Below are 72,089 nucleotides of genomic sequence, written 5' to 3'. Positions count from 1 at the left end.
CTATCTCTAAATATGTCCTGGTATCCAAGCTGGATACTAGTGCATGGACTGAAGATACTAGTGGATTGGTTCAACATGGCATTTCTGGGTCTTTCAGGAATTCTCAGGTAACGGTGGGGGAAACTTTTAATGTACTTGATAAATTAAATATCAGGAAGGATCAACGACTGGGAAGAGGAGGTGAAACCAATTTTGAACCTTTTAATTTTATCTGCCAGTGATGCCAGTCTGCAGAGATAAGAGCCCAGGATCAGCTGATTGTATTCAGGGAAGCTCCCTAGAATCAATCTTATTTGCTATTAGCAGGACTCCATGATGATAACAGATTACATCAAGGCTAAGGCAAACTCAAGAATTTCCAGAATCTCCAGGTGATAGAAGAGCTCACTTGAGATATTAGTGGTGAGAACAGAAGCTACAATTTCTGAAAATTATTGGCTGAATATGGAAGATTCACAAATCTAAAAGTCCTATATGGCATAGATCAATTTAATGAGAAAGAATATTAAGAGCAGAATAGTATCAGGGACTGAGAGCTGGCTTTGGAGTCAAATAATCATTTCAAAAGGATTTGTTAAGTGCCTACTATTATAATAAAAACAAACAACATCAATAATCCTAGCATTCCTATGGTGCTTTAGAGTTTGCATTTTATCCTCATAACCATCCTAGGAGGTAGATGCTATAATGATAACTGTGATGGTGATGATGATGTGAATTATTTATATAGAACTATTTTCTTTGGCCATTCTTCATGCCTGGAATGCTCTCTCTCCTCTGCTCTGATTACTGACTTCATCTAAGTCCCATCTAAAATCCCACTTTCTATAGGAAACCTTCCTCAACCTCTCTTCATTCCAGTGCCTTCCTTCTGATCATTATTTCCCATTTATTCTGTATATATTTGTTTGCATGTTGTCTTTTCCATTAGTAAATTGAGGGCAGGGTCCTGTTTTGTTTTATCTCTTTCTGTATCCCTAGCACTTATAGTGTTTTACAGTATATATATATATATATCACTTATAGTATAATATATTATAGTATAGTGTGTGGTGTTTAATATATATCACTTATAGTATAATATATTATAGTGTGTGGTGTTTAATATATATATATATCACTTATAGTATAATATATTATAGTATAGTGTGTGGTGTTTAATATATATCACTTATAGTATAATATATTATAGTATAGTGTGTGGTGTTTAATATATATATATATCACTTATAGTATAATATATTATAGTATAGTGTGTGGTGTTTAATATATATATATCACTTATAGTATAATATATTATAGTATAGTGTGTGGTATTTAATATATATCACTTATAGTATAATATATTATAGTATAGTGTGTGGTGTTTAATATATATATATATCACTTATAGTATAATATATTATAGTATAGTGTGTGGTGTTTTATATATATATCACTTATAGTATAATATATTATAGTGTGTGGTGTTTAATATATATATATCACTTATAGTATAATATATTATATTATAGTGTGTGGTGTTTAATATATATATACATCACTTATAGTATAATATATTATAGTATAGTGTGTGGTGTTTAATAAATGTTGAATGAATGAATGAATGCTGACTCTGTGCCAGGCACTGTGCTAAACACTTTGTTGTCTCATTTGAATCTCCCAACAACCCTTGGGAGGTAGATGCTAATATTATCTCCATTTTATAGATGAGGAAAATGAGGCAGATAATGGTTAAGTGACTTTTCCCAAGATTGTGTCTCACATAAGATTTGAACTCAGGTCTTTCTAACTCCAGGTCCATCTCTCTGCCTGTTGTGTGGCCAGCTGCCAAGGCACTTGGGCTCTTGGTGCCCCTAAATAACTCTCTAAGGTCATAAGTTGTAGAACCTCTTGAAATATTTCCTCTTGAAATATCTTATTTTCAGGGAAAAGTCCCAGTGGTGTAGACGTGACTTGGGTCTCTTGAACACCCCTTATTCTCTTCTTCCCCTTCATCTGTGTTTTCTATGACTCACCCACTGGGCTCTTTCCCATTCCCTTCTTAAGCAGCTTATTGGGTAGGCATTGGCTGTCTAGATAGATAGCACGGTTAAGGCAAGATTCTGCTCCTCTTGCTGCCTGTCCCTTTCAAGTCTTCTTGTCTGATTTTCCTGAATCCCCTGGGAGGAGCGATGCCCATCCTCACCTAGGCAGTGCCAGTGGTGAATTGCTCTTCTGATCAAAGGAGATGATGCTTATAAAAGGCTGTAGTACACTGCTTGGTGTGTACTCTTTCTTTTGCTCTTTCTTCCCTTCTCTTACGGTAGAGAGGGTTGCCCCAGCAGTAGGGTAGGGACAGTGGAGAAAGGGGTGTGTGTGTGTGTGTGTGTGTGTGTGAGTGTGTGTGTGTGTGTGTGAGTGTGCGTACACAACTCATGTATATTTTGGGGTCAGTTGGTCAAATTGGAGAATTAAAAGAAAGAAGAACATTAAGAGTTTCTATTAGGTTTAGGAAGACTGAGGCCTTTCCAGTGGAGGAAAAAATGATGGAGCGCCAACACCATCATCTCAGGGCTTGCATTCCCCCTCCCTTGACCTGAAATCGGAACTGGCCCATCGTAAACACTTAGATACTTTTTTATTCATTCACTTACAGTCTTATCCCAGGGAATTTGACTTACTCCTTTCATAGCAGTGCCACCTCGTCCCAGAGCATGCTTGAACCCAATGGTCACTTAACTTCAAGTAATAGCCCTACCCCCACTCTATACACAGACACATGCTTTGACCCAGGTGCTGTTAGTTATGACTCTGAGAATGTCCAAGAGATGGCAAGGATGGCAATGTTAAACGTAAATGGTACCAACAAAAATATGGAGGCTGTGCTTCCGGGGATTTTGTGAGCCTAGAGCAGGTAGTGACTTAGTTGCACAGCTGAAAGATCTCATTAAAAAGAGCAATAAAATGCCTAAATTCTTTTCAATAAAGCTAACCCTTTCTGGTCTTCTCTTGGTTCCTTGAATTACTCTTTTAACTAAAGGAATAAAGAATTTCTCTCATTCCTTCATGTGGTTCAATTGCCATTTTTAAAAAATGACACATGTGAGCTAATTCCTATTGACCCTCTTCAGAAAGAAATGCCATCTCATTATTGGGCATCCACATGTATCATTTTATAGGTAATCAAATAGATTCTCTTTTGCAGCAATGAATGCCTTGAAATGCATGTGAATATAGAAGGTGAGGGAGCATGGACAGGAGGGCTTGGGGATGAGAGCTAATTTTGTGCAGGCAGTGGAAAATGGGCTGTTGGAAAAAGGAAACTTGATTTTGAAACAAAATGTTCCAAGTTAAAAAAATGAAACCAAATGGAGTCCATTGAGTTCATTCTTCAGTTTATCTATTTGGAGTAAGCAATCCAGATAGTGTGCCGGGCCCAGAACTGAATGGAGGGAGAGAGCTGGATAGATTAGATTTGGGAAATTATATCATGCTTTTAGTGACCTCCAACCTGCCCCCTTCACACAAAGCTCCATATTTTTGATGGCCGTGATCTTCCATCGACACTCCAGGACTGCAAGTGCTGGACCAACACAATTCCTAAAGGATCAAAGGTATAGGTGATTCAAAGGGCAATGGAATGCCACCTTCATGGTAAACATCACTGGGTCACAGCATCTTATCCCATGATGATTTACATAAAAGAAGGGATTGATGTGAAAGTTGTCACTTGGAAAATAAAGCTTGGAAAGGAGGCAGCCCAGTTATGGGACTGAAGTGAAAGGTAACAGATGGGCAGCCCAAATGGTTGACTAGTATCCATAAAATGTTCAGAGACCCAGCACAACAGTATTCAGACTTTCTGGTGTTGGGACCCTTTTATACTCTTAAAAAGTGATCAAAAGGGGGTAGATGGGTAGCTCAGTAGATTGAAAGTCAGATCTAGAGATGGGAGGTCCTAGGTTCAAATCTGGCCTCAGACACTTCCCAGCTGTGTGACCCTGCGCAAGTCACTTGACCCCCATTGCCTAGCCCTTACCACTCTTCTGCCTTGGAGCCAATACACAGTATTGATTCCAAGATGGAAGGTAAGGGTTTTTAAAAAAGTGACCAAAAGTTCATCACCAATGAACATACAAAAAAGAGAAAGAACCTATAGTGATGAGGTCAAGGATCATTTGAGGAAGAAAAAAAAAACAAAGAAAAAGATACAGACTCATTGTTACAATGAATCTTTGCCCACTTTAATAATAATACCTTATGTTTGCAGTGAACAGAGTGCTGGATTTAGAATGAGGGAGATTTGGGTTCAAATCCTGACTCAGACAATTACCGCCTGGGAGACCAATAGTTATATCACTTAACCTTTCTAAGTCAAAGTCTCCTTGTGTGCAGCACAGAAACACTAATTTCACCTACCTTCCCAGAGCTGTTTTATGGATCAAATGAGTGAACATATGAAAACTTTGCAAGCTTTAAAGTACTACATAAATACATATTGTCATTATTTATGGTACTTTGCAACTGTCTTGATGAAGCTGGGAATGCAACACAGCCCTACAGGGTTTATTGGTATCATATAATGGAGGGAGGCTAGGATTTAGGGTCAGAAGGCTCAGGTTCAAATCTTACTATGTTATTTAGTGTATGTGTGGCTTTGGGCAAACCTTTATTGGCCTTCACTTGTCTTACCTAGGGAATGAGAGTATGGGCTTCCCATCTCTAAAAATCCATGATTCCTATCAACTCTAATGCCTCAAAGTAGCACACATTCACATAACCTCTCCCCAGAATAACCCGGTGAAATATGATTACCAGCATCATCAGTCTGATTTTTCTTGGATAAGAAAACCAAGGACCAAAAAGATCCGGAAATTTGAATTTGGCCACGTGATGATTAAACCTCATAGACAGAATTTGAATCTATGTCATTCTATTTCTAATTCTCTCATGCCATAATGGAAATGGTTACGGAAAGGGTAGTATGTTACTATTATAGAGATATATAATAATATAATTTCACTGTTAGGAGAAACCTGGATGTAATGCATTCCCATAAAAGCATCTTTCTTACATCATAACCTAACAAGTGATCATTCTCTATTAGACAGGAGATCTCCAATGAGGGGGCACACCTCTACCCCAAGGTAGCTCATTCTGCTTTTGGACAACATTCCTTTTCTGGTACAAAGGACATCCAACCAACCAACCAACCAACCAACCAATCAACCAACCAACCAACCAACCAACCAACCAACCAACCATTGTTAGTTTTTCCTGCCATCAGGTATAAATTTGCCTCATTCCACCTTCCATTCAATTTTGCCAACAGGGGTCAAATTGAACAAAGTACAGTTCTTCCTTGGGATAGTTCCTCTCCTATTTGAAGTTGGTTTCCATATTTCCCTCGAGCATTCTCTACATTTTACATGGGCATCACGTAGCACTAGACAACATTTTACCATGACGAGTATGTGGACTGTGGTAATGTTTGGTCCAAAACAAGGAAGCTATAGGGACTTGAGGACTCATAAATTTCATTTACACAAAAGAAATAATGCTAAATGGAAAAGGCAGAGCTCAGAATAGCTTGTACATATGGATACATCTATGGAAAAGTGTTTATATGTCTGTTAACAGAAGGCAAAAAAAAAAGAAAGAATTTAAGAGTAATGAAAACCATAGCTCCTTTTTATGTAAATAAAAAATTATGCTAATGGAGTGGGGCTAGGGGAGGAAAAACTGTTGACCTGTTGATGGTGAACATACAAGTACTGATTTTTCCCTTAGTCAAGGTTTTGAGGGAAGATAGGGGACTTAATGGAGTGAGAGTCAGGCTTTGAGAGGGGTTCAAATCAGACCTCAGATTCCTTCTAGCTGTGTAATTTTGGGCAAGTCACTTAACCCTATTGCCTAGCCCTTATCACTCTTCTGCCTTGGAGCCAATACATTCTAAGATAGAAAGTAAAGGTTTAAAAAAAAATCATGGTTTCCATGAATTGGGATATCTCCAGTCAATGCCAAATGCTCAGAGTGGCTTTGAAGAAAATACACAGAGAATGAGCTTGCATAACAATCAGAAGTAGGCAAGAACCTCCGAACTCTACCATATTGTAGTTTTCTTCAAAGATAAGTCACCTCTGTGAAGATGCTGTAAGCTCTCCAAGCCAAGATCTAGATGCAGTTCTGACAGACTGACCTCATTTCCTTTTTTGACAAGGTAATCTGGCTAGTAGGAAGGGGGACACTGTGGGTGTGGCATACTTTGAATTCATCAAAGCACTGACAAAATCTCTCACGGTATGCTTGAGAAACAAGGGTTGGTGGGAGCAGAATTAGGAGGATTTCAAAGCGGTTGAATAATCAGACCAGTCATTAATGGTAACCTTGGAGGGTGATGGTGTCTCCAATGGAGTGCTTTCCTTTAGGGATATGCCCTTGGCCTCATGTGCTTTTTTTATCCAATGACTGACTTAGGTATAAAAAGGTTAAAAACAAAGTCAACTTCACAAGTGAGAAGATAAGGGATGCGTGATAAGATAACACTTTGTCTAGAAAAACAACAATAAATGTTTTTAGTGGGTTGGTTGTAAGCCCAATAGGAGTCAACAATGGGAAATGGCATCCAAAGAAGGCAATTCTATATTAGGTGGCATTCAATGAGGCTTCCTGTACAAGCCTGGGAGGTCAGAGTCTTATTATGTCTTTCCTTTCCTTCCATATATGATATCTTGTGTTCAGCTCTGGGCACCACATTTTAGCAGACACACAGCAAGACTGGAATGTGTCCAGAAGAGGAAACTCAAGATGATTAAAGAGCTAGAGAAAATGTCAAATGAGAATCCACTAAGGGATGGGAACAAGGGTTTTTAGCCTGGAGAAGAGAAGACTCAACAGAGAGATCCTTCAAAGGAGGCATTGCTTCATTGTATTTGCATCTCCAGTGTCTAGCATAATTCTTGGCATACAGTAGGTGCTTAATAAATGCTTGTTGATTGATAAACATATCTGAAGGGTAGTCATGCAAAAAAGGGATGAGAGTTGGTTTGTTTGGCCCCAGAGACATAAGTGGGAACAAGTGGAAATTGAAAAAAGCTGGATATAGGCTTGAGATTGAAGCATCCTCCTCACCTCCTGCTAGAGAGGAGATGGACTCAGGATCTGAATTGAGATATATATACTTTTTGTACATTACCAATGGGGAAATTTGTTTCATTTGATCATGTATAATTGTTATGATTTTCTTTCCTTTTGTTGTTATCGTTTTTTCCAATGGAGAGGGGAAGCACGAGGGAAAGAATAGCAGGGGTCTTTTTCTTCAGTTGGGAAAAATTTAAAAGATTTAATTTTGCAAAAAGAAAAACCAAATAATTCCCCCAGATTAGTCATATCCATGAGAAGAATGGATTGCCTTAGGAAGCAGGGGTTCCCCTACACCAGAGGTCTTCAAGTACAAGTTGGATGACCATTTGTTCAATGGTTTCTTGATAGACATGATAGACATGATAGACATGAGCAGGTTTAGATACCCTTCGAGGTCCCTTCTAGCTCTCAGATGCTGTGATCCTGTGAATGCTGGTAAGCACAGAAATAGATTTTAGAAGGAGGTCTCAGAAGCTCATTCCCTGAAGATCTTGAAAAGTAAGGTAGACAACCATTGGCTTGGGATGCTATAAGTACAATTCTGCCTAAAGGCAGAAGCTGTTACCCAACACTCTCTTTAAATCCTTTTCTCATTTTATGATTCTATGAATGAAATTTATCTGACAAGCCTAAGGTGATAGAAATTCCAGAGGGGAAAAGAAGCCAAAGAGATGTCAAGAAACTTGACTTTATCCTGCAAATAGAAATCTTTCCTGCCTGTGGAATCTACCCTGTGCTATGAGAGATTACATGGATTTTTTAAAGTACCTTATTTTTCCTCTCTCCTTTCCCTTCTCCTTCCCCTCTAAATATCCTGCCTTCACCAGGCTTTCTGCTAATATTGTCCCCAGGTGCGTTTCCCTTGTTTCCACAGAAATTTAAAAAGAAAAAAAATACATTGGGATTTTACATGTTTTCAACTTTCCTTCCATTTGGAGGAGGCACCTAGCACCATCCCTTAGAGAAACACTCATCCTAGCCACTATCCATCAACCTGTACCCCTTCTTTGACGTCCAATTGACTAGGAAGCTAAATTTCCCTGAAATTGGGTTTTGTTCATTATTTATTCATCATTAATTGATAATCAAATGATTAATTGATAATCAATAATTAATAAACATCTTTATTAGTATGATCTAGAGCCTGGATGTCAAAAACAGAGCCTATCGCCTACAGGCCATATGTGGCCCACAACATTCTCAAGTGCAATCCAAACCAGATTGAGATGTAACTGAGAAATATTTGACAAGGAAAACAAAAATCCAATAAAGCATCCTAATACGACATTTTAAAATTAAGGCAATATGTGGCCCACAGGGATCCTTAGGTGTGGATTGGTGGCCCCCATTTTTATGAGTTTGATACCCCTGGTGTAGTATCCAGAGGTTGACTTTGGAGTCACGGGCTCATAGACTTAGACAGGACGCTTGTTGAGGCCACCAACTCCGACTCCTCTATAGACTGAAAAAAGCTAAATGACTTGCTAAGAGAATTCAGGTATTTAAGCATCAGAGGTAGGACTGGAACCCAGACACCAGAGCCAATGACTGCTGCCATGATGGGCAAAGTCAGGAAGACCTGATTGGTTACTTTTGACACAAGTCTAGAGAGATGATATTATCTGTGTGAATATGGGCAAACTATTTAAACTTTCAACATCCCAGGACACTTTCCAAGACTGTTAAGTAATTTTCTGGATCACCAGAGGGGGTTTCCTTCCTCGATGGATTCCCTTTGGCAATTACATTCCAGGTCGAGACAAAAAACCCCACAGAATACGGGCCTGCTATAGGCAAAGGATTCTGCTAGGTTCTGGGAATACAGTGATGAAAAGCAATCAACAATCATTGCTTATGTGCCAGGCATGAGGGATACGATAAAAAGCCAAAATGATACAGTCCCTGCCTTGGCGAGAACCGTAGTAGCAGTGCCCATTTTCTTGTGAACCTGCTAATTTTCCTTTGGCTTGAGGAATTATGGCTTTAGTTGTGGATGCGATTTCCTTGTCCTATTGAGGAATGAAGGCTCACTCTATGGGGAACTGGTACGCCAGAGACTTGAAGGGAATTCCTCTTGCCCTGTAGTAATGCCTTCCTGAGCAAGTATTGCCGATTGTGGCAGGAAATGTAGAGCTATGGGAGGGCAGGGTTCTAGAGAGTTTAATTAGGGATTGTAGCCTTTTCAATATTCCCACAAGCAAAATTGCTTTTTTTTTTTTTAAACTCTTACCTTTTCTCTTAGAAATGACTATGATTTTGATTTTCAAGGGAGTGCTTTATAGATCAAAGAGAAATCACAGGAATAAAGGACAAAGCTAACAGGATCAAAGACTGATAGATTACCCATGGGAATGGACCCTTTAACCCAGAATTAACCCTAATGAAAACTGGGGAATGCCTTAAATCCTATGGAGGGTAGTGATATAAGGAAAGAAAGCAGGAGCAGCAATGGGGGTGAGGATTGAGGTTGGCTCCCCTAGGAAGAAAGCCGTAAGAATATCCTATTACTTACCCCCCCCCCCCCCATGATTAGGGGATGACTTCCCCCACTGGAGAGGTGGATGGATTTTCACTAAGCAGGATCTTAGAAGGTTGTTCCAGAGATTTAAAAAGCAAACTAATGAATCATTAGAAAAGCAGCTAATGAGTTCAGACTCTAACAGAAGCATCATAGTCTTTGCCAGTTGTACAGTTCCATTGGTTTGGAGAGTTTCAGAGGATTTCCTTTTCCATGAACCAATCAGAGGCCCAAGATGGAGACTTTCTCTTCCTTTCTCAAGTGGTTAAAATGGGGAATTCTAAATACTTGGCCACAAAGATGAATTTCCATTGTAGCTGGTTCCCAGGTGGGAGATGGCAAAGGAAGGAGTCAAGTTTTAAAAAGAAAGACATGACAAATGGGCTGCTGTTGGGAAAACATGGGATGACCTCCATGAAATTAAGAAGAGTGGAATGAGCAGAACCAAGAGAACACTTACAGCAATAGAAATATTGTTTGAAGAATGACTTCCAGAGAAAGAACTAATAAACAGAAATAAGTAAGACACAGATATAAGGCAAATCATTTTGTCACATGATGCATTTTCTAATGGGGAAGGGAGGGAGGAAGTTAACTGGGCATTTTAATGTTACAAATAAGTAAATAAGTTTCTTAAAAAAGAGACAGGTTTGGTAGACTGGAATTGTGTCCCCTTCCCATGAGTCCTCACTTCCTATGACTAGTCCTTTGGGGATACAATTGGATCTTTGTGATGCAGCCCCACCTGAATTACATCTAGAATAAAGCAAAAACTCCTGTTTAGTTATTAAAGCCCTTCATAACCTAGTCCCAAACTGTCTTGCCAGCCACATTGGCTATTATTTCTCTTCTTACATGCTTTCATCCAGTCAGACTGGCCTTTTCTCTGTTACGCTTAAAATGTACTCCATCTCCATCTCTGTGACTTTCCATTGGCAACAGTCTCCCACTCCTAGCAGGTACTCCTTTGTCATCCCCGGCTCATAGAAGTCTTCTGAGCTGGGTCTAATTCAGGCCAGTTCCCAGGGAGTTTAGGCTTGATAATGGGGGGAAAAAGACCCTTGTGAGTCATTCAATGGTTAACTAAAGGATATTTACTTGGCCTTTGAAGGCAAAGAATATTCAACAAGGAGATTTTCTTGCCCACCAGATCCGCCAGCTGGACATCCAAGAGCCCCAGGGTCATCCTGTGGAGGCTCTATGTTCAGGTGATGATGGAGCCATGCCAACAACCTGAGCTTGAGTCCCCTGAAGCAACCAATTCTCAAAGACGATCTCCATCACTTTTTAAGGGAAAAACTTGCCTAACTTGCATGGAGACAAGGGTTAGGACATTACTACTATGTATAGTCATGTTTGATCCTTTGTGGCTCCATTTGGGGTCTTCGTGGCAAAGATATTGAGGTGGTTTCTAGCTCACTTTGCAGATGAGGAAACTGAGGCAAACAGGATTAAATTATTTGGTCGTGGTCATACAACTAGTAACTGTCGGTGGACAGATTTGAACTTTGGATGATGACTCCAAGTCTGACATTCTATCCATTGTGCCACATAGCTGACATGTTGTTACTACCATAAGAATTATTCTCTTCCTTTATTATAGGGCTTAAGTACCTCTTTCTACATGAAGATTCCTCCCTCTCCTAGATGCTAGTGCTCTCATCCCAACATAGTTTGCAATTCAAATGCTTCTCTTTCTCTTTATTCAGTTTTTACCTATATATATGTACTTGCTGTATCTCCCATTAGAATATGAGATTCTTGAGATCCAGGATTATTTCATTCTTTGTGCTTGTATCTCCAATACAGTGGCCAGCACACAGTAAACACTTAACAAATGTTCACTGATTGAATTAATGGGAGGAGAAGTGAGTGCTGGGAGGGAAGAATTATTATTCCCATTTTACATGTGGCAATACTGAGCCTCAGAGAGGATAAATGACTTTCCCAAGGTCAGAGCTGAGGACTACAATCTCCATTTTCAGATACAATGAGATGGAGTTGATGGTCTGCAAGAATATTGAGTCAGGATGTCTGTAGTTCAAGTCCTCCCTCCATAGCTTGGAAGTGGGGATACTAATGCCTTGCAGTGGCTCCCTAACCCTGTTGCTGAGAGATGCAAATAAAATAATGTATGTAAAATACTTTGCTGATCCTTAAAGTGCTTATGAAAATGTTGGCTGCTAACATGACACTGCTCTGAATCTTCTTCTGAGCTGGGTCTTAATGATCTTCATCAAGTATATTAGGAAATAATTTTATATCAAAGGGAAGTGACCAGCCATTTTCTGCTTCAACTGAACACAGAACAAGAAGAAGATAGTTTAAGTGGCAACACCTAAGAAGTTCCAAAAGAAGGTTAGAATGCTGGGCCTGGAGTCAGGAACACTCATCTTTTTTAGTTTAAATCTGGCCTCAGACATTTCCTGGCTGTACGACCCTGGGTAAGTCACTTAACACTGTTTGCCTCAGTTTCTTCATCTGTAAAATGAGATGGAACAAGAAATGATCAACCACTCCAGTATCTTTGTCCACAAAACTTTAAATGAAGTCAAAAAGGGTTGGACATGGTTAAAAATGACTGAACAATTTACAACCACCCTAGGCAATATAAAATACTTAGGAATCTATCTGCCGAGACAAACACAGGAACACAACTACAAAACACTCTCCACACAATTAAAACTAGATCTAAACAATTGGAAAAACATTGATTGCTCATGGGTGGGACGAGCTAACATAATAAAAATGACAATCCTACCCAAATTAATTTACCTATTTAGTGCCATATCCATTGAACTATCAAAAAACCTTTTTTAATGAATTAGAAAAAAACAACAAAATTCATTTGGAAGAACAAAAGATTAAGGATATCCAAGGAAATCATGAAAAAAAAATGCAAAGGAAGGACAACTTGCAGTCCCAGCTCTCAAACTATACTATAAAGCAGTGGTCATCAAAACAATTTGGTACTGGCTAAGAGACAAAAAGGAGGATCAGTGGAATAGACTTGGCATAAATAATCTCAGCAAGACAGTCTATGAAAAGCCCAAAGATCCCAGTTTTGGGGACCAAAACTCACTATTTGATAAAAACTGCTGGGAAAACTGGAAGACAGTTTGGGAGAGATTAGGTTTGGATCAATATCTCACACCCTACACCAAGATAAACTCAGAATGGGTGAATGACCTGAATATAAAGAAGGAAACTATAAGCAAATTAGGCAAACACAGAATAGTATACTTGTCAGATCTTTGGGAAAGGAAAGACTTGAAAACCAAGCAAGAGCTAGAAAAAATCACAAGATGTAAAATCAATAATTTTGATTACATCAAATTAAAAAGGTTTTGTACAAACAAAACTAATGCATCCAAAATTAGAAGGGAAGCAACAAATTGGGAAGCAATCTTCATTACAAAAACCTCTAACAAAGGTCTAATTACTCAAATTTATAAAGAGCTAAACCAATTGTACAAAAAAATCAAGTCATTCTCCAATTGATAAATGGGCAAGGGACATGAATGGGTGATTTTCAGTTAAAGAAATCAAAACTATTAAAAAGCACATGAAAAAGTGTTCTAAATCTCTTATAATCAGAGAAATGTAAATCCAAACAACTCTGAGGTACCACCTCACACCTAGCAGATTAGCTAACATGACAGCAAAGGAAAGTAATGAATGCTGGAGGGGATGTAGCAAAGTGGGGACACTAATTCATTGCTGGTGGAGTTGTAAACTGATCCAACCATTCTGGAGGGCAATTTGGAACTATGCCCAAAGGGCGATAAAAGACTGTCTGCCCTGTGATCCAGCCATAACACTGCTGGGTTTGTACCCCAAAGAGATAATAAGGAAAAAGACCTGTACAAGATCATAGCTGTGCTCTATGTGGTGGCAAAACAATGGAAAATGAGGGGATGCCCTTCAATTGGGGAATGGCTGAACAAATTGTGGTATGTTGGTGATGGAATACTATTGTGCTTAAAGGAATGATGAACTGGAGGAATTCCATGGGGACTGGAACAACCTCCAGCAAGTGATGCAGAGTGAAAGGAGCAGAACCAAGAAAACACTGTACACAGAGACTGATACATTGTGGTACAATCAAAAGTAATGGACTTCTCCATTAGTGGCAATGCAATGACCCTGAACAACTTGGAGGGATCTATGTGAAAGAACACTTTCCACATTCAGAGGAAAAACTGTGGGAGTAGAAACACCAAAGAAAAACAACTGCTTGAATACATGGGTTGAGGGGATATGATTGGGGACATAGACTCTAAATGAACATCCTAATGCAAATACCAACAACAGGGAAATAGGTTCTGATCAAGGACACAAGTAATACCCAATGAAACTGGGCTGTGGGAAGGGTGGGTGGAGGGGAGGGAGGAAATAATGTGATTATTGTAACCAAGGAATAATGTTCTAAATTGACCAAATAAACTTAAAAAAATGGAATTAAATTTTAAAAAAATGATAAAAGAGAGGGTTGTCAGTTATTAGAACAAGGCAGCTAAAAACAACATGGTGCCAGGCTTTTTTAAAAACCAGGTGGGTTTTTTCTTTGTCTATAAGAGTTTAAGAGGCTCTATAAGAGGTTGGACCTCCATGTTTCTTTGATCCCTCTGATTCTATAAATGTTATCCCTAATATTATTCAAATGAATGATTATTTTGCCAAGCCAACAATATTATCCTAGTGTCTATGACGAACTAAGAGATAGATTATAATCCCCATTTCAAAGATACAGAGACTGTGTCCCAGTGGAAATCAGGTATTTAAAATGAAGTAATAAATCTTTGGCTAAACATTAAAGTCTCTGTAATATAAGGAAACAGAATAATTTTTTCTAAAAAAAACCACACCCTTGATTTTTATGAAAGTACCTAACTTGTTCTTTTCTGAGAGTGACTAGTTTTTCGGCTGGCCTTTGGGCAACATTCATTTTGGAGGGGCAGAGGATCCGATGGAAAGAGCATTGGGGAAGCTAGGTATCTCCAGGGAAAGAGAGCCAGGTTTGGAGATGTAAGGTCTTGGTTTCAAATCTAGCCTCAGATACTTCACAGCTGTGTACCCCTGGGCAAGTCACTTAACCCCATTGCTTAGCTGTTAAGGTTCTGCCTTGGAATCAATACTTAGTATAGATTCTAAGACAGAAGGTAAGGTTTTTTAAAAATCAAATTAAATTTTAAAAAATTTTAATTAAAATTTTAACAAATTTTAATTAAATTTATAAAATTTTAACAAATTTTAATTAAATTTATAAAATTTTAACAAATTTTAATTAAATTTATAAAATTTTAACAAATTTTAATTAAATTTATAAAATTTTAACAAATTTTAATTAAATTTATAAAATTTAATTTAAAATAATTTTAATTAAGTTCATAAAATGAAATTTAAAACAATTTTAATTAAATTAAACATTTTAAATTCCTAAAATTAAAAAAATAATTAAAATTAAAAAATTTTTTAAAGATTTTAAATCAGAGGATTTGGATTTGAATTCTAATTCGGATAACTATCCTGGATGATCTCAGGCAATTGATTTAACCTTTCTGGGTCTAGCAGATCCTAGAGCCCTTTAAGGTCCTTTCCCAGCTCTCAATCTAACATTCTCTGGAACCTCTGTTCCAATTAGCTTTCTGGATGCTATCTGATGTTGAGTCTAAAAGAGAAGGCAGCCAGCAGGGCGATTTCTCTCTCTCCTCTAGTCTGAAAGTAGCAGGGAATGTTTTGCTTGTGACCTCAGTTATTCCGAATTTATGAGGCCTGACTAGAGCCCTGTGTGATTCATGGGGTCAAGAGCACACCTTCCTGTTGAGTTCATGAATAATGGGCTCTCTGACCGCTCACGGGAAGAGGGAAGAGGGAAGAGGGGGAAAGGCTGGACTTCAAAAGATGCCCGAAGATGAAGCCAGAGAACGTCGTCTCTGGAAAGCACTGAGAGGAGATGGAGAACTTCTTAGTTAATAATAAAGAGGATTCTTCAGTGACTGCTCAGATGAATAAATATTTTAAAAAGGCCCAGAGTATGTAAAGAATTTTAATCTAGCCTGGTGTTCACTCCCCTGAACAACAGCTGCTGAGAAACCACTGGCCTCCGAATGCTTCGTGGCCTAGATGCAACCAAGAATGGCAGCAACGATCCCACTCCAGACATGCCAAATGGGCTCCCTCTTGGGTGATGTCCTCGGTTGACTTTTTCTCCAAGTCTGAGGGAATGCTGAAGGCCCAGGCCCAGAGGCTCAATGAAGGTCCAGCTGGGATCAGAGGAGAATTACAATCAAAATGGCTAACATTTATCTAACACTTTAAGTGCTCTACACAGACGATCTCATTTGATGCTTCCAATAATCCTGTGAGGCACCATTATTATCTCCCTTTTAGAGGAAGAAACTGAGGCTGAAAAAGTTTGATAGGATGGATTTGGAGATGGAAGGGAGCTGAAAGTCCATCAGTTCCAATCTTTAAGAAGAGGTACACTGAAACTCGGAGAGCTTAGGTGACTTGCCCTGGATTCAGAGGCAGGATAGGACCCCAGTTCTTCCTGTCTCTAGACTAGGAAGGTACCATATGTAATAGAATGCTTGCCCTGGAGTCAGAAGGAGCTGAGTTCAAACTGGACTTCAGGCACTAGCTGTGCATCCCTAGGCAAGTCATTTTACCCTTTTTGCCTCAGTTTCCTCATCTGGAAAAGGATGAGAAGGAAATGGCAAACCATTTGAGGGTCTTTGCCAAGAAAATTCCAAATGGAGGCGGGAGGAATCATACACAACTAAAAAGCAAAATAGCTACAAAAAGAGAAACTTTCTATTTCCAGCTTTGGAGAGGATTATAATTATCATTATTCCATCCTATTATTCACTTTACTACCAAGTTTTTGAGGCTTTCATTTATGATCATAAACACAAATCCACACAAATCTAGGCACAGGAAATAATTTTGGAATTTAGAAAGTATTATAGTAGGAAGACACTGGATTTGGCCTCCAAAGATCTGAGTTCAAATCCTGAATTTACCTCTTTAGGTAAATTACTTTCCTTCCCCAGATCTCAATTTCTTCATTTTTAACAAAATTAAGAGGAGGAGCAGTGGACTAGACAAACTCAAGGGTCCTTTCTAACACTGAGACTTATTATTTAGGTTCTCATCTTCCCTCTGCCACTCACTGACAGTATGACCTTGCATAAGTCATCTCTAAGTCTTTGGTTGTTGTTTAGTCATGTTTGACTCTTCATGGCCATAGCATGGCAATACTGTCCATGAGGTTTCCTTGGCAAAACTACTGGAGTGGCTTGCCATTTCCTTCTCCAGTGGATTAAGGAAAACAGAAATAAATTACTTGCCCAAGGTCACACAGCTAGTAAGTGTCTGAAGTGAGATTTGAATTCAAGTCTTCCTGACACCAGCTGCAGTGCTCTAACCACTAGTCAACCTACCTGCCACCAAGTCTTTTAGTCTTACTTTCTTTAGGTGTGAAATGAGCATATGATTTTGAATGAATTCCTTTAACCCTCTGAGCCATAGTGTCCCTGCCCATAAAAATGGGAATAATAGACCTCCAAAGGGCAATTGTGAGGAAATCCCTTAATAAATAGCAAAGCACCATAGATACCTAACCCATCACTACTGAGAAGACTATGGATACAGATTTAGAACTAGAAGAATGCTTAGAGGTCATCTAGTCCAGCAGCCTCATTTTATAGATGAAAACAAAGGCTGTCTTCCTTCCTTCCTTCCTTCCTTCCTTCCTTCCTTCCTTCCTTCCTTCCTTCCTTCCTTCCTTCCTTCCTTCCTTCCTTCCTTCCTTCCTTCCTTCCTTCCTTCCTTCCTTCCTTCCTTCCTTCCTTCCTTCCTGCCTTCCTTCCCTTCCTTCCTTCCTTCCTTCCTTTCTTCCCTCCCTCTCTCCCTTTCTTCCTCCCTTCCTTCATCCGTCCTTCCCTCCCTCTCTCCTTTCCTCTCTCTCTCTCCCCCTCCCCCTCATTCTCTCTCTGTTGTCTCTGTCCCTGTTTCTCACCTTCTGTTTTATAATGAATATGAAGTATTGGTTCCAAGGCAGACGAGCCAAACAATTGAGATCAAGTGACTTCCTCAGGATCACACACCCAGGACATATCTGAAGCCACATTTGAACCCAGGATCTCAGGTCTATAGACCTGAATGGCTATCCTCTGAGCTACCTTATTGCCTCTGCTAAATGACTTTCTTGAGGTCCCCAAGTAGAAAGAGCATTGACACAGGAGAAAGGGATCAGATTTGACTTATGATGATGACTTTGTGACCCTGGGCAAGTCATTTAACATCCTCAGGTTTCAGTTTCCTTTGCTTGCCAGATAAATATCATCCTTAAGATCCTTTCTAGTTCTAGATCCATAATCGTCATTGCAGTCCCAGAGCAAAGATTTGAACTCAGATCTTTTATTTGCAAAATCAACCTTCTTTCTACTGTTACCACACAGTCTTCCTGACCTAGGCTATGTCTTGGCATTAGGAAGCCCTGGGTTCAAGCTTTTCCTTTGGAGGGGTGTGACCATGGACAGGTGGGCTTACCCCCTCCTCAGTAAGAGATGGGTTACTGGCAGGAGGTCCCCAGGCCGATAGAACTGCGAGTCCAGCCCACAAACAGTAGGGAATAATAGCTAGAGTTGAGTAAGCCCTTTAAGGTTTGCAGAGCACCTTACGGGTCTAGGACCTCACAAGATCCTCCCAACAGCACCGGGGGAGCTGCTCAGATCACCCCCATTTTGCTGCGCTCCTACCACCAGGCTAGGAGGCTTCAAAGGAAAAACTTGCGCCCATGGCTTCCTCATTCCACCGCCAGCTCTTCATGCCCTTTGTTTCCTTGTCTGATCAGAGAAGGCAGAAAAGTTTGAAGATGGTCGGGCTGAGTTCACTCCCTGCCGCGGGGGGCTCCTTCCATCCAGCCCGGGCAGGAGCTGCCTCCCACAGCCAGGATGGCGCACTGCTGCCCTGAGCTCCCAACTCCAGGGTCCAGGTTCCCCGCGCCCGGTTCCCGGCATCCCGGCTGCTTTCTTACCTCTCCACAGAGCCTCCCAGGGTGGAGATCGCCAGCCCAGCCCCCTCGCTCGGCCGGAGATCGGTGGCCCCCCCCTGCCCAGAGAATGGAGGCTCTGGACCTGCCCTGCCCTCATTTCACATCCAGTGTCTGCATCTGGCAGCCGGAGCATGCCCGCTGGGCTTGGCTCCCTTCCCTCAGCGCCCAGGCCCGCCCGCCCGGGGCTGACCCCAAAGCTCTGTCTTGGGGGGTCTGTAACTCGGCCGGCTGCACTTACCCCCTGCCCCTGCTCAGCTTAGCAGCCTCCTGCGGGCACAAGTCCTTACATGCCTCCTCCGGGGCCCCAGCAAGGCCCCGATGCCAGTCCAGATACCCGTCCCGGTGCGCCTTCTGTAACCTTGATGGTCCGTCCTGCCCTGGAAGTTAGAGGCAGCCAGCTGCAGCTGCATGACTGCCCCTGCCATCCACGGGCAGCCGGGCTTCTGACCTGCCTCTCAAACTTCTGCCAACTACAGCCCTGGCACCCTCCCCCAAAGCCATGCCAAGCTGCGGGGTCGGGGGCCGCCGGGAGGGCACATTCCGAAGGTCCGGGAGCTCACCTGCAAAGCAGCCAGGATTGCACATTGGAGGCTGAGTCTGCTGCAAAACTTCCAAGGGGATGTCTGCAGCCCAGTCTCCCGGACTTAAAGGCACAGGACCCTTTTCACCATATAAGGAGATAAGCGGCTCTTTTCTAGGGCGGCCAGGAAACCCAGGAGGGAAGGGAGGGTCACTACCTTCTTTTGAAATGCAACAGCGTAAGCCTGGCTGGGCTGGGTTCTAATCACCGGTGTGTGTGTGTGGTGGGGGAGGGGGCCAGCTTCTGGGCCCCAAGAACTAACACAGCACTTAGAGACCAGAGACGGGGAGGCACATCCCCTAACCCAATTTATGGTAGAGTTGAGGAAACAATCGGAGACAAAGTGACTTTTTCCAGGTCAAAAAGATCAGATCCTAGTTTAACTTTGGGGCTAGAAGGACCCTTAGAGCCACCTGATCCAATCCCCTCATTTTACAGATAAGGAAACTGAGGCCAGACATCAGGAGGAGGAATTTAGAGTCAAGTCCTCTGATTCCAGAGCCACGTTAGGTCAATAAGTATTCATTAAGCGCCTACTATGTGCCAGACACGGTGCTATGACAAGAGGATTCAAAGAAAGGTAAGAAATGCACTCTGTTCTCAGGGAGCTCATCTAAGGGAAGAGACAACATGCAAACAGGCAAGTCCAAACAAGATAAGCCTTGGGTCATGTCAAGAGTGACACTACCAGCATTGTGGAGGGAGATAAGGAAAGCCTTCTTACACATGGTGGGATTTTTGCTTTTTCCACTTCAGGAAGGTTCCTGGGCTCATGGATTTTGAGCTGGAAGGGATCTCAGAGGACATCTGGTCCAATTCTTCATTTTATAGATTAGAAACCCAGAGGGCTTAAGCGTGTCCAAGGTCACAAAACTGCAGAGCTGGGATTTGAATTCAGGTCTTCGGCCTCACTTTCAAAGGATGAAAAATATTTGTACATCTGCATTGCCCTATCCAGCACAACATAGTTTCCATGGGGACAGAGACTTTCTCCACGATTCTGGGAAAGCACATCTTTATCAGGTCTTTCTATTCCTTAAAAATGACCCGGCTACTGATACATCTCTCTTCTCCCTTCCATTGGCAGTCTTTAGGGGGGAAAAAAATGTCTGTACCCACTGCCTCCATTTCCCCTATACATGTGTCTTCTCTACCTACGGCATGTCCAGATATTAATTTATTCAATTTTCACCTCATTCATTCAAACATTTATAGAGTGATTTCTATCATGGCACACCCTGTTAGGTACTGAGGACACAATGCAGAAACATTCCCTGCCTTCAAAGAGCCTACATTTTATTTTCCCCAATGGAATCTAATTTAATGATTTGACCTCTCTAGTCCTCAGTTTCCCCATTTGTAAAATGAGAGTTGGATTAGATCATCTCTGAGGTCTTTTCTAGACCTCTGTTCTTATGAGCCATTCAAAGGTTTAGTCCCTTTCCTCCTTGACAATCCAGTAGGACGGTAAGATGCTCTTTCCCACAGAAGGTAGAGAGATGTATAGGGCCCTCCTCTTAGGACACATTCTATCTGTCATCCAATGGTTGAGAACTGTAGATTATGGGCTCTTTTTGGTTGGTCCAGAGGTTAAGGTCACACGGACATTTCCTGTAACTAAGGCAGACAGCAAAACCCTTTCCATCCTAGATTCTCAGATCCTACACATTTTCCCTCTCCCTTTCCCTCTCTCTCTGTCTCTCTGTCTCTGTCTCTGTCTCTCTCCCCCTACTCCTGCCCCATCTCTCTATCTCTTTGTATGTATCTCTGTCTCTGTCTCTCCTTCTCTTTCTTTTTCTGTCTTCCTCTCTGTCTCTCTCTCTCTGCCCCCCTGCCCCATCTCTCTGTCTCTTTGTCTGTATCTCTCTGTCTCTGTCTCTCCCTCTCTGGTTCTTTCTCTGTGTCTTCCTCTCTGTCTCTCTGTCTCTATCTCTGTCTCTGTCTCTCTCTCTGCCTCTCTCTTTCTCCCCCCTGCCCTACCTCCCTGTCTCTTTGTCTGTATCTCTCTGTCTCTGTCTCTCCCTCTCTGGTTCTTTCTGTGTCTTCCTCTCTGTCTCTCTGTCTTTATCTCTGTCTCTGTCTCTCTCTCTGCCTCTCTCTTTCTCCCCCCTGCCCTACCTCCCTGTCTCTTTGTCTGTATCTCTCTGTCTCTGTCTCTCTTCCCCACTCCACAGATAACCTCAGTTAAAATTTGACAGCTTCATTTACCTTCAAACAGGCAGGGATTAAAACCTGCATGTGTTGAAACAAAAAATTCTGCTGATCCTTCTATGTAAAGCTAGTCTATTGAAAGGGACAGATTAAAAGCAATTATTTCTTAGCCTTTTAAGAAGGAAAGAGATTTTGATTAAGTCATCTGGGAGTGGAGCACCAACGTTCCTGGCCAGGATCTTCTTCTGCACCCCCACCCCCTTCTACTTAATCTATTATGGAGACAGATCTGGCTGACTTAGAGCTTCAAGGGACCTTAGAGTCACAGACACAAACAAAAACAAAACACAAAAAGCAGAGACATAAGGTCACATAATCAGGACAAGAAGAGCCCTCAAAGGCCATTTGCTCCAACTGCATCATTTCAGAGATGAGGAAATCAAGGCCTAGAGAAACCAAGTGTTTTGCCCAAGTTATCACTTTAGGGAGTAAATAATAGAGCTCAGATTCACACTCAGATAACTCTGATTTCACATTCCACAGTCTCTCCAGAGAACAACACTGTTCCCTTGAAACCTTCCAGCTGAAGTCCTCCAACCTTGATTCCTCCCTTTCTTGATTGCCAAGTAGGACTGGTGAGTTATTAAATAGATTGTGGCATCTAATTCTATTTAACTTGCCACTCTATTGCATACATTGTGGTTCAGTAGAAGAAGTCTTGACTCAGGAGTCAGAAGATCTGGTGGGAATTAGCTATGTGATCTTAGGCAGGTCACTCCCTTCTCTGAGGTTCCTTAACCTCCCTTATAAATTAAAGGTTAAACTAGATCTGTGTTGGCAAACCTATGGCACCTGTGCTGGAGGGGGCGGCTCCTCTTCTCCCTCTCCACCAAGCCTGAGGACATTTCTCACGTCACTCACCCCTCTGCTCAGCAGCCCACAGGGAGCATTTCCTCCCTCCTCTGTCTGGGGTAATGTGGGGGGCTCACAGGTGGCCTGAGGGTACAGTTTGGGCAAATTATCTCTAAAAAGGTTTGCCAACACTGGACTAGATCATGAAGCATATATCTGTTAATACAAAGAAAGGTGAAACCAGAATTATTTAGAACATGACTTCTTATCCTTTTGTGTGTGTCCTAGATCCCTCTGGCAGCTTAGAGAGCTGAAGGAACTTGTCTCAGAATAATGATTTTTATGCATAAAATAAAGTACATCTTTATTATTATCGTTAAATCATTATGAGAATGAAAACCTCATGTTAAGAAGTCCTCCAATAGGGAAGTTTGGAAGAAGGGATGTCTTAAATGGAACAGATCCCATCTTGGTTCCTTTCTAAGTTCACTTCCAGCTTTAAAATCTATAATCTTATTTCCTAATATTATTGTTATGAAAACTCTTACTTTCTGTCTTAGAATCAATACATTGTATTGATTCCAAGGCAGAAGAGAGGTAAGGGTTAGGCAATAAGGGCTAAGTGACTTACCCAGGGTCACACAGCTGGGAAGGGTCAGAGGCCAAATTTAACCCAGGACTTCCTGTCTCTAGGTTTGGCTCTCTATCCACTGTGCCACCCAGTTGCCCCATCCCCCCAATATTCTTTAATCATGTCAAGCCTATAGATATTAATTCTTATAAATGTTAAGGTACAAAGCTCTAGGAAAGGGAATGGATATTTCTGAATCTCCCCTACCCTAGCCCCAATTCTGTTTTTCTAGGATGTAGTTGACAAATACTCGCTGAAGAAAGGAAGAAATGCCTGGGTGAGTTTTTGCTTCACCATTTTGCTTATATTCACTGGCATTCCTTCCCTCACAAGCAGTTTTCCTCCTAGGACAGTGGCCAAAGAATGCCTCTCAAAGTTAATCATTGGCCCTTAAGCTTAGACAAAGGCATCTCACTTTGCACCTCTCCCCCTGTCCAGTCCCCCTTTGCCTCTCATGACCTACTAAATTCTGCTTTATTAAGTGGACCATTAGTTGAGAAAATGGAAACCTGGCTAAATGCTTGGGGGACCTTGGATAAGTCTCCTAACCTCTGGAGTCCTCAATTTCCCCTTCTATAAAATGATGGCTTGGAAACAAATGGTCTTTCAGGTGTCTTCTTCTAATTCCTTTGATCTTGTGCTCTCTTTTATGTTTTGTTTTTGGTTTACTTTGCATCTGTGATTATGTCTATGCAAGGAATTCTTTCCATTTGTGATTCATTGTGCTGGAGACTTACCACAGCCACATATATATACATATACACATACTGCTAGTATGTAAGAAGGGTAGAACTTGAACCCCAGTCCCTCTGACTTTGAGGCTGGCTCTGTATTCACTGGACCTGAATGGTTCTGTTGATGTTATCTCAATTAATGTCAGAAGCAATCCTGTGAGGAAGGGGATTTAACCCCAGTTTTTAGCTTTTCCTTTCCATTGACTCCTTCTCTGTTTACAAACATTTTCAGTCCCCTGGACTCCAAAGAAAGTCTTCTCATACACTATCTACAGTCAGAGGAAGAACTGTGGGAGCGGAAATGCAGAAGAAAAACAACTGTTTGATCACATGAGTCAATGGGGAATATGACTGGGGATGGAGACTCTAAACAATCACCCCAGTGCAGATATCAGTAATATGGAAATAGGTCTGGATCAATGGCACATGTAAAACCCAGTGGAATTGCCTGTTGGCTACGGGAGGGGGTTGGGAAAGGGGAGGGAAAGAACATGAATCATGGAACCATGGAAAAACATTCTAAATTAATTAATTAAATAAAATTTCCCAAATCAAAAAATCAATAAATAAAAATAAACAAAATCTTCTCATGATGTCCCAAACCACCACCACCACCCCCCGCCCAATCTCCCTTTCAGTGCTAGTTTTCTTGAAAATGATATCTACTTCTTAAAGGCCATCATAGCTTGGGCCCTTCCTACCATTTTGTCCTCTTCTGTCTTACTTGCTTTCAGGGACTCTGGTCTTTTTGCTGTGTCTCCCACCAGACCTTCCATCCCTCCACTCTTGGCATTTTCACGGACTCTCCCCTATGTCTAGATTCTCTTCTTTCTTCCTCCACATTCTGTTTTCCCAGGCTTCCTTCCAGCCTCAGCTAAATCCCACCTTCCCGCTTCCCCCAATGCTCGTGGCTTCGCCCTAAGGTCCTCTCTCTCCCATTTAGCCTTTATACATTTGGTTCGTGTGGTCCATCGCTCTATGAATGTTGTTTTCCCATTAGACTGTGAGCTCCTCAAGGGGAGGGGCAGTGTTTGCATTTATGGTGTATCCCCCAAAGCTTGGCCCAATGCCCAGTACAACGTTGTTAGTCCTTCATTTTCCGAAGAGGACAAAAAATGACATCACAAGGTGATATCTGGACTTGCACATGAATTGAATTGAAGTGAGGCAGAGTCAGCTTCCCTCTCACTTCCAGTCATTGAAGCCCAGCAGCGAGGCAAGAGGCAGCACGACTGAGGACGGCCCAGGATGCAGTGGGTGACGTTGGCGTCTTGGATGTCTGGCCCCGCTCCAGATGCCCCATGGTACAGCCGCCTTCGTGGTCCCTGGAACCAATGGTTCTCCTCTGCCCATTCTGCCGGTGGAAGCCTTCACGGACGCGGGGCGGACATTCCCCCCAGCTCACTGATGGGGTTGGGAGGCCACCTCCCCTCTCCAGACCCTCTATCAGAGCCCATCCATCTCCAAAGCTCTTCCATTGCCGTGGGAATGAAGTGCAGCTGGGGACTCCGTTGGAATGAATGGGGAAGTGGGCGCGTTATTCAGATTCAGACGGCATATTTCCACTGGGCTGGAACCAATTACCTACTTAGGCCACTTATTCCATAGTTGCCCTAAGACGAGCACTATAGAAATAGGAGCTGCCATGATCAGATTTCTCAAGTTTGGGCTTTATTTGCCAAGCTGTCTTATAGGCGGTGACAGCTTCATAAGACCCGCATTAAAAATGGTTGGAAGTCTGGGCTAGGAGAAGAGCTAGTGTTCTTTTGGCTGGACAGACAGGTATGGGAGGGACAAAGAGAAAGGATGGCTCAAATGTCCAGGCAGGCGAGTGGCCTTCAAATCCTATGACTGACTTTATCCCCCCCCAATCATTTCTGCCTTAGTTTCTCCCTCTCACATGGACCTCTAATTAAAACGTCTCTCCAGGGGAGACCTGGGACAAAGAAGGGTAATTCAGAGTCACAAGGTGACCCCCCTGCAGAGCTGATAATAGAACTTGAGCCCCTTCATGATTGATTCGATAAATATAGGATAACCCTTCTGAGTTCTCCAGGTTTTAGAAGAGAGCCTCTTCTAACATACTGAGGCTACTGTGAGAAGTCACCTAGCTCCCACAGTTCCCATGGTACACTTGGATCTCCAGAGGACCCACGACTAATTAGGACATGCCAGCAAAGCAAATAAACCAAAGGGGCAAAGAATTTGCGCCCAGAACAAAGAGAACATCTGGAGGGAAGAGATACAGAGAGAGACAGACAGAGAGACAGAGAAAGAAAGAGACCTGCACTGCCAAAGGGTTTTTTTTTTTCCATTTTAGGTCATTCATTCATCATCTATCAGGAACTGGAAAGGACTTCAGGGGTCATTAAGTTTAACTTCTATGAGGGGGCAACTGCGTGACTCAGTAGTTGAGAGCCAGGCCCAGAGACAGGAGAACCTGGGTTCAAATCTGGCCTCAGACACTTCCTAGCTGTGTGACCCTGGGCAAGTCACTTGACCCCCATTGCCTAGACCTTACCACTCTTCTGCCTTAGAACCAATACACAGTACTGATTCTAAGACAGAAGGTAAAGGTTTTTTTAAAAAAAAAAAGAAAAGAAAACTTCTATGCTTTAGAAATAAAGAAATCAAAGCCCCCCCAAATTAAGTAGACTTGTCCAAGGTCACATAGCTAAGAAGTGGCCAAGCTGAGATTTGAACTCATCTGCTTCCAGTTCTAGTCCAGTCACATACTGAATAGTGTTTTCCCACTTACACCAAGCCTCAGTTTTCTCTTTGCAATCTCTACCAAGTGCCCCTATTTCTATCCTCTGGGGCAGAGGGTCATAACCTGAGCTCCTTGAACTGATTTTTTCTTTTTTCTTTTTCAAACATTTTGGTTACTGTACTTCAGTGTAATTAGATTCCTTTGTAATCTTATGCATATTTTTATGCATTCTTTGGAGTCCAGATTTCCAAAGGGGTCCACAGCTCAGAAAAGTGTAAGAAGTTATGTTGTGGGACCAAGCAGATATGTTTGCATCCCTCTTTCCACACAACACTGGGAAACATCTGTTCTCCTCCACCTGTTTCCCAGTAACATCTTTGTAGTAGCCAGCTGAGTCGAGCAGCAGATAAAAGTTTGAGGTCTGAAGTCAAGAAAACCTGCATTCAAATTCTACCTTAGTCACTTACTATTGTATGACCCTGGACAAGTCACTTAATTGCTGATCTGCAAAATGGGGACAATAACAGTATTACCTTCCAGAATTGCAATAGGGATCAGATGAGATAACATTTGTCACGTACTTAGCGTAGCATTTGGCATGTAATAGGTGCTTAACGAAAGCTTATTCTCTTTCTCTTCGCTGTGTGGCTCAATGATAATAACTTCCATTCATAGAGACCTTTCAAGTTTTCTAAATGCTTTACCTATATCGTCTCCTCTGAGTCCAAGAACCCCTTGGAGACAGGGATGCCAGAGGAGTTTTTGCCTTGGTTTTATAGATGAGGAGCATGACTTGCTCAAGGCCACCCAACCTGGTAAATGGCCAAAGTGAGATTTGAACCCAATGCCTTCCTGATTCCAAGCCTGTCTCTCTGATGTCCACATTCCATGGTTGCACTGTGGTCCAGGAGGAATAGGCTGCATTCATTCATACAGGAGACGTGGTGTGCAGTCTCCAATCAAAGGCTGGCTTCTGGGGGACATCCTGCAATTGACTGAAGAACTGCAAAGGGAGCTCTCCATTTCAGCAATCTAGCCACTGTTCTAGGGAGGCGAACAGGGAAGGAGTAAGGCAGAGCACTCTTGAGGTTTCTAGGAACGCCTGCTTTTCCTTGGCAATTCCTCATTTCTAAAGATCCACTCACCACCAAACTTTCACCCCGATTCCCAGTGGGTTAGTGGGTGCCAGATCCAGATGAAGAAACGCAAGGAAGTTTCTCTGGATGAGCTTAGATTGGGAGTTCCTGGAGGGCAGGGATTATTTTGGCCTCTTTTTGTATTGTAAGAGCATGGCAGAGACTTAAATGTTTGCTGATTAATAAGAAAAAGAATGATGATAGTGGCTGTTGTTGTTATTATTACCATGTTTTACCCCACTGAGATTCTCCAAAGCTGTCAGTGGGCCTCTAACTCCAGCAGATCCTTCTCTGGGCTACAACATCAGCCCTGTGATGGATTGTGTGGACCATCTGAGGACCAGCCTTGCTCATACAGTAAAAGGCTGTTAGCCAATAAGTGCTGGATTTGGGATTATGGAGGAAAAACAACAAAGGCAAATCTAGCTGATATTTACAGAGCATTTTGTAGGTTCCAAAGTATCATACATGCATTCTCTCATCGAATTCTCATAAGAGGCAAGTTGTGTGGGTGTTCTTTCTACCCATTTTACAGATTAGGAAACCATCTGAGGGAGGCAAAATGACTCAAGTTCAAGGGAGTCTTGACAGGAACCAGGTTTTTTTCCCTCCCCAATTCTGTTTTTCTGAGAAGCACGTCCATCTATTCAGATGCAAAATAAGATGAAACCAAAATGCCCCTACCAAAGGGATGCTTTATAGTGGTGAAGAGATCACCTTTGGCTCTTGGGGATGTCACAAGCCTCACCATGGACAGTGTGTGTGTGTGTGTGTGTGTGTGTGTGTGTGTGTGTGTGTGTGTGTGTGTCTTAGGACCAAGTTAGCTAAATTCAGAGATGACTCATCAATAGAAGGGGGGTACACACTGCATTCCTCTCCCCCAAACCAGGTACATTTGTTGTTGTTATTGTTCCATGGCAATTGGTAGAAGTAGTACTACTTATTAGCTGAGCACTGGCTCTGGAGTCAGAGGACCTGGATTCAAATTCTGCCATTGGCAGTCTCTTTCTACCTGATCTCAGGCAACTGACTTACCCACTCTGGGTCCCAAATCACTTTTCTGAAAATGAGACATTTGAATAAGTTGACATTTAATGTTCCTTCCAGCTTTCTATCTATGATCCTAATGGTTTTTTAAAAAATTCTTACCTCCTGTCTTTGAGTCAGGTCTGTGTATTAGTTCCAAGGCAGAAAAGGGCTGGGCAATGGGAGTTAAGTGACTTGCCCAGGGTCACATAGCTAGAAAGTATCTGAGGCCAAATTTGAACACGGACTTTTTAGGTCTTGTTCTCAAACCATTGAGCCCCCTAGCTGCCCCTATCCTAATGATTTTTTAAAAATCCTTACATTCCATCTTAGAATAGCAAGGGCTAGACAATAGGGATCAAGGGACTTGCCTAAAGTCATACAGCTAAGAAATGTCTGAGGTCACATTTGAACCCAGGATCACCTGACTCTAGGCCTGGCTCTCACTGAGCCACCCAGCTGCCCCTGATCCTAATAATGTTTAATAAAGCTTTGCAGTTGTTAGCCACCTTGGTGGAGGGAATGCTCATACAGATGGATGAATGAATGAATGAAAAAATTTACTCTGTGCCAAACACTGTACCAAGTAAACTCTGTCACTGTGGACATACAAGCAAGCCAAGTTCTGCTCCCAAGGAGCTCCTGTTCTAATGGGGAGAGACCCCCCCCATAAAAGGAGGCTTCTCTGAAACATCAAAGAGGACTCTCCTCCAACCAGTAGCAGCCAAATTGTTAGCGATTTGCCTAGACCTCCCTTCCTCCCACTGTATTTTGAAGTTCCCTCTTTGAATTTGCTCTAAAGAGGAGGACTTGCCAGCTGGGGAGGAATTCTTTGTGTGGAGAGTGGCGAGAGGACTCTCTGGCACTTCTGAGATATGTGCAACTTGCCATCCGGAGCTCCATTTTCTAATGGAGAATGGTGAGTCACTCACTCGGCATGCAAGCTATTTCAGAAGGGCCAGAGGCCAGTCATCTTTTTTTAGTGAGGAGAATTGGCCTCGGGAGCCAAACTCTTGCTAACTCCTTGCCATCTTTGGGCAATCAAAACGACAGCCTTCCTTAAATTCCCCAGGAAATTGGTACACGCAAGCTGGACTAACGTTCAGCCTGGCCAGCTCCTGAACAAACCATACATGAAGAGATGGCCTTTCATAATAATCCTGAAGGGGATCTGCAAACATGGGAGGGCAGGGGTCCTGGGTATTTAACTCGAGGGTGAAGATGGCCAAAGCCTTAACCTTTGGGAATCTACAGACCACTACTACAAGGCTGATTGGAGAATTAGAGGCAGGTGCTGGCATCATACACCATTCCTATGAATTGTTAGAAAAGGTGATTAATGCCAAGCTGGGTTCTAGCCTTCTCCCTCCCTCCCTCCCTCCCTCTCTCCCTCTCTCCCTTTCTCTCTCTCTCTCTCTCTCTCTCTCTCTCTCTCTCTCTCTCTCTCTCTCTCTCTCTCTCTCTCTCTCTCTCTCTCTCTCTCTCTCTCTCTCTCTCTCTCTCTCTCTCTCTCTCTCTCTGTCTCTCTCTGTCTCTCTCTCTGTCTCTGTCTCTTGTCATCAGTGGTGGCTGAGGAAGAAGCTCATTTTTCTGCAATCTTCAGGGGCATTCCAAGTTGGATGAGCCCAGAGAACATTTAGACATTCAATGTTGGTGCCTGGAGTAACTGACAATTTTCTAGGGTGGGGATTGGCAGCAGTGATGCCAAAGCATCTGCTGGTTAGAGCAAAGGTCAAATACCAAAGTGTAAGGAAGTAAAGTGAAGGGTGAGGAGATACTGACAATACCTGTGTGATTGCAGAAGTTATGGCACAGATTGTTGAAACATTTTCAAAATGCTAAAATATGGAGAGTGGACAAAAGCAAACTTTGGCATTATTTTCTTATTCTTACTTTCTGTCTTAGTAATAACTCTAAGTTAGAAGGGCAAGGGCTAGGCAAAAGAGGTTGTGACTCATCCAAGGTCATACAGCTAGGAAGTATCTAAGGCCAGTTACTCCCATCTTTAGACCTGGAACTCCCTAAGCTACCTACCTGCCCCTTCTGGCATTATTTTCAAAAAGATTGTTAATTGATAGAAAACACTACACTGTGCCACCCCATTGCCCACAATGCCACAATCCCCAAAAAATCTAAATTGCAAATGTCTGAAATGGCAATGGAAGACTGCATTGGGATTAAGGGGGCATAGAAGCAAGTGGCAGCCAGCAATTAGTGATGATTTGGCATTGAAAATTGAATCCAAGATGTTCTCAAGGATGTGCATGCCAGGAAAAGAAAGCAGGCTCATCATAGATCAAGAATGAGAGGCTGCTGATGGATAGCTTGAGTGTGGCACTGGTAGAGAGACAGTTCCTTTTTACTGGGTGGATCCTTCATGGAGGTTTTATAGAAAGACTTGTGGGATAAGAATTAGAAAGAATGAGAAGGCACAGAGGGCTTGTGAACTGCTTCAGCAGAGGGAATGCTTGCATTGATGAAAACATGCATCAGAGATCCATTGGAGAACCAAAACGACCATGATGTTCCTATTATCCCTTTGCTCTTCAGGTATAAAGACAGCCCTCCCAGAGACAAGAAATACTGTTACTGTGTCTTTAAGGAAAAATGGAATTTCAAAGAGTTACAGATTTACCTACTTAACCATGAATCACATTCTGTTTTCTATCCCCAGTTTTGGAAGGCACTGTGTCCTTGCTAAGGTCAGCTGCTTGAAAATTATCTTCATTACCTCCTTTGGTCCAGGGGGGAGGATTGTAAATTATGTCCAATGTAGTAATATTTGTGTGGTGACTTTGTCAACCTCAATTTCCACAGAAAGGAAGGGTATTGTCATATGTATAGTATACATATATGGTGCAAACCCATGTGTCAAGCGGATAGACTTAGAGGATCTGGTTTTTTTTTTTTTTGCTAGTTATGTGGCCTTGAACCAGTAACCCCACCTCACTAAATTTCAGTTTTGTCATCTATAAAATTGGACAGCTAGGTGATGCAGTGGATAGAGCATTGGTCAGGAGTCAGGAAAACTCATCTTCCCAAGTTCAAGTCTAGCCTCAGACACTTACTAGCTGTGAGACCCTGGGAAAGTCACTTGGTTCTGCCTCAGTTTCCTCACCTATAAAATGAATTGGAAAAGACAAATGGCAAACTGCTCTAGTATTTTTGCCAAGAAAATCCCAAATGGGGTCACAAAGAGTGACTGAACAACAGAACAACAACAACAAAATGGGGGTAGTGATATCTGTTCACCTTTGTCTTATAGGCTGCTACAAGGATCAAAGGAAATAGGTAATAACCTGTTTCCTCTGAATAAATTTTATTACTATAAAAATACCATACAATTGAATGGGAGAGGTAGCAGTAGGTGGGTTGCTGAACTTTGAGTCAGGATGTCTTGGATTTCAAGTCTGACAGCTACGAAATTTATTGCCTTAGTCAAGTTACCCAAACTTTTTTGGCCTCAGTTTCCTTAGCTGTAAAATGGGGATAAAATATTTGTATTTTAAAAATTTTCTGTTTTAGTGTCTGTTACCATGTCTGTTATTATCTTTTGATAGGTAACTCAACACAGGGATTATTAGAGGTGGTTTTCTCACTAGCAGTTCTTTATACCTTTGAAATGAGAGGTCTGGTCCCTCCTCCCTCCAACCTATTACCTCTTGTATTTCTGTCCATCTCCCTTTGATAGAACATGAGCTCTTTAAGGGGAGGCTGTTTAGTACTTGTCTTTGTGTCCCCAGGACCCATCCCCATGCCTTGCACATAAGCTGATGTTTAATAAATATTTATTAGTTGATGACTGCTCTGTTGTTCTTATAATAGAGCTTAATATGAATTTCAGTCTTTCAATTCTCTGTCCCCAAGTTTCCACTTGAGTGAGTTAAGACTTCCGAGTCCATCATCTCTCAAGTCCTTTCCAGCTCGGAGTCCCAGAAGCCTTTGATTTTATGATTCAGCTGGGGCAGATGCCCCAAGAGGCACTTGGCCACCCTATACAAAGGGTATTTCCGAGTATCTTTGGACTCTCAGGTCTTCAGAAAGCTCTTCTGAATGGTGTAGCTCTTATCTGAATGTGATAAGTATCATTTTTCTTCTTTTGCATCAACAGTGCTAACTGATTCATATTTCATTACCTCTTCAGAATAGAAATTCAATATTCTAAGAGGTGTGTGTGTGTGTGTGTGTGTGTGTGCACACGCGCGCGTACTTGTCACCTAGAGCAGGCTAGCTACTAAAAATCATGAAATTTCATCAGAATTGTTGCTAAATTTCCATTCTTGTTGAAAATCAATCTTTCCCTATTCAGTGGAAAATGGCCTAGTTTCCACTGATAGTGCTTTATGGCTTTATGACCATTTGCTGATTTGAGCCTCACAACAACCGTATGAAGAAAGTACTACAAGGATTGCGCCTGTTCTACAGATGATACAACCGAGTCCCAGGGAGGTCAAGGTCACATGCTCAGGAAGCATCGGACCCCCTGTTCTGTGGTGGGACTGAACGTGGTTGTAGAAAATGACACCTAGTTCTTTTATGGTCATGGCCAAGAGGAGAAAGGTTCCATTCCCTTCCTTGAAACATGTTGAGGATCTCCTTCAGGCCACTTGAAGGTCATTTCTCCATTCTCTTAGAACTGGATGGGATATTTTAGAATAGATAAGGTAATTTGTAGGGTGAAAATAATACAGGACTTGAGATCAGAGGTCTTAGCTTTTAGTCCCACCTTTGCCTCTGTGTGATCTCTGGTCAAGTCAATCTCTCTGGGTCTCAGTTTCCTCATCTGTAAAATGAGGGTCTTGTATTAGATTAGTTAATAGAAATTTACCAAGTATCAGACATTATACTAAGTACAAAGGATATAAAGAAAGATAAAAACAGAAAATAGGACATGTAGGGTTTGTGGGCCTGGAGTCAGGAAGATCTGGCTTCAGATAGTTCCTGGTTGTATGACCTTGGGCAAGTCACTTAACCCTGTTTACCTCACTTTTGTCCTTTGTAAAATAAACTGGAGAAGGAAATGGCAAATTGCTCCAGTATCTTTGCCAAGAAAACCTGAAATGGAGTCATGAAGAGTCAGACATACAGAAATGACTCAATGACAACCTCAGGAAAATCACAAAAACAATTTCTGTCTTCAAGAAGATTACATTCTAAAGGAAGAATACAATGTAGAAATAAAGAGGTCCATGTAAAATAGATACATACAAAGGAGATGATCTCCAAGTAAAATGACATGATCCTATGTGAAAGGTTTAGGATGAGTAAATGAGAAGGGAAGATGTTCTTAGGGCAATTTTCCCATTCTTGTATAGGGGTATGAGTTTACCCAACCTTATTCCAATGAAATGAAAGAGGCCCAGGCTTCTCTCCAAATCTACCAGCCAATCAAAGGAGTGAACTAGGTATAAACATTCCTTAACTAGAGCAGAGTATTTTAACCAATGAATGAAATCAGATGATAAAACAAAGGAAATACGTTGGGATTGGTTGAAAGAATCAGATCCATCTTCGTGCTTGTGTATTAGAGCATTTCAGCCAGATATTTGAGGATGCATCAAATGGTGGTCAAGAAAATGGTCTTTTGTTTAATGTTGGTAGTGGTGATATTGTCTTCTCTTTCTTTCCCACTCTACCTCCACAATGATCAGAGCATGATCTTAGGCACATTGAAAAGTCATAATAAGACTTGGACATCTCATTGGTGTCATTAGCAAGGTTCCTGGAACAGTGGTAGATGATGGCAGCCTCTTCATTGGGACCTGAGATATATACTGAGGACAAACTAGATATACCAAAGAAAGACATCTTCTTGACTCTACAAGGGCACTGATCTTCAGAGCCCAGGAGAAAGTAACACCTGAGGGGAATTTCATGGGGACTTCATGAAGAGAAAGACTTTTAGTAATCAGAAATGTTGAATTACCCTTTGGCGACAGATGCTCTCAAGATTTGAGCTCACTTTCCCTAGGGCCCTTGAGTCTAAGGAAGTGTACCCTGTTTGGAGGAAGTGTTTCACCAACTAGTAAATCTTAGTAATCTTAGAAAAAAAATCTTAGTAAATCTGTTTCTAAAAGCTAATAGACTCTGGTTGGCTAATTGATAACAAATAGAGAACACCTAAGATGGGGGCTCATGATCATCAGTAGGAGAAAAACTCTTAATGCCTCATGGCTACCCTAGAAGTCCAAGTAGAGAAGTGGTAAGAAGAATGGACCAGCCAGTGCCTTTGGGAGTTGGAGCCATAGCCCAGAACACTCTTCCCATCATACCACCACCAAGTATTGTCTCATTTTAATCTTTTCTGTTCTCTTTTTTGTTTGAAAAAGGAGTTTGTTCCATCTCATCTTGCTGGTACCTTTTAGCTCTAAATTTTCCTGATATTCCCCGGGTTCTGTTACCTTGTTGGCACAACGAGATGCCAATCTTATATAGTTTATGATGGTACTCGGACTGTGATGGACTTCATTTCTTCCCAATAGCCCCAGTGGGTTAATATTTCTTTACCCTCATCAGCTGGAAATTCATTCTCCACCTCCTCTCTATCTACTCTGATTTGAGACTTCTGCTCCAGGTTCCAAAGAAGCTTTCTTTACCCTTAGACACTCAATGTTTTTTCAGCCGATGAAGAGAGAATGATTCTTCAAATGTCAATTATTCAATGGTATCATTTAGGGAACAAAAGTAATGTTGCAATAGCCCTAAGAGTAAGCACTGACTATTTTTGTATTGCCAGTCCCACAGGATTCCCAAAGGGCATCCTCAATTCCAACAGTGGTCCATCTTGCAAAGCATACTGTTATGGGAATGGAAAAGATGGGAAAACAATGCAGATTTATTATGCATATGAAGAAGCAGAATTAGTCAGGGATGCTGGGGCTTTGAGCTAGACACCAAAAGCCAGAGGCCAGGCTTCCTTTTTCTTCCCATCCACAGTCCCTCTGGCTGTTTTGCCCTTCTCCCAGGTCTTGCCTACCTGCCTAAAGGAGCCTCCCTGGCCTGAAGACCCAGGCCATATGAGGTACCTATGAACCGCCAAAGGGCAGTGGTGAAAGTGAAGTCCTCATGGCACCCTCCCCACTAATTTAGCTCGAGGCTCTCTGGTTCCTTTGCCCCTCTGCCTTCTTTTTATTACTGTGCCTAGTAAAACTTTTCTCTATTATTAAACTCAGTCATAGATTTAGGGCTGGATTGATCATCTTAATGATCATCTTGTCTCACCTCGTATTTTCAGATGAGAAAATTGAGGGACAAAGAGGTCAGGTGACTTGCCCAATGTCACAAAGGTAGTGACAAAATCAGGACTGGAACACAGGTCCAGCACTCTTTCCACCACACCACCACTCTTCCTCACTGGGTCCCATTCCTTTCCAGAGTCCTTTTAGCACTCCCTGAAAGCCTGGCTTTCTGTTAAAGATGCCCCATCTCTACCTCCCATCCCTCCCTCCAACCATGCCTTCCTTCTCATCCTATTGCACTCTAGACAATATCCTTCCAACTCAGAAGGTCTACCCAACAGACTGGAGGGGATGAAGGGAAAAACACTGGGTAAGCATGTTCTGTGTGCCAGGCACTGTGCTAAGACTTGTACAAATATTCTCTCATTTGAGGCTCATAACAACTCTGGGTGATACATGTTATGATTATCCCCATTTTACAGTTGAGGAAATTGAGGCAGAGATGGAGTGACTCATCCAAATTCACACTGGTAGTAAGTGTTTGAGGCTGGATTTGAACTTGCATCTTCTTGACCTCTATCTACTGCACCAACCAGTAGCCTTCCTAACACTTTGAGGATGCCAGTGGTACATTCTGGCTGTCTTCTTCTCATCCCTCTTCCTCACTATGTGATCAGCTCATCCTCAATTCTTCTATATTTCCCTGATGACATCTCTTAGTCCTGCATCCACTCACTGAATACCTCTTCATTTCTTTTTTTGTGATATTAATTTTTTTTACCTTCCATCTTTGAATCAATATTGAGTATCGATTTCAATACTCAGTGGTAAAGGCTAGGCAATGGGGGTTAAGTGACTTGCCCAGGGTCACACAGCTAGGACATTATTTAGGATATATAGGACATTTTCAATTCTGAGACTGGTTTTAATTTTATAATTCCATGTTGCACTAGCAGACAGCAATATTTTTTCACATATTCACTAAAATTGCTTTGTTTTTTGTTAAATTATGTTTTTCCCCCCCCAATTATCAAGCATTTATTTTTATCTTCTTTTTTTCCCTATTCCCCTAGTGGGAAAAATAGAAAAAACAAATCCTTTTAAACAAATGTACATTTCCAAGAAATCTGAATTTCCACATTGGCCATATTTAAAAGGGCAGCTAGTTGGTGCAGTGGATGGAGTGCTGGGCCTAGAGTCAGAAAGACTCATCTTCCTGAGTTCAAATCCAGTTTCAGACCCTTCCCAACCATGTGACCCTGGGCAAGTCACTTCATCCTGCTTGCCTCAGTTTCTTCATCCGGAAAATGAGCTGGAGAAGGAAATGATAAAGAACTAGAGAATCTTTGCCAATAAAATCCCAAATGGGGTCACAAAGAGTTGGACATGCCTAAATATCATGTTCAAAAGAAATATGTGCCATTGGCATTCTCAGTCCCTCATCTCTCTATAGAGGTGCTTTGTTGGTTCTCTGGAATCCTGGTTAGTCCCTGCACTGGCCACATTCTTAAGTCTTTCAGAGAACAATTGCCTGCTTCAGAATCACATCTCCTTGTTTTCACCTTCAATCAGATTGGCCAAGAAGCATTTGAGAGGTGATTACTGGGTGCCAGGTGCCTCCACAGAGCTGCAGGCTTCTCAGTGACACATGAGCTCATGTTGTTTATCCAGAAAGAAAGAAATGATCTGTCTTAGGGCTATTTGCCTTGTTAGAAAAGGAGGACTGGATTTCTTTTGTAATATTACTCTCCCAGGCCACCTATGGTGACAAGTCAGCCACAGAGCTGGGTTGGATTTCATCGCTACACTGGCCAAGTTTCACTTGTGGTTGAAAGTAAGTTCTCTTCTCTGTTACTACTTATGAGATTATATTTATAGAGGACTTAGCATAGTGCCTAGAATACAGGAGGTGCTTAATCAATGCACAATCCTTTTTCTTTGTGTATGGAAATGTTTATTTTATTTGGTTTTGAAAAAAAATTTTTTTTAAACCCTTACCTTCCGTCTTGGAGTCAATACTGTGTATTGGCTCCAAGGCAGAAGAGTGGTAAGGGCTAGGCGATGGGGGTCAAGTGACTTGCCCAGGGTCACACAGCTGGGAAGTGGCTGAGGTCAGATTTGAACCTAGGACTTCCCGTCTCTAGGCCTGGTTCTCAATCCACTGAGCTACCCAGCTGCCCCCAGTTTTGAAAATTTTTGGAAAAAAAAGAAGGAAAAATGCTTCCTCCTTTCCCTTTCCCTTTCCCTTTCCCTCTGAAGAAAAAAATGGCTAATGGGGGAAAAGGTCTAATTCATTCATTTATAGACTCTTTTGTCATAATGTTCAGGTGCATTGCTACATTCCCTTATCACTGAATGAACAGGTTGTTTGCTATCATTGCTACTCATTCAGCCTGGTGATGTTTGACATTTACGCCCACAGGGCAACTCTTTGCCTTGCTGGAACCATACAAGCTTCCACTTCCAATGTGAAGAGGAAGAGACAAGACCCCAAACTAGGAAACTCCAGAGAGTTTCTCTTTCTCTTCCCCATGGGAGAAAGGCTGATGGGTAGGGCCAATTTGAGGGAAGACGCCCTGCTGGGAAAGCTGGCATGTAGAAACAAAATGAGAAGGATGTTGTCCTGCTGTGAACATCAGAGAGTTCCTCTCATGAAAATTGGAATGCCCAGCAAAATTGGCTGGAAAAACTACACATCTGGGTGGATGGGGACCAAATAAACATTCTGCCTTGTGAATTTGTAGCTGGGCATCCATTTACTGATTTCTAATGTCTAGTCAAGTAGAAAGGAATGAAATCATTTTTTATAGAAGTTGGCACACCAGTTGGAAGATTAAATATTTCTAATGAGTATAAATTGAATGTCAATTGCAATCATAGACTATTACAGTTGGAAGACGCCTTCGGAGCCATTGAGCCCTTATTTCAGAGTTGAGGAAACTGAGGTCTACTCACGTTACATGTGGTCCAGAACTGAAGTTCTGGGTCCACAGAGGGGTTTCAGACTTAAAAAAAAAAAAAGATCTCTTTCCCCATCTGTCAGTCAATAAGAATTTATTAAGTGCTTTATGAATTATTTATATACAATATAATATATAATCATTATATATAATATATAATAAATTATTAACTGCTACATGCCAGGGCATGTGCTAAGTGATGGGCATGTAAAGAAAGGCAAAAAGACCCCAAGTCTCAGCCCTCAAAGAGCTCCCAATCTAATAGGGGAAACACCACGCCAATAATGGTGTCCCAACATGGTATAGACAGGGCATATTTGAAATGTTCAACAGAAGGAAGGCAATAGAATTCAGGGGGGATCAGGAATGGCTTTTTGTAGGAGGCAGGACAGAAGCGTGTACTTGAAGGAAGCCAGAGAAGTCAGGATACAGATGAAGAGTGAGAGAATTCCAGGCATGAGGCACAGCCAGTGAAAATGTTCCAAATCGGACAATGGAGTGTCTTGCTATAGCAAGTGCAGATTGGCCTGTGTCTTGTTGGCTTATGCCCCCTTTCAGGGCTCCTGAGAACATCGGACTTCAGTTTGCTTTGCCACCCCTGAGGGTTTCCCTTGGGAACCTTACACTCTCCTTATCTTGGTTTCTGAACAAAGGAAAGGGCCATCAGGTTCCATGCAAGCACTCAGATGGATTTCTGAATGTAGGACAAGCTTTATTTCATGTGACAGCAAACACAAAGGGTGCAGCTGAGGTCACTCACAATCAAAACAAGACTCTCTCAGTCTCTGGTAAGATAGCTCCTCTCCAGAGACCTATCTAGCTATATAGCAGTGAGGTAACCATGTATAGAATGCTGGACCTGGAGCCAGGGTGACATGAGTTCCAATCCAGCTCATGTAGCTCTGTGACTCTGGGTAAGTCACTGATACTCTGTCTGACTCAGTTTCCTTATCAGTCAAATGGGGCTAGGGCAGCTAGATGGCAGAGTAGAGAGTGTATTGGATTTGGACTCAGGAAGGCTCATCTTCATGAATTCAAATCTGACACATCCTAACTGTGGCACCCTGGGTAAGTCACTTAATCCTGTTTGCAGGAGTTTCCTCATCTGGGAAATGAGCTGGAGAAGGAAATGGCAAACCACGCCAGTATCTTTACCAAGAAAACTCCAAAATGCTCATGGAGAATGGAACATGACTGAAAAACAGCAACAACAATAACAAAATGGGGATAGTAATAGCATCTGTCTCCCACAGTGTAAAGATCAGTTGAGGTAATCGCAAGCCTTTAAGTTTTGCAGTATCATTTCTAGAAATAATCTCTATACTTTAACAATACCTGGCACTTAGATGGAACATCCACATGTCATTTATGAGGTTTACCAACACCACTGAGGGTTGAGTGTCACCCCTCTTCCCCAGGGAAAAGTATTGGACTTGGAGTTCTTAATATGGAGTCTGTGAACTTATAAAAAATCTTTTGATGGAAAAATGGGGGGGGGGGCAGCTCAATGGCTCAGTGGATGGAGAGTCAGGCCCAGAGATGGGAGGTCCTGAGTTCAAATTTGACCTCAGATACTTTCTAGCAAGTCACTTAACCCCCATTGCCCAGTCCTTATCACTCTTTTGCCTTGGAACAAATATCCAGTATTGATTCCAAAATGGAAGGGAAGGGTTTAAAAAAAATATTTCGATGGCTATATTTTCATAGAATTGGTTTTCTCTGCAATATTACACATTTTGTTTTATGTATTTAAAAGCATGATTCTAAGAAGGAATCCATAGGCTTCTTCACTCGATTGCCCAATGGGTCCATGGGACACAAAAAAGGCTAAGGACTCCTAGACAAGGGGGTCCCTAGGGTCCCCTTAACACTTTGGGGTTCTACTTCTGCTACCGTATTACCAAGGGGGTAAATCCCAACCTCTCTGGGCCTTGGGGGCTGATTTCTAAAATGCAGGTTTGGACCAGATGTCCTTTGAGGTACATTCTAGCACTAAACTCATGATTCCATGACTTGCCCATGGTATGCAGACCCTGAAGCAAACTGTTTGAGATGTATGTACCAGTAGGGCATGGGGAGAGAAGAGTTTGATTTAGCCTTTCGGGGTTAAAAAGGAATAAAAGAAGGCTTTGAATAGACCAACAGAAACCGTGACCATAGCAGGCATTAGACAGAATTTCATTCTTATTCTTTACCCAGGAAATTCCTGGGATTTGTGCAATATTGTGGCTGAATCTGTGAAATGTCTGACAGTGGTTGAGTATATTTCCTGTCAGAATTGACTCATGAAATAAAGAAGGAAGGGATGGAAGGATTTTCTTTCTTCTTGAACCAATCAAAACCCCACATGGTAACTCAGAGGGTATGGAATTGAAACTGTCTTCTAGGGAACACAGAGCAACCAAGCTCATAAATCCATGGGCTCTTGGTTTTGTTTGGGGATTTCTTCTATTCTTCTAAATGGATTCACCCAGATCCTCACAACTCCTAATGTAACTCTCTCCCTCCCTCTGGCAACTTTCTCTCCATCTACTGGCTCCTGAACAGAGTGGAGAAGGGGTAAGGCAAGGCTGGGAATATGCCTTTGGCCCTGAAAGGGTTAGGGGGCCCTGGGCATGGGAGGTACCTGGGCACAAGCGATGTGGGAGTGGTATTAGAGCCTGGCAGGACAGCCAGAGCTTTGGTGAAAGGGAAGAGAAACAGAGACAATATGGCGGCAGGCACAGAGCCAGCTCTAGTCTCACCCACCAGCTGTTGTCTTGAAAACTACTTTAAGTGGGAGCCTGGGCAAAAGCCAGGCCCAGGGGCAAGTGGTAAAGGCAGGTGGAGCTGAGCTGAGAGTAGAGACAGAGAGGAGGGAGCCAGGCTCTGGCTGCTGGTTAGTCTAAACTGCCTCAGCAGACAGGGGCTAATGGAAGTTTCCCTGAGTCTTACAGTTTCCTAGAGGAGAGGCAGCCAACTCCAATCTTCTCACTTTACAAATGGGAAAACCGAGGCCCAGAAAAGTCCAACAACTTGCCTAATGTCACACAGGAAGCAAGTGGGAGATCTTGGACCGGAATCCTAGATTCAACTCCACAGCCAACACGCTTCTCTAGTTGTACCAATTGAGCCACTGAGCCATTGTCATTTGATCTAAGCACCAAGTCATCTAGACATTTGACCATGAATGTCAAAGTCCTGAGGGTGGATACCCACCTGCTGGTTCTTCCCTTTGGAACCCTTCTGAGTTCAAGAATTGCCAGGAGTTCTTGTGGAACAATGAGGCTTCTGGTTGTGGGGCTCTCCTGCTGATGAAGTGGGCTGGTCCCCTAGGAGGATTCAGGGGCTCCAAGGAGATACTTGGGGTGCATTTCTAATACCATGATTAAAGAGCTGTTACACGGCAGGCTTTGGTGAACAACCTCAGCTGAAATGTGCCCCAACACGGAACCGTCTATTTAAGGGAAGAAGCAAAGACTCACGTGGAAAAGAATTCGCGAAATCACCACCACGAGGCAGAAAGGTGATTTTGTCCAATCCCCCTTTCTTCTAAGCCCCGTGAAGGGAACAAGCCAAGAGGAGAATGAGCCGCCATTTCCTGCCATTGTACTCCATGGGCTGGATGTTTGCAAAATGGGCATGCTGGGAGCTGCTTATTTCATTTAATTCTTTGATTCCCCTCTCAGCCACCCGTTTCCTCTCTTTGCTGCATGCTCATTATTATGCAGATCCAAATAATAAGATCCAATTTGAATTGGCCCATCGCAGACACTGACCAAAAGAAGATGCTAGAATGGCATTTGCCATCTGGGTCAGGGACTTTTGGGCGGTGCCAGGGGCTACATTTGGATAGATGAAATGCATTTCATTTGTCTCCAAAGCAATGATTATTAACGATTATTTAATAACTAATTATTATTATTAAATACTAAAACGGGTTAACTTTGTTGATATGAATCCACCCGATACCATTGCTCTGATGTCTTCCCGTGTTCCTTGGAAGCTTCTCAACTTGAGAGATGACCTCTAGGATCCGGTTCTGAATGTTGATTTCTCTAGAACCCTAAACAGACTTTCCTAGGGAAATGGTTCCAGATAAGGAAGGAGATGAGGTTCTCAGGGCAGCCCATCTCAATATGCTTTATCTCAAAAAAAAATTTTTTAAACCCTTATCTTTTGTCTCAGTATCGATTCTAAGACAGACATGCGGCAAGGGGTAGGCAATTGGACTTAAGTGACTTGCCCAGGGTCATGCAGCTAGGAAGTATCTGAGGTAAAATTTGAACCCAGGTCCTCCCAAATCCAGGTGTGATGCTCTATACACTGGGCTACCTATTTTCCCCTTTAAAGTGCTTTGAATAATACTCATAGTAGCCCTGCGTTTTGAGTAGCTTTTTCAGGATTTCTGGGCTCTGGGAGTCCCTGAATCTTGGGTCTTTTTGGGGGGCAAGGAACAAGGAGTCAGGGGGAGAGGAGCCCATAGAAGCATAAGGCAAAGATGAGGTGAAGAAGGCTGAGCAGAGGATTTGGGCCTGAAGCTGTGTGGCTGCTCAGGTCAAAGGGACTTTGGGGAATAGAGGAGATCATTACTAGTGGTCGGGACAGCAGTGGCCATTCATGTATCGGTCAACAGAGTTGTAACTAGCTATTCCATCCTCCTGAGTATCCCCAAATGCTCTCTCAAGTCACATTTTAAAGATAAATCCATTGGTGCTGAAATGGGGAGAGAGTTTAAAGGGAGAACTCAGGCTGCAGGATACAGAAGCCCCAGGACCCCACTTGCCCCTGGGTGGTAGCTTCCTATTTTAACTAATTATTCTTCCTAATTAGATAACTTGGTGATACAGTGCACAGAGCTGGGCTTAGACTCAGGAAGGCGAGTTTATATTCAGCTTCAGACATTTAGTAGCTGGGTAAACCCAGATAAGTCACTTAAAAACAAACAAACAAAAAATTCCTCCATTTGCCTCAGTTTCCTCATCTGTAAAATGGGGGTCATAACAGCATTTACATCTCAGGGTTGTGTCAAATGAGATGAAATTAGAAAGCACTTAAAACAGTGCTTGGCATGTACTACTATATACATGTTATTTATTATTATTAAGTAGCTACTAAGTTCAATGATTTCTGCTTTCTGCAGGAATTCAAACACTATTGGCAATTTCTAAATTTTGGCGTCCTGGGTCAAGACCCAATTGCCCTGCCCTAGCTGTGGCTTTGTAGATCATTCTAAACCAAGTATTTGGGGATGCCAGAACCCAATTCTTTTTTTTAAACCCTTACCTTCCGTCTTGGACTCAATACTGTGTATCGGTACCAAGGCAGAAGATTGGTAAGGGCTAGGCAATGAAGTTTAGTGACTTGTCCAGGGTCACACAGCTGGGAAGTGTCTGAGGCTGGATTTGAACCTGGGACCTCCCATCTCTAGGTTTGGCTCTCAATCCACTGAGCTACCCAGTTGCCCCCAGAACCCAATTCTAATTTGGATTTATTCGAATTCAGATCCTTTGACTCCAAACTAGTTCTTTCTGCAGCATAGCAATCACTAACACTTGCATTACCTTTTCTGTGATGTTTGCTGTGAGAAAATCATTTTGTGAACCTCGAGCCCCTCTCAGAATGTGAAATCTTAGTGTGGTGATCATTCACTGCAATGTCAAAACCTGGGGACATGGCGTGACTCATCCATTGAACGCGTGCCCAGCCAACCGGTTTGATTGGCCTGGAACTTGGAAGCAATTTTCAAAACAAAGCTGGATGAAATTCCAGTGTTGCCAGGTGAATAAAATCCCTCATTTAATGGAGAACTGAGCTGAAATGAAGCCTCCTTCTGTGCCCACCCTGCTTGGCTTCAGGAATTAGCCAAGGGGCTAACTTACAGAGGAGAAAGCTTTCTTCCTGAACCAATGGGTAACGGACAAGAGACCAGCGTGGTCACCTTCCCCAGGAAGCCTGCCCTGATCCCCTCCAGATGCTGGTGCCTTCTTCCTCCAAGTGAGTTTACATTTATTTACTCATTATTGATTTGTGTCTGATAGTTTGTAAGCTTCTTGAAAGCAGGGACTGTTTTATTTTACCTTGGCATCCTTAGCACCTAGGACAGGGCTAGCACATAGCAGCAGGAATAGAGTGAACAGATTCTCTCAGTCTATATAGGTGGGCACATCTGGCAATTTCCAGTCTTAGAGAATTGACTTCAGGCTCCAAAAGGAGAAGTGACTTGTTTTCCTCAGTTTAAGCTCTGTTTTCTATTATGCTAAGCTGTCTCACTTTCTATTAGATAGCTTAACAAGCAGCTAAGTGGCTCAGGGGTGAGAGAGAGGAGGTTCTGGGTTCAAATTTGACCTCTTATACTTCCTGACTGTGTAACCCTGGCCAAGTCCCTTGGCCCCCATTGCCTAACCCTTATCACTCTTCTGATTTGGAATGGACACTTAGCATTGATTTGAATATGGAAAATAATGGTGTGTGTGTGTGTGTGTGTGTGTTTTAATGCTGATGGATGGATGGAGGAAACTGCATTGATTTCATCGTGTATTTCATCTTTCAGCCTGTTGACCAACATTTTCCTTAAGCAGAAATTTTCAATAAAAACCAAGGACAGCATTAAGAAATACACTGCAGAGGAATTCAATGTCTAGAAACAAGGAGAGGGGCATAGCTGAGCATTTAAGAGCTGTTTTCTAAAAAGCAGCCTCAGTGGCTTCTTGCATATACAGCCTCCCTGTCTGCAACACCCAGAAAGAAACCCAGATGCAGGACCTGCATTCCATTACCCAGGCTGCAAAGGCTCATGGGTAGTATTTCAGGTAAGGCTGAGTCCTCGCTCCTCCAAGAACGGTGACCCAAGCTTCTTTGAAACTCACATCCTCATTTCTAACATTAGCAAATGCCTTTTTTCCTACCATATTGGATGCTTCATCTTGGAATGATTCCTCTTTGCAAAAACAGCCTCTCAATGGCATTAGCCACTCATCCCCAAACACCTTTTCTCTGGCAAATTCAAACCCAGGGTTAATTTTTATGGATCACTGAAAAATTCTTGAAAATGGAGGATTTTTTTTCTTTTTCCTTTTGGGGATGCATAGATCAGTGGCTGACAGCATAGAGGAAACATGTGTCCAGAAGAAAGTCAGTTCATTGAGAGGTGGGAGAATGTTTTTTCTTATCTTGCTATTTGAAGGTCTTGCATAGACCCTTGCAAATAGGAAAGAAGGTCCTGTAGTATAATGGAACATCTCCTGGATTTTGAGGGGATAAAGACCTGAGTTTGAATCTTGCCTATGATACTTATTAGTTGTGTGACCCCAGGCAAATCTAAATGACTTCTTGGTGCCTCCGTTTCCTCATCTGAACAATAGGAGACATTTATGTGGAGGGAATTTGGCTTCTATGGGCCTTCTGAGTCCTAAATCTATGATTTTATACTTTTAAAACAGAAATTCAGACACACTAAGGCCAGAGGGAAAAAAAAATCAATAGCATTTATGACTATTTCCTCATGACTTCTAGGGGTATTTCTGTAGTCTTGAAAAGCTACCAGTTTCCATTTACTCCCTTGTTTGAAGAGGCAGGATGGCATTCCTCAGATTGGTCTGGATCCAATTAATTCCTTTTCTGATAATTTGGGTACCCGAGGCTGCCAAACAAGAGTCACCTCAAGTTGTCTCCCAAGCTGCCAAGGAGGAAGAATTCATCTCGGCTATATTTTTGTATCCTTGAAGTTCAAGTGTGATCTCCGAATTTGTATTCCTTTATGTGAGGACTGTTTCTACTTGGATGCAACCCAAACTATTTTTCAATAACATTAGCTCCTAGAATATATTAAAATGACTACAATGATTTTTGATCTGAAAACCACAACACAAGTCCTAACTGAAAATGACTCCCCAGAGGCGACCCCGTTCAGAGATGACTCAGCCTGGTTAATGATAGATCTCACTTTTGGCTCATTGGCCAAAAGAAATATGAATCTTTCTCGTGGCTTCGTGGTCGTGGCACTTGCCACCATCATCCAACCCAGCCGATTGAGTGGGTGGTACACTCTCCAGATAGCTAGGACAAACTCAGTGGGAAGTCCTAATTTGTTGTCCTGGTGGAACTTGGTTATGATGAGAACCACATCCTGGTTCTACCCGAGTTGGAAACAAAAAGAGAGCTTAAATTCTGCTCCTCTGGGCTGTTCTTTGGCAAGGAGAGCCCTGGATCCAGTAGGAAAAAGAGGAAAGGACACATAAATGCCTCCACTGCTGTCTTTCTCACGTTCAGGCTCTCAGGTCTTTGGTGTTTGGGCTTGAAGAGGTAAATGAAGGCACTTAAGCCATTTCCACCCCCTCCCTGTCTGGGGGAATAGAAATATCTGAGGTTGGGAGACATGAAGAAAGTCTGTTTAATGGCGGACCAAAGAGCTCTGCAAGCTGAGATCTCAGCTTCCCAGCACACAATGAGATAGTTTCATTAAAATGAATACTTGTTACATGGACAGGAGCCAGGGAAAACATTTGTTGGACAGACTTATTTGTTGTAAGTAGATTAACCAAACACTGTTACTTTGGGCCACCATGCTGAGACATGGAAATAGCTTGGTTATAATTTCTGAATAATAATATTCTCTGTAATGGGATTTAATCAGAACTCAATGATGTTGGAGGATGCAAAATAAGTAGAGGATCTAATCCTTGCCCTTGAGGAATTTAAAATGTATTTGGTGGAAGAGGCAACTAGGTGGCTTAGTGAATTGAGGGCCAGGCTTAGAGAGGGGAGGTCCTGGGTTTGTTTCTGGCCTCACACAACTTCCTAGATGTGTGACCTTGGGCAAGTCACTTAACTCTCCCCCTTCCCCTCGAAGTCCCCATTGCTTATCCCTTAGTGCTCTTCTGACTTGGAATCAAAATACAGTATTGATTCTAAGAGAGAAGGTAAGGGTTTAAAAAACTACATTTGATGAAGACAGAGTACCCACCTCCCTATCCTCCCTTATATCCATGTACATCTATTCACATAGACATATATAGTTGAAAATCATGTATAACTTAAATATGATGAGAGAGAGACAGAGAGACAAAGAGATAGAGAGAAAGAAAGAGAGAGAGATGGGTAGGGGAGACAGGGAGAGAGAGAGAGCGAGCGAGAGAGAGAGAGAGAGAGAGAGAGAGAGAGAGAGAGAGAGAGAGAGAGAATGGGTGGGGGAGTGGGAGAGGGAGAAAGACAATTACTACATTGCTACCTTGGAGATAGTCTATAAGTTCTAAAGAGATGGCTAATTAAGAAACTATGAGAGTTAGAATGCAATCATGGAAGTCTTCCTGGAGACAGTGGATTTTGAAACTGTTTTGAAAGGAGCTTCAGAAACAGACGTTGCTGAAGAAAAAGGGTAGGTAGTCCTGGGATCATAAGATTTAGAGCTGGAAGAGGCCGGTGAAATACTTTAGACTAACTCCCTCCATGTACAGTTGGGGAAAACCCAGGTTCAGTGAATTGTCCAAGATCATATCCAGAAGCATCAGAATATTGATTTAAATCCAGGTCTAACCCTACAGAATATTGTGAGTCTACCATATAGTTATTACCTTCAAGACCTCAATAATTTCCTGAAAAAATGGATATGAATCTCTTTTTAAGCCAAGCAATGGGGGCAGCTGGGTGAATCAGTGGATAGAGAGCCAGGACTAGAGATGAGAGATTTTAGATTCAAATCTGGCCTCAGACACTTCCTAGCTGTGTGACCCTGGGCAAGTCACTTAACCACCATTGCCTAGCTCTTACCACTCTTCTGCCTTGGAGGCAATCCACAGTATTGATTCTAAGATGGAAGATAAGGGTTTTAATTTAAAAAGAAAAAAAAAAAGCCAAGCACCCAGTGGTATGCTAGAGTAGAGCTGACTGGCTCAGAAAGTCAACTGTTAAATGTTTAGTATGAACTTTTACACCACAGAAATGAACAAAAGTCACAAATCAGGTCTTGATTTATTGATTTATGAAGCAATTTTGTCTGGACTTAAGAAAGCATTGGAAGAAATAATAATTCAGAATAAACTTAAAAGAGTATCCTGCATATAATTTTTTTCTAGAGAGCTGGTTGTTAAATATTTACCAACATGCCCCTGCAAGCACCCTATGAATCCATATGAACATGTGTTGATAATTCTAGCTATTAGATATAGTAACCTATATCTAGTATCTAATCTAGTACTAAACCTAGTAATTAGATATAGATAAGACTATAGAGATCATTTAGTCCAATCCCTTGATTTTTTTTTTAACTTTACCTTCTGCCAGAATCAATACTAAGTTTTGGTTCCAAGGCAGAAGAGCAGTAAGGGCTAGGCAATGGGGGTAAAGTGACTTGCCCTGATTATACATCTAGGAAGTGTCTGAGGCTAGATTTGAACCCAGGACCTTCTTTCCTAAGCCTTACCCTTAACCCATTGAGCTACCTAGATGCTCTCTAATGTCTTGATTTTACAGATGAGGAAACTAAGTCCCTGATGAATTACATCCCACAAGTAACAGAGCCAGCATTAAAATCCAAGTCCATATTCAATTCTCCATTCAATGTACCACCCTTGTGGTATCTTGGGAAATGGTATTTTAGATCCGGGAAAGGTCAAGTTTAAAGGTAGGGGAGGGAGTCAGTTATCTGTCAAGTCAGAGAAGGAATATCCTGAGAGATGAAGTTGATAAGATGATGGTGGTTGGAACTGATTGATGAAGAGCCAAGTGGAAGAGTCTGGAAGTGATATGATGGCTAATAAAGGGAGCCAATGTAGGTTCTCAAGGAAGGGAGGACATAATGGATAGAGTATTTGGGAAAGACTATTCTGGAATGGATTAGGCTATTGGAAAGGGCAACTAGAAGCAAATGTATTAGTTAAGAGGCCATTACTGAGGCACATGGATGATGAGGACCCAGGGTACCAGATTTGGAGTCAAGGGATTTGTGTTCGAATCCTAGCTTTGTCACTGACTCCCTGAATACACATTAGGCAAATCATTAGATCTGTCTGGACTTCAGTTTCCTCATATGTGAAAGGGTTGAATTAAATGGCTTTTAAGATCCACACCAGCTCTAAATCTGTGATGTTAAGTTGGTGATTGAAGATGTAAAATGATGTGAGAAAACAATTCATGGGGAAAATAAAAGGGAATAAGGTTTGGTGAAGTTTCATCTTGGATGGATGGCAAAGAGAGGAGAAGATGTGAAGGGCCATTAGGTTGAAGAAGCTGGAAAGATGCTAGTGCCAAAGCCACTCCAGTATCTGTGTCACAAAAACCCCAAATGGGATCAAAAAGAGTCCAGCATGACTGAAAAAAAATGATAGAAAAATGATAATAAATACCAGCTATTATTAGGGAAATTAAGAAGGGCTTTGCATATGTGACCTAACAGGAGTGCATATTGGTGAGAGCCAAAGGGAGGGGGAAGATGATATATTGAGCTAAAATTTTTATACATCATATTTATTTGCATCTATCTATCTTTTTAAAAATTCTGCCCACACAGACATTTTGAGAATGAAAAATGAAGAAAAATGAGTTCTTTCTCAATCTTTACATCTCCTTCCACTACCCACGACTTTATATTTCTGCTTTGCAAAAACAGTTCCTATAGACAGAAGAGACTTCTCAGAAGAAAAGGGTTGGTTTGTTGTTTTTTCCAGGGAAGACGAAGGATTACATCAAGGTAGAAGCCAGATGCTTGGCATCGGCTGGAGTGGGGTAAGAAGGAAGTAATTACTTAGAACATGTTCTTTGAAAAGTAACAAATAAAACTTATTATTGCTATCATATGATATTTTCAAAACAATCTTTTTCTAAATTTATTCCAATATATTCCAAACATTAGACAACAGAGAACAGTGGGTAGAAAGATGAACTTGGAGATGAGAATATACTGAAAGAATATCAACATACCACGAGAAGACTTGTATTTTGGGACATGACGATGTGAAGATTTGTTCTGCTGGAAAGTGCATGGTTTTGTGAGGGTTTTATAAAAAACTCTCAAAGGGGGAGTCAGTGGGAAGAATAGATAATAAATGTAAAAAGAAATAAAAAAGAAATAAAGGTGATATAAAAACAAAAGATATCAATAAAATGAGAAATATAAAAAAACAAAAATAGAAGAATTTTCTGCCTCAGAAAAGTGTCATCATAAAGGTAAAATATCTGTTCAAAAATTCACTTGTACAGCATAATTTGTAATGACAAAGGACTGGAAATAGCCTTACCATCCAATAGTTGGAGAGTGACTAAATAAACTGTTATATCAATGTTCAAAAATGCTGAAATTGTCATTAGCTATAGCAGATATGAATGAGAAAAAGAAAGCTGGGAAAAAAACCACAAAATCAGAAGACCAATGACTATAACTGTAAGAAAGGGAAAAAAAGGAAAGGAGTAAGGAGATGAATGAACAGGGAAAAGAAGTAACTGCTGCTAATAATAATCTCTTAAAATATGAGAAGAAATAACAGTGATAATAATCACCACCACCACCACCAATAACAACAATAATAGGGCACATTAAGGATAGCATTTTAAAGTTTGGAAAAGGTTTTAAATATATTTTGATTTCCATAATAATCTTTTGAGGTAGGTCCCAAAAGTATTATTATCCTCATTTTACAGATGGGGAAATTGAGAGAGAGTGAAGTTAAGTGAATTTCCCAAGGTCATATTGTTAATAAGTTTCTAAGTCAAGAATCATACTTAGACCTTTCTGATTTCTGATTCTGAGTCTGACATGCTAATCACTGTACCACCTCGCTGCCTTAAATTTGAGTGCATGATAAATTATTTTAACAAAAAATGAGAAACATTACTGTTGAGGGAGAGGTAGTATTTTGCAGCTGGTTAAAACACTAGGAAAAAGCAAAGGTTTTCAAAATATTCACAAGAGGTTCAACTACAAAATGCCCATAAAGAAATAAAGAACCACTTAGATGGATGGAGAACTATTCGATGTTCATGGCTGGGTGGGGCCAGTATAATGAAAATGACTTTTACCAAAGTTGATTTATACTTTTGCTATTCTACCAATCAAATTAACAAAAGGATACTTTGTAGAGCTCAATAAAATATTAACAAAATTCATTTGGAGGAATAAAAGGTCTTGAATATTAAAGGACATGATGGGACAAAAGAGGAATGGATGAAAAGGGAATAAATGGCACATCCAGACCACAAACTGAAAAGCATCAGTCATCAAAACCATTTGGTTTTAGTTAAAAATAGAGAAGATAAATAGAGCATATGAGACAAGGAAGAATCAGGAACAATGTAACTCAATAACCCAGTATTTGCTAAATGAAGAAATATTATTTAGGAAAAGGCTCCCTATTCAATAGAAAAAACTTGGCAAAATTTGAAAGTAGTTTGGCAGAAATTGGGCACAGATCCAGATTTTTATGTCACTTGCCAGAAAAAATTTTAAATGGATATGTAGTCTTAATATTAAAGGATATTCTATAAAAATCAGAAAAGAAGCTCTTCACATACCCTGCTCCACTCTGGGGAGGAGGATTCTCACCTAAATAAGGAATAGAACTTACAAAATATAAAAAGGATAATTTTGATTACATGAAACTAAAATGCTTCTGCATCAATATATTTAATACTTCTAGCATAAGAAGGGATACATTTGAACAGGAAAAATATTTGTATCAAAATTTCCAGTTAAGAGTTTGGCAATGAAAAAATATGCATACAACTAAAAGGTACATACATACACACAGCACACAGACACATAGGCACACATGTGTACATGCACTCAAAAGCCAATCCCCAGTTGATAAATGATCAAAGAATATAAACAAATGATTCTCAAAAGAAAAAATGGCCAACTATTCACAACCATATGAAAGAATGTCCCAAATATTATAATATTATAATATTAATATATTAAATAATAGTAAGGGAAATGCAAATCAAAATAACCCTGAGGTTTTACCTTTTACCCTAAAAATTGGCAAAGATAAACCAAAAAGGGTAATAATCAATGTTTGAGGGGTCGTGGGAAGATAGGCATGTTGAGCATTGTTGGTAGAGTTTTGAATGGGTATAATTATTTTGGAAAATAATTTGGAATCACACAAATAAAGTAACTAAAATGTCTAGAGATGCCATTATTAGAATTATACTATAAGGACATCATTGATCAGTAGAAAGTCCCTATATAGACCAAAATAGTTATAGCTGCACTTTTTGTGCTAGCAAAGAAATGGAAACAAAGTAGACACCCATTGGTTGGGCTAAATAAGTTGTGGTGCATGAATGTCATGAAATATTACTGTGTTGTAAGAAACAACAAGTATGATGAATATAGATAAGCATGGAAAGAGTTACATGATTTAATGCAGAGTGAAGTTAGCAGAGCCTATATATATATATAAACACACACACACACACACACACACACACACACACACATATATATATACATACATACAAAACAATGTAAATGAGAAGAACAACCTCAAGAGCATCACAAGTGAATGTTGGGAGCAGTCAGGTGGCTCAGTTCATTGAGAGCCAGACCTGGAGCTTGGAAGTTCTGCCTTCAAATCTGGCCTCATATACTTCTTAGCTGTGTGATCCTGGGCAAGTCACTTAAACCCAATTGCTCAGCCCTTACTATTCTTCTTCCTTGGAACTGATACACAGTATATTAATTCTAAAGCAGAAAATAAGGGTTTAAAACAAAAGGGATTTGTGCATAAATTTTACTTATTACATGGAGATGTTTAATTCCTTCTCTTATCTCCTTACACAACCAAATTCAGTCTCTAAACATGTGTTACAGGTAGTAATAGTAATACCATTACAGATAGCAATAGCATGTATTAAGTACCAACAATGTGTTAAGCTCTGATGAGAAGCCAGTACCCGTTCCCAAGGAACTCATACAAATGACAATGTACATCCATGATATGTATGAGGATAAATTAGACATCATCTCAGAGGGAAGGCATGAGCATGAAGAGGGACCAGGAAAGGCTTTCTTGCAGAAGGTGGGATTCAGAATGAGCCTTCAAAAGGAAACCATAGAACAAGGCCAAAGGGAGGAGGAAGAATATTCCAGGCAAGGGGACAGCCACTGATGAGGGTTGGAAGATGATGTGTCTTAAGCAAGGAAGAGCAAGGGAGGCCACTGTCAGTGGATCGCAAAGTATGTGGAGGAGAGTAAGATAAAAGAAGATTACAAAAAGGGGCATCTTGATGGCTTTAAAGAAGAAAAAGGAAGACTGTCAAGGTAGGAAGAAGTCATGTTTTGAAGGGCTTTAAAAGCCAAGAAGAGGATTTTATTATTGATCTTAGAGATGGAAAGGAGCCACTGGGGTTTACTGAGTAGGAGGGTGGCATGGTCAGACCTGAAATTTTAGGAAGATCACTTTGACAGCTGAGCCGAGGATGAATTGGAGTGGGGAGTGGCAGACCCACCAGCAGCTACAGCAATAAATAGTCCAGGTGTGAGGTGGTGCATCAGGTGGGAGTGGTGCCAGAGGATGCAGAGAAGATAAAACTGAGAGGCACAAAAGAGAGTAATGTGTTGAGGATGACACTTAGTTAAGAGCCTGAAATTTGAAAAAAAATGGTGGTGTTCTTGAGAGTAAAGAAAAAGTCAGGAAGAAGATTATAGGTTTGGTTTTGGACATAGAGAATATAAGATGTTTACAAGCCATTTGGGTTCAAATGTTCAATAGGCAGAGATGCAAGACCGGAAGTTAGGATAGAACAGATCTGAGAAGCAGTTGTCTAGAAATAATCATTGAAATCATGACAGCTGATGAGATCACAAGTGAGACAATATAGAAGGAAGAGAGGCCCCAGGAGAGAACCTTGGAGGACATCCAGAGTTAGTGGACTTGATTCAGGTGAAGAAGACCTAATAAAGGAACCTGGAAAAGGGCAGTCATACAGGCAGAAGAAACAAACTGTGTTTTGGAGACATGGAAAGGAGAGAGAATCTAGGAGAAGAGAATGATCCACAGGGTCAAACCTGGCAGAGAGGTCAAGAAGAATGAGGATTGGGGAAAAGCCATTTGATTTGACAATTAAGAGCACAATGACAACTTTAGAGGAAGAAGTTTCTATTGAGCAGACTGTTAGACTGGGAGTCAGGTTCAGATTCTGTCTCAGATATTTATTAAATAGATGCCTGATGCTATGCAAGTTACTTCACCAACTTTAGCTTTAGTTTCCTCATCTGTAAGATTGGTTTGACACCCCAGGGTTTTGTGGGGGTCAAATGAGAAAATGTAAATAAAGGGCTTTGTAAAATTCAATGGGTGACATAAATGCTAGCTATTATGTATTATATGGTAGAAAATATACTAGGTGTACTTTAGAATTTTCTAAGCAACTGTTGATACTAGAAAATATTTCGTTATCCTCTTTGGGGAAGTGGGGGTGGATGGTGTTAAAAATACCCATGAATTAGAAGACCCAAATTCTTATGGTTATTATATTAAAAAATAGCAAGCAGCTGGACACCAGCTGTAGGGTTTAAATCATTATTGCATGATGTGTTTTGAAATCTCCCTAGAATTAAGGGCTCACAGCACAAATCTGAAATGCCACTGTCTCCAGGTCATGTCATTCTGCACAGAAGCAAATAAACAGAATTGCTTTTTATTCAGCAGCAAAGATAAATTTAGCATCTTTCACAGAGATGAAAACCTAAGCTGGCTCTGGTCCAGTAATACAGACAGTTGGACATCAGGACCAGGGCAGGACTACAATTACTGATGGATATTAGCTGGACTGTTGATTCAGTTCACTAGAAATCCATTTTTGAACAGATGTTCTCCAACTGGAAATGTCTCCATATAAAAATAACTATAGGAGACTGATGACATTCTCATTTAGATGTGCATGGCAGAGACATATAGACACATTTCCATCCACAACTGAGATTTAATCATCAAATTTCAAAGTTATTTTCTGGGTGGCAGACAGAGGGGTAGGGGGGAATGGGGTGTTGATATCCTTGGCATCTTGTCTTTCAACAGAGAGAGCACTGAGAATATTCCTCTACTGGGAGAAGAGAGGAAATGCAGCCCAATGAAACCAAATAAAAATTGTATATACAGAACATTCAATGTTCTCCTGTGGGTAACCACTCCTTATTGGCTAGTAAGTAAAGTAGTAAGTAAGAAAAGAGTCATATTTAAACTAACCTTATTTTACAAAATAGCGGAATTGTTATACATTACCTCACTGTACACAAATATAGGAAAGATATTTTATTCACTAATTAGTGCCATTGCAAGTTTTCCTAGCCAAATTCCTGTCTATACCTGCCTCCAGATACTGTCCCCTCAAACAGTGCCAGAAATTCTATACTTTGCTTTTATTATGTTTTCCAGAAACCCTTGACTTAAAAATTGATTTGGTTAAGCAAATATTCTTAAAACTATTCAAAAGCACCCCCTAAGGGGCTTGTTTTATAGAATCATCAGTCATTGCTACTTAGCATGAATTAGTTCAATCAGTCTCTCCCCCCCCCCTTTTAACACATAACTAGAAATACTTTCAATTTGAATAATAAGAACTTGGTGGAAGAGAGGTGTTATGGAGAGAGAACAGATCTAGAAAGAATGCTGTAATTATGGCTGGAAGAGGAGGAAACTGATAAAGAAAGCAGTGGGTTCTTGGGGGAAAAGGGGGGCTAGAAAGATGGAAGGAGATTAAAAAGAGACAAACTTCATTTTCTTTGAAATTTTGCCCAGGATCAATCCTTTCACCCTCAGCCTCTGACTTCTTTCTCTTTGCTTTACACATCCAGTTCTCTCTTCCTTCCTAACCTGGAATGGAAGGCACTGACTCCATTGGTTCTCTCCAATTTTCCCAAAGCTCCATGTCTGAGAATATGCATCATGTTGTATTAAAATGCTTTTGTCTTTGAAAATATCTTGTGCCTTACATTATAAAATCATATGGGAAGGAGAAGTACTGATGATCCCTGAAGCATTTATTTTGACAGTAAAATAGACATTTCTGAAGGACTCAGTGAGCTTAATTTGATAAATAGTAATTAGCTGTGGTTTTAAATAGAAAATTATTTCAAGAATGGCATAGGATAACACTGTTTATCTCTAGCATAATCTGAGTAATTAACTACTCTCTTGAACCTTTCTCTGTTGAAAGGGGAAGGTTCCATCTGTTTCTTCAGAAAGAATCTTTTAGAGAGGAAGAAACCCTCAATGCTACATTTTGGAAGACGGCTCACAGAACCTCTTTCTCTATGTATGTGCGAAGATTATCTATAAGTATGTTAAGGCAATCCATCCCCAGGCTCCTTATCAGAACCAGTCTCATCATGAGAGTCAGAGGGAAATCAAGCATCACTTGTCTCTTAGGCATGGCCCAGTTTCCAAGCCAGAGGGACCCTGACAGTGGATTTCACAAACTGGTAGTTCTGGACAAAGCTAAGTTAATTCTCACACTTTCCCTTTGTTGCTCCTTTCTCATTTATCCTATATACATACTTGTTTGCTTGGCATCTTCTTCATTAGACTGGGAACTTCTTGAGTGAAGGAGTTTATTTTTATCCCCAGTACTTAGCATCTACCTGGCACATAGTAGGTGCCTAATAAATGCTTGATTCTTGAGTGACATACCCTTGAGGCTTTTTTTCAAATGAGTAGCATACACCCATTATGTAGAAAGAGCATGATGAGATGAGGAGAGGCAGTATGGAACAGTGGTCAGGGATGCTAACATCAAAATTAAGAAAAACCAGATAGTAGTCCCACATCTCACTCATGTTGACTGTGACCTTGGACAGATACTTATTTACCTCTTGGCGGCCCCATGTAGCAATCTGAGACCATACATTATAGAGAAAGTTATAATCTGCGCCAGGAGTGCTCCCTGGACTCACGAAATCACAGATCTGATCCAAAACTGGAGTAAAGAAAAGTGTATTGGACTTGGAGGCAAAAGAAACATAACACTAAGTTTTATGGTTGTGAGTCCCTTAGTCTCTCGGTGCCTTAGTTCCCTCACTTGTAAAATGGGGATTGCGTTCCTAGGGTTATTGACCAAATATAAGCAGAGGTTGTAAATTGAATAGGGCTCTCTATCTGTCAGTTATTACTGATGGCTTTCATCCATCCTTTCCAACACAGTATATAGTAAAGAACATTGGAAACAGTCCGTGGTTGCATTCAGCTCCCAGCTTGGTCACTTTTATTTATCTTTGGGACCTTGGACAGATCCCCGGACTCCTCTGGGCTTCCCTTTCCTCAGCTCTACCCGCCTATGGGAAAGGCTTGAAGTCCTTTTAAGCTGATTAAAGCTTAAAGCTCTGAAGAACAATGGACTGAGAGGAGTAAGGGACCTGGGGGGGTCATCTAGTTCAACCCCTTCATTCTACAGGTTGTCTCAAAAGCAAAAGGCTTAAAACTGCCTTCGGACTTTCGGGACAGGCTATAGAATGAGGGGGTTGGACTAGAAGACCCCGTGGGTTCCCTTTAGCCAGCTCTCCATTTACCATGCGTGAAGACTGCTCATTCACTCACTGCTCAGCTCACTCTGACCTGGAGACAAGTTGAGCCGTGACTGTTCAGAGCTCTGGATTTTCTGACGGGGAGCCTCTGACTTAATGTGCGCTCTCGGAAGATTGCCTGGACCACTGCGGAACGTCAGTTATCACCATCATCATTTCCTTAGTTCTCTACTGGGTGCCGTGGGGATGTTACAGAGGACAGACAAGCTATGGCCCATGACCTTGACAGACATGCAGTCTAAGGGGGAAAGGGAAATCCAAACATATCAAATCCAGTGAACCAGAGAAATATATCTGTCTATAGACACAGTTAAAAGGAGTGTCGGCATGGAAGATTGGAAAAGAACACTTGCTTTGGAGATGAGAAAACCAGAGTTCAAATCCTATCTCTGGTGTTTGCTAGCTGCATCTCAATTTCTGAGTCTCAGTTTCTTTACCTGTAAAATGGGGATAATAGTACTTGTCACACTTTCCTATCAAAGTGGAAGCTCGAATCGATATTTTGTAGATTTAAGCTCCATATAAACTCTAGCTGTGGTTGTTGACAAAGTCTGAGTTTTAGTCCTGGGTCTGGGAGGACCAGTGGTGGAGAAATTATAAAGAACTTTTGACCCTGAGCACAATCTGGAGTCAGGTACAGAACATGATCAAAGGCTTTCCCCTGGGTTTTTGATACAAGGCAGGTCTGGGCATATTCGCTTCCCCATCCATGTTGTTATTCAAGAGAATGGCTTCCTAGTGGAAATCAGAAATCTTGTGGTTGAAAAATATATCCAAAGAGTGTGCATGAGACCAGGCGATGCTCATGTTGTTTCTGAAGCCCAGAAAGATGAATTAATTCTTTTTCTAGGATTCTTTAAGTAGACCATCGTATCATCTGCAAAGAATGGTAGTTTAGTTTCCTCATTGCCTACTTTAATCCTTTCAATTTCTGCTTCTTCTCTAATTGCTATAACTAGCATTTCAATAGAGGTGATAATGGGCATCCTTGTTTCACTCCTGATCTTATTGGGAAGGTTTCTAGTTTATCCCCATTGCAGATGATGTTGGCTGATGGTTTTAGATATGTACTGTTTATTATTTTTAGGAAAATCCCTTCTATTCCTATGCTTTCTAGTGTTTCCAATAGGAATGAGTGTTGCATTTTGTCAAAGGCTTTTCCCTCATCTATTGAGATAATCATGTGATTTTTACTACTTTGCTTGTTGATGTGGTCAATTATGTGTATGGTTTTCCTAATATTGAACCATCCTTGCATTCCTAGTATAAATCCCACCTTATGATAATGATAAATAAATAAATAAACAAACAAACTAATGAATAAGTAAATAAATAAATAAATCCCTTGTGATCACTTGCTGGAGTCTTTTTGCTAGTATCCTATTGAAGATTTTTGGATCTATGTTGATTAAGGAGATTGGTCTGTAGTTTTCTTTCTCTGTTTTTGACCTGCCTGGTTTTGGGATCAGTGCCATATTTGTATCATAAAAGGAATTTAGTAGAACTCCTTCTTTGTTTATTTCATCAAATAGTTTGTATAGTATAAGGATTAGTTGTTCTTTAAATGTTTGATAGAATTCACTTGTGAATTCACCTGGCCCTGGGGATTTTTTCTTAGGGAATTCCTTGATGGCCTGTTCAATTTATTTTTCTGAGATGGGATTATTTCCTCTTTAAGATGAATTAATTCTTACATGAACTTAAAAAGAGAAAACCTTTACCTTCTGTCTTAGTATCAGTTGTAAGACAGAAAAATGGTAAGGGCGAGGCAACTGGGGTTAAGTGAATTGTCCAGGGTCACACAGCTAGAAAGCATCTGAGGCTGGACTTGAACTCAACTCCTCCTGACTCCAGGCCTGGTGCTCTATCCACTGTGCTACCTAACTGTCCCAGATAAGTTCATTCTTGAAGGAAATGGCATTGAACTTGCATTATATTCAGCTGTCCTGATCCAACAGGTCACCACAGTCAAAAACAAGACAATCAGAAAATATTTGGATGGCATCTTTCTGAGAAAGGCACGGTCAACAAGCTGATGAATAAATTGGAAGAGATACCAAAGGCATGTCCTGAGGAGTCAGCACTTTTCAGATGTCAAAAAAAGTACATTTTGTAAAATATATATATATATATATATAGGGATTATTATGCTATTATTATTATTAACAGCAAATGCTATTATTATAGCACCTACATTCCAGGGTGGTTATGAGGGTTGAATGAGGTAACATGTATAGAACCCTTTGCCAGCTTTAAAGTACTGTAGAAATACTAGCTATAATAATTATTATTATAACTCTTAAACCACTAAACATTATCTATAGGAGTTAAAATGAGGTGTTAAGGAGAGTCTCACTCTCAGTTCTGTGTGACCAGGGATCATTTCATTCTTTATCCTTGTAGTCTCAGCATCTGGCAAAAATGCTTGGCACAGGGGACAGTTAGGTGGCTCAGTAGATAGAGAGCCAGGGTGGAGTCAAGAGATCCTGGTTTCAAAATTGGCCTCAGACCCTTCCTAGCTGTGTGACCCTGGGCAAGTCACTTAACCCCCATTGCCTAGTTGTTACCATGTTTTGCAAGGTAAGGGTTGTTTTTTAAGCACCTGCTTAATAGATTCTTTTTTTTTAACCCTTACCTTCCGTCTTGGAGTCAATACTGTGTACTGGTTCCAAGGCAGAAGAGTGGTAAGGGCTAGGCAATGGGGGTCAAGTGACTTGCACAGGGTCACACAGCTGGGAAGTGTCTGAGGTTATATTTGAACCTAGGACCTGTCTCTAGGCCTGGCTCTCAATCCACTGAGCTACTCAACTGCCCCCTGCTTAATAGATTCTTGATGATTTATTGGTTTGACACTTGGGAGGTCCTCAGAGGGAATAGTTTCAATAGAATAAAGAGCTGGAATTGGCTCATCCAAGAAGGGTGAAAGCAGAAGTAGGTGAAGCAAAAGGGGAGGCAGCAATCATGGGCTGCTTGTTCAAGAAGTATGGCAGTGAACGGGAGAAGAGAATTACAAGTTGGATGAAAGAAAGTCTTCTCCCTCCTAAACAGATGAGCCTGGTAATGGCAGACGTGCCCCAGGAGCTGAAGTAATGATCTTTTCCTGTATAGTGGGGAACCCAGACCCCTGGCTGCTCCTCAGCATCCAGAAGTTAAAGGAAGACATTTCCACTTAAGAGAGATCACACATCAGCACTCTTCCTCCCCCACACTGTCCCAGGCACAAAATAGCCTCCTGACTCCTGCACCAAACAGAATCCACCCTGGTTAAACAGAGAGGGCGAAGAGTATGACACCCTCATACAAGGAGGGAAACCTGGCACTGGGAGGGCCCAGAGAGATCTATTGATTGGACCAAATTAAGAGATGCAGAGCAGCCAGACACTACGTGCCAGAATGGTGACACAGGGGACATGCTGACATCGAACTGGGCTGTGACAAGGCGTCTGGATGCTCTGCCCCTCTGTACGAGGTGCCTGCTTGTTAAATCAGTCATATACATGCTCAAGCAGATCATTATTGTCCCCTTTTGGGGTCCTGCATTGACAGAGGTGAGGACAGAGGCAGATGGACAGTGACAGCTGCCTGGAGAACAAGAAAGAAAAAGCCTTTTTGAGCCTCCATGGTTGGAGAGCTGAGATTTTCAGTTCATATAGCTGAGGAAGACGCAGATGCATTTAGAGAAGGAATTGTGTTAGCACAAAGGCCCATGGGCCAACCTGGAAATGAAAGGGTAGGGGGAAAGGTGGGGAGAGAGGGGAAAGCCCATTTTTGTGGTCTGGCCAGATTCTCCCCCTTTCCACGGAATATCCTTCTTCTCTTACCCTGTATGTTAGATGTGAAGAATTTCATATGCTTTGCTGGAATATCAAACTGAGAATGAAGCCATTCCCACAAATAATTATTGAATTTGAACCTCAGTGGCTCCTTGCATCACGTGAGTATCACATAAATAGCTTGGTGCAGCAGCCAGGCAAGGGGGATGAGAGGACTGGCTAGCAGTGTGACTGTAGACAGGTCACTTAACCTATCGGAGAATCAAAATCATCTACAAAATGAAAGGGTGGGACTCAGTGACCTTGGAGGTCCCTTCCAGCTCTGAATCTATGTTTCAATGACTATTTCTGGTCCATATGTTGACAATCCCATGTCATTCAATTTGAGCCAATCAAATTCACCAACATTTATTTGGAATCTATTGGATACAAGACACTTAGGATATCAAGATCTAGGAGCTGACATCCTACTCTCTGTCTCTGTCTTTTACTCTCTCTCTCTCTCTCTCTCTCTCTCTCTCTCTCTCTCTCTCTCTCTCTCTCTCTGTCTCTCTCTGTCTCTCTGTCTCTCTGTCTCTCTCTCTGTCTCTCTCTCTCTCTCTCTCTCTCTCTCTCTCTCTCTCTCTCTCTCTGTCTCTCTCTGTCTCTCTCTGCCTTTCTCTGACTCTGTCTTTCTCTCTGTCTCTCTCTGTCTCTCTTTTCTCTCTCTCTGTTCCTCTCTGTCTCTATTTCTCTCTCTTCCTCTCTGTCTCTATCTCTCTTTGTCTCTCTCTCTCCCTCTCTGTCTCTCTCTCCTCCCTCTGTCTCTGTGTGTATGTGAAGATTAACATCATGAATACAGAGAGATACAAGATAAAAAGTAATTTCAAGAGCCATAAAAATTGGAGTATATGGAGATGAGGGGAGGTGGCATCTGAGCAGCATTTTGAAAGAACATAGGGATTTTATGAGGACAAAGGGAGGAGAGATAGATTCCAGACATGGGGAGGAGCAGACAGATGCCAGAGACTGCCAGCAGGCCAATTTGACAGCAACAGAAATTATAGGAAAGAGAATAAAATGAATATAAGTTAGCAGACCTTTGACCACAGTTTATAATCAAGAAAGTATAATAGAAACTTGACTTCAGCAGCAACGTGAGGACCACCTTGCAAAATTTGATTCTAAATTCCTTGTGAGACAATGGCAGTTTGATGACATAGTCTAATCTAATTTTTGCTTACTGCAAAATTTATCTGGTCAAACTTGAAATGTCAATCAGTTTTGGGGTAATCCACCAATTGTTTAATAGAGTCAAACATCATTTTTATGACTACTCCAGGCAAATTGGCCAGCTGGGCTGTCTCTGGTACCTGGCATACTACCCCCTTACCTCTTCCCTCCTATCTTGATTGCTGCCCCCTGGTAACAAATGCAAGGGTCTAGCTCCTCAACATTCTCCCAAGGTTCTACTCTGAAAGCAGTGCTTGGAAATACTCTTGTTGAAATGTTCTTCTCAGATTTACAGGGACTCAGAGGTGTATCTAATTCTTTAAATCAATCCCAATATATTTCATCATCTGATTTCATCCAAGGCTCAAAGCACATTGTTCCTCAAATTTAGTTTTCACCTTTGGTTGATTTATTGATTCAATAGAGGTGTCTAAGAAGTGTACACAGCTAGTTTACACATTTGATTGATTCTTTAACTCAATCATGACAGTGGATATCGCTGCTAAAGTGATTTCAGGGAATAGAACATTTTATCAATTACATTCATTGAAATTGTGATTGGTAAACAGTCCTCTCACACAAACAGGGTAATTCCTGTCCTCAGGGAGAATACATTTAATTTTATTTTTAAAAATGTATTTATTTATTTAGAATATTTTCCCATGTTTCCATGATTCATGTTCTCTCCCTCCCCTCTTTCCCCTTCCTCCTGAAGCTGACGAGTACTTCCAACCAGTTATACATGTATTATCTCTCAATACCTATTTCCATATTATTCATTTTTGCAATAGAGCAATCTTTTAAAAATCAAACTCCAAACCTTATGCCCATATGAACATGTGATCAATCATATGTCTTTCTTCTGTGTTTCTACTCCCACAGTTCTTTCTCTCGACATGGATAGCATGAGAATGCATTTTAATGATAAATAGAATCTGGAAGGGAAAAAGGGAAACTTGAGGCAGAATGGTTTGGAAAGGGTATAGAAAGGGGTCTAGAGACCTTGATCTGGGCAGGATTAAGGTGAAAGCTCAGAGCCAGGGAGTCCCGGGAGCAGAATCCAGATGCCATTTTAGTGGGGGAAAGGAGATGGGGATGATAACCTGAGAATAGTCTATGTGGTTTGGGGATGGGGATGGGGAAGTGAATCCATATCTTTTTATCTCTATTAAATTTGCTTCTCATTTTAAAAAGCAAACCCATATTCTCAGTAATGATGCATTTGAGAGTATTCCACTAGGAGAAAGAATTCACTTTTTGTTTTGAATCAGACCTGTGATTTCACTGGTATAGAGAACTCTTAAGTTGATTCAGCAGTTGGCTGAATCTAGTTTTAGAGAGATACCTAGTACACCACGTAAGTGACTTATTCAGAGTCATAAAGTCACAGTATATGCCAGAGGAAGAGCTTGAATACAGGTTTTTCTGACTCTCAGGCCAATCCTCTGGCTATTGTGCAAAGTGTCTCTCATGGCATATGACTCAAAGTGTCTCATTTGGGAATTATTCTGGGAGAAATATAGTTGATTGGTCAAGTGAAATGGTAGACACCAGTCCCATGTTGTAATCTAGTGAATTAATGAACCTACTCAGAATCAGATCTCTAGTTACAGATGGTCAATCCTAGAACAGCCGAAGTGTAGCGAGAAGGAATGATTTTTTCTAAGGTCATACAAATACTAAGTAGGAGGAAGGATTTGAACCAGTGTCCCCTCTCTCCAAATGTAGCATTCTTTCCACTAGACCACAATGCCTTCTTTAGAATCTGGTCCATTTGCTCAAACATTCCCATTTTCAGACCAGTCAGCCCATGAACACTTTAGCCAGTACTTCCTCAGAATAAGAGACTGTTTGGAATTACAAGAAAAATCCCAAACGAGGTTCCCCCTTGCCTACTTGAATCAGTCCCCAAAGTCACATGAGCCTCACCTAAGTCCAGAGAACCTTTCTGGGCTTTCAATTAACTTTGAAAGAGGCTATTAGCAAGGGAGATGTTTCTCTATAAAGTTGTGATAAACAAGAGGAACAAAGCTGAGATTCCAGTAGAAGGAAGCACTGAGGAGTGATGAGCTGGCTATAAGGTAGAGAGAAAGGCAGAGAAATTGCAAAATGAGCTCCTTCCTGGGTCAGGGCTTTGTTTCATCTTTTAGCTTATAAGAGGGAATAGTCCTAATGGTCCAGAGGGGTCTGATCTGCCTGTGGGCTGAGAGATGTGCCAAAATATGAATGGGCAAATTTCCCCAACATCCTTGCAAATGTATATATTATGTACCTGTTAAATCTCTTACTCTTAGCTAAGCCTTTATCCTAAAGGAGAGCATCGCCTTCTCCTCTTCCCCTTCCTCCCCACTGCTAGTACAATACAGAAGTACAATTGATTTCTTTCTTAGAGCTTTGTTCAACATCTTCCCCTCAAGGTGAATTCCTCCTTTAGCTGTCCAGAATTCATGGGCTGATAAATCTCTGCTCCCTGGAGTCATCTTCCTCAGCAGATAATCTCCCCCAAATAGATATTCACCCACACAATTTCACTTATGACCCAAACACACACACACACACACACACACACACACACACACACACACACACGCACACACCTCTTCTTCTCATCTCTGTCTTAATATTAACACCTTCCTCGATGAGCTTAGCCAGTCCTCCTGGTTTTAGAACTGGATGATAAACTGTCTGATTCTGAGTCACCCTGAGAAAAGGAACCCTTGGGATTCATTCTTCATTTGTCATATCAGAGAATACATCCACCATGAGTCAGTCAGTGTGGTGTTTGGCCTTGGAGGCAGGGAGATCTAGGTTCAAGTCTCACTTTGGACACAAACTGATTTTGAGACTATAGATAAATTCTTTAAATGCTCGGCTCCTTGGGCATTTCTCTAAGGCTTGAAGCTGTAGTATAGGAGCCCAATTGAATTTCTAGAAGGAGCTTTCTCACTGACATTGAGATCATAGGTTCAGTCCAAAAGAAGAGAGGTTAAAATATACACTATTTGATTCATTTATGTTTTTAAGAGTTGAAATGTTATTTTTTTTCTCCCAGATTATGTGTCAAATAATTATATTGCAACTTTTAAAAACTCTTAACCACTGTCTTAGAATCAATATTGTGTATTGGTTCTAAGGCAGAAGAACCTTAAAGGCTAGACCAGTGATAGTGAACCTTTTAAAGGGGTGGGTGATGTCCTCAGGCAAGCGTGGAGAGGGTGAGGAGAGCAGCCCAGCCCAGCATTCTTCTGGCTTTCAAGTAATGAACTCTGTGCTGGGGTGATGGTGGGCATGCCCACAGAGAGGGCTCTGTGTGCCCCCTATGGCATGTGTGCCACAGGTTTGCTATCAAGGGGCTAGGAAATGGGGGTTAAATGATTTGACCAGAGTCACCTAGCTAGGAAATGACTGAGGCCAGATAGGAACCCAGTACTTCCTGTTTCTAGGTCTAGCCCTGAATCTATTGAATCACCTAGCTGTCCCCTATTATAATTTTTAATATTTTTCTGACATTTGCAATCCATTTTGTTTTCCTCTCTCCAACCCCTCATATATTATATAATAAACATTTCCCTGTTCATTATATTATGAAAGAAGAGATTGCTCACACTAGAGAACAATTCAGGGAGGAAATCAAATGAAGAAAGGTATGTTTCAATCTGCATTTGGACTCCATCTGCCCCTTCTTTGGCAGTGGATACCCAACATTTTATGTTTAAAAATTGCTCAATGTTCACACTGCGGTTCGTGCATCTATATTTTTCTTGGATTCTTTTATGAGTCAGTGTGGTCCTATACTCTAGGGGGCAGGGCATTTTCCTAGTTGGCTTCATCCAGTGTCCAGTACCAGAAGGAAACAGTGGGATAATGGGTGAACTACCAGTGATGATGAGTCACAGTATCCAAGAGATGGAAGGGACCCACCCCCAAACAAAAGTTCCTGCTTTCATATTCTCAATACATTTCCATCCACATCTTATTTGCAGACCTCTGGTTGGGGGAAGCTAGATGGCACAGTGGATAGAAAATTGAGTTTGGAATCAGGACTACTCAACTTTGTGAGTTCAAATCCAGCTTCAGAAGCTTATCAACTGGGTGACTCTGGGCAAGTCAATTAACCCATTTGCCTCAGTTTTCTCTTCTCTAAAATGAACTGGAGAATATGGCAAACCACTCTAATATCTGCCATGAAAACCCTAAATGGAATCATAATGATAACAACAAAGTAAGGAGAATCACACCAGCTCCTAAGGGCCTCCTTTGCATTTTTGTCTAGTCTTAATTACTAAATATTTTTTCCTTTTTTTTAATGCCTTAATTTCCCCCCTGGCAGTTTTATCCTATTTCTGATAATTTTTTCCTCTGAAACTGAGCAGCACAAGCCCAATTCTTCTATACAACCATCCTTCAAAAACTTGAAGACACTTATTAACCTCACCAAAATCTCTTTTCTAATCAGCCACTGAACATTTATTAATGACTAATTATTCCCAGTTTATTCAACCACATGATATCATTTAGTATTATTAAAAAAAACCCAAAAACCTCTTACCATCCATACTGGCTCCAAGGCAAAAAGAACAGTAAGGGCTAGGCAATTCAGATTAAGTGGCTTGTCCAAAGTCACAAATTAGGACATGTTTGAGGCCAAATTTGAACCCAGGACCTCCTTTTTCTAGGCCTGGCTCTCAGGCCACTGAGGTGCCTGGCTGGCTCCCACATGATATAATTTTGAGATACTTAAGCTCCCTTGATGGCCTCTTTTGGATGCTCTTTAGTTTATCTACATCCTTCCCAAAATGTGGTCCCTAGAACTGAACACAAGACTTCTGTGGTCTGACAGGGGCAGAGAGCTTCAGAGTTATAATCTCCTTATTTCTGGATATGAAACCTTTTAAACCTGATGGATGATGCAGATAGTAAGAATTAAGCTCCTGTTTGCCAGGGTCTAAATTTGCATACATTTTCACTTGTCAAATCTCCTTGTTTCTGTATCTTCACTCCAACCATCCTAATCCATTCCCTTCTCTCCACTCATGCTGGTCACCCTTGTAGTTTACACCCTCATACCTCTCAGTTAGACTATTGCAATAGATTCTTCTTCTCAAAGCTGTCTAAAGAAAGCCAGACATCTCTGTCCCCAGTATCCCCCCCCCCCTGAAGTTCCCAAAAACAATGTTAGGAAAGCACAGATCTGGCCAGGTTACTCCCCTGCTCAAATGCCTTCTTGGGCTCCAAATTCCTCAGCCTGCCTTTGAAGCTCTGCCAAATGGGCTCCCACCTACCTTTCCAACCTTTTTGCCCTCAGGCAGTGTGTTCTAAAGTCCCCTAACCTGTACTAATGGTTGTCCTCTGATCTTGGCACTCCAACACTTGCCTCTGTGCATTTCCAAAAGTCGTTTCCCAAGCCGGGAATGCCCTCCTCTCTCTCAATTCCACTTCTCAGAATGCCTTCCTTCAAGGACCAGCTCGGATGTCATGGACCTTCCGTCTTTTTTGGCTTTCCTGGTTATCAATCTCTCCATCCTCAAATTACCGTGTATTTACTCATCTCTACAAGCAATGGGCTCCTAGTAACTGGTATGCCTAGCATAGTACTGTGGTCTCTGTAAGCACTCAATGAATGTTACATTGAATTGAATGATGATCTATTTGGCATTCCATAGGTCTATCTCACAACAATAACAACAAAACAAAAACTTACAAAAGATTGATAAATAATCTCTACTTTAAATCAGAAGGCCTAGGTTCAAGTCCTACCTCTTCCAATCAGTGGCCCCAGTAAAATCATCTCAGCAGACAGGTTAAACCAGATTGGGATGTTAGGATTTTACAAGAGACAATAAGTATATAGTAGACAAGGCAACTGAATTTGGGTCAGGAAGATCTGATTTCAAATCCTGCCCTACTAGCTATGTTATCCTGAACAACTCATTTGATTTCTCCATGCCTGGATTTCCTCATCTGTAAAATGAGGACAATGGCTTTGAAGATCCTGCTTAGTTCTAAATTTAAAATCTCATCCTATGAGTTAGAGCCAGACAAGAGCATAGAGACCATATGTGAATCCAATCCAGTTCACAATAGGTATTTATTAAGCACCTACTATGTGTCAGTCACTGTGTTGGGGTTACGATTAATAAAAAGGAAGACAGCACTTGCCCTCATGGAGTTTATAATCCAAAGTTCTAGACCACATCCAAAAGGAGGCAGGAAAGTATGTGCATGGGTCAGGGGATGATAGGACACCAAGGAGTGGGGGGAGCATCTTGTTTCACAGAGTTGAAACCATGCAGGACAGCAGATGCAGATTGGAGCAAGGACTTCAGAGTTCAGTGTCTGTTCTTCATAAAGGAAGGCAGTTGGAGAAATTTGGTACTCAGTCCTCCAAACAGAGGGGCGAGGAGGCTGAGGAAGGTAGGATTGGTAAGGTTTGAGTTAGCAGCATGATAGGGAGTGTAGAAATGATAAGTTTATCCTGGGTGGGACATCTTGATCCATGGAGGTGAAACCTGGCAGGGCAGCAGATACAAAGTGGAGTGAGAAGTCAGCCTCTTTATTTACAGATGAAGATACTGAGATCTGGAGAAAGGAAGTTACTTACCCAAGGTCTTACAGATACCAAGAAGGATAAAATTAAGTAAGATAATAAATAGGAACACCAAGGCATAGATTTTATAGTTGAAAGAGACATTAATGATCATTGAGTCCAATCCCTTCATTTTACAAATGAGGAAACTGAGTCATCAAGAGGTGAAATAACTTCCTCAGAATATCACAGATGGCAAGTAGAACCCCAGAGGCATAGATTTAAGAGCTAAAAGGTGCCTTAGACATCATTTAGTCCAACTCACCCTAATTCATTTTTCAGATGATTGGAAGACTTACTGCAAATAACAGACAGTAAGTGGTAGAGCAGGGACCTCTTCATCCCAAGATTACTTCTCTTTCCCCTAGACAACCCACAATATTGTTGGGTAGAACTAATGAGACAAGGTAGGGACACTCCATAACCATGAAGCACTATATCAAAACAGGTGATTAATGGGGATCATAGACGATTTTCACTGTAGCCCCTCTTAAGACCTGAGTGGGCTGACTGAGAATGAATGATGGAGTCCCTTGAGAACATAAAATATTCTAGCATCTCACATATCCAGGAGAGACTTCATAAACATTTGTTGTATTGTTTATTGCATCATATCGAATAGGGTATTATGTGTAATGAAATATTTGCCTCTGCCACAGATTTTGATCTTGTAAACTTTTCTTTATTCATTCAGAACTCATATCCCCAGACAGTACACCCTAATGCTTGCTTGTAAAATAAAACTCTAAGGCCAATGGGAGGAGGGAAGAGAAATTCACTGCATGTAGGGTGAGCAGAAAGAGTTGAGGGAAGGAGAGAAGCAGGGTTGGCATTTCCAGAAAATTCACCTGAAGTCATGAAGATTTCTAGCCTAGGGATGATGTCCATTAAATGAGTCCATTAACAAATAGTGATTGCCTATGTTGGGAATCTTGTCTGGTAGCTTTTATTCAGTCATTTTTCAGTTGTGCCTGAATTGCCGTGACTCATTTGGGGTTTTCTTGACAAAGATATTGGAATAATTAGCTATTTCCTTTTCCAGCTCATTTGACAGATGAAAAAAACTAAGGTAGAGAGAGTTAAGTGACTGTCCCAGGGTCACAAAGTCAGTAAGTGTTTGAGACTGGATTTGAACAGGAAGATGAATCTTCCTGCCTCCAGACCCTACATTCTATCTAAATGCCTAGCTAGCTGCCTCTTAGGGTCTGGGCAAGAACTTCAAAGGCAAGTTAGTCCATTCCATGACTCCAAAGAGAAAAACAGTCAACTCTTGTGGCTTATATTTGTAATTACATAAATGTAAGAGCCCCATACCATCTCTCTAGAAAACCCCTCACAGGAGAATCTTGGGATCACAAAGGATCAAAGATTTAGAGCTAGAGAAGACTACAGAGACCATGTAGACTAACCCCATCCTTTGACAGGCCCAGAGAGATTTGGTGATTTTTCTGGGTGACAAATGTCAATCCAATCCAATGAAACGAGCATTTATTAAGTGCTTAGTGTATACAGGGTGCCAGATTTACAAAAGCAAAAAAAAAAAGTCTACTTCTTGCCCTCAGGAAGTTTACTTTCTCCTTAATGGTAGAATGTATAGGTAGCAAGTAGAAGAGTCATGATTTGAAATTGTGTCCTCTGACTCCAGATTCAGGACGTTTTACATGATATCATCCTGTTTCATAGAGATAGAAGAGATTTTGTAGCTTTTGTGGTTCATCCCTATAGATATGGAAGCTGAGGTCCAAGGAGGTGGTTTGCTTAATGTCACAAGAAGTAAGTAGCAGAATTAGGAATCATGGTACCATAGGGTCATAGTTATAGAGCTATAAGGGATCTTATGGGCCATCTAGACCATACACCCCCAAATCATATATGGGGAAACTGAGACTTATAGAAGTTAAGCAAGTTGGCCAAATTCATACAAGTAGTGTACCTACCTACAAAGGTAGGATTTGAACCTTCTACCTCAACTTCCAGGATACTCTGGAATACTCTGGAAATCAATTAATCAATCAATCAACAAATATTTAAGTGCATACAAGTGACAGGCACCATGGAAAGATGAGGGTATAGAGTCAGTCTACCTCTGGAAAAGGTTCTATAGCTGTGTGTCAGGGTTGTGAAACTCTTCCTGAATAGAGAGCAGTATTAGCTCATTGTCTTTTTTACAAGCTTTTTTAATACATTTTTTTTGGTGGGGGAGGAACCTCATTGCCCTGATTCTTCCATCTTAAAGATATATCACTTCTCTGTCCCTCCCTGTGCTCTCTTTATTCTCTCTCCTCACACTCATCTATTCTTCTCTGCTCTGAGCTAAGCCACTGGGGAATAAGTCAGTGATAGAAGGATGCTTTCTCCTCT

The 72,089-nt window shown here is 41.3% G+C and overlaps 1 protein-coding gene and 1 long non-coding RNA gene across 2 annotated transcripts in view; one reads left to right on the top strand and one right to left on the bottom strand.

Annotated features, from left to right (window-relative positions):
* The window catches only part of SCHIP1 (schwannomin interacting protein 1), a 221,171-nt gene extending 201,854 nt beyond the window's left edge, over positions 1-19,317 (bottom strand). The window contains 1 exon segment of the mRNA XM_056808449.1: positions 19,265-19,317. The gene's annotated coding sequence lies outside the window, so the exon portion shown is untranslated.
* A 22,613-nt stretch (positions 19,318-41,930) lies between these two features.
* Positions 41,931-50,436, top strand: LOC103104613 (uncharacterized). The gene is made up of 3 exons (XR_472172.3): positions 41,931-42,167; positions 45,195-45,453; positions 50,148-50,436. It is a non-coding gene; the product is annotated as an uncharacterized LOC103104613 (long non-coding RNA).
* Positions 50,437-72,089: the final 21,653 nt, after the last annotated feature.

Source organism: Monodelphis domestica, chromosome 8 (assembly GCF_027887165.1).
Source record: "Monodelphis domestica isolate mMonDom1 chromosome 8, mMonDom1.pri, whole genome shotgun sequence".
Classification (NCBI taxonomy): domain Eukaryota; kingdom Metazoa; phylum Chordata; class Mammalia; order Didelphimorphia; family Didelphidae; genus Monodelphis; species Monodelphis domestica.
The sequence above is the reverse complement of the archived record's forward strand: the minus strand, read 5'-3'. Positions and strand labels throughout refer to the sequence as shown.